This window comes from Glycine soja, chromosome 20 (genome assembly GCF_004193775.1).
Source record: "Glycine soja cultivar W05 chromosome 20, ASM419377v2, whole genome shotgun sequence".
NCBI lineage: Eukaryota > Viridiplantae > Streptophyta > Magnoliopsida > Fabales > Fabaceae > Glycine > Glycine soja.
Genome location: NC_041021.1, coordinates 20,482,380 through 20,554,468, shown reverse-complemented (window position 1 = coordinate 20,554,468; position 72,089 = coordinate 20,482,380). Strand labels below are relative to the sequence as shown.

Here is a 72,089-nt window from a genome sequence, read left to right as displayed (position 1 = left end):
CCCGCGCTACAAAATTAAAGACAAAAACCTAAATAAGAAAAACAAGATCTAACAAATTAGAAGAAAGACAAGGGCATTTCACCCTCTAGTATTCTTTGAGCCATGTAAAGTGACAAGCATCTCCCTATCATCGCACAAGCATTTTCTCCATCCAAATACAATGGGTTCCGAGTATGATGATGACAACACAACACGATCAGTTGAAGAGAACCCTCTTGACGCCGACAATTTTGCTCTACAAGTAGGCATCATGAGTTAGGGCAACAAACAACAACCTCGTCGATGGTGGGGCTTGTGATTGGGGTGGTGGGGGTAAGGATGGGGCTTGTGACTGAGGGTCTTGGGGTAGGGATAAGAAAAACCTTTTAAAACGAAACCTATTATAATATATAGAAATTAAAAATGAAGAAAACCTATTGCTACAACATGGCATATAGGAACAAGCCAGATGTACACACTCATAGACACTTAAGGATGCAAGTGACGACAAGGATGAAAACAATGGATAGAATACAAGTTTCGGGATGTTGACCAATCTCCAAAAAGTTTAAGGACCAAAACCTAAGCTTCAGCAATTAAGCTTAAGCCACTAAATGACTGATACATAACAGTCAAACATTTATAGAAATTAAATTTGATAGTAATATCGATTCATGTGTGAAACTCAGCAAAGATGATTTAAGGGAGATTACAGATGTTGTACCAATATCTGAGGTGGCAGGAGATTAGACTACTGATACATTCGGTAGATGTTCATGGAAGTTTGCTAATACTCCACCAAAAGCATAACTATATATATACCAGTTATGCACCTTAGAGCTAGCTCAGATCTCTCTTTTAAAAGATAGAGGACTAAAAACATAATTATCCCTTATTTTTATTTTTATTTTATTTGTTGGATTGCATTGGAATAACGCCACAACAATTTCAACTGTAAATGTGAGAGACTGGTGAAATTGCATTTTGGTTTAAGGTGATTTTTTAAGTTAGATATACTACTTCCTTTTTTTCATCTGTTATAAAATTAGTTAAGTTTTTGACATGATCTTTTTTTTTATTTTCTCATTTATATTAAGTGTGTAAAGTATTTAAAAATTAGATACAAATAAGAAAATAATAACAATTATCATGAAAATAAAAATATTAATTTTATTTTTTTATTTTTGTGCCACAATTTTAAATGACAAATTTTATGAACCAAAAGAGAGTCCTTCCATGAAGAAAGAAGGACATAACAAAGAAAGACATGACAAATTAAGTTTCCAGTCCCTCAAATTTTTTAGCTTCTAAATTTTAGTCCTTTGATTTATTTTTTACAACTTTTAGTTTTTCATTATTTTTTCATCACTTTAGTCCCTATAAATTTTTTTTTGTCTAGTTTTAGCTTCTCATTTATTTTTATTGTTCAAAATTAGTCTTATATATAAAATAAATAAGGGACTAAAAATGAGCAAAACAAAAACTAATTTTCAATAATAAAAATAAACAAAAGACTAAAAATGAAAAAAAAAATTGAAGGACTAAAAGAATTGACTAAAAGAATTAATAAATGACTAAAATTATAAAAAAAAATGAAGACTAAAAATTAAAATCTCTTTAAAAGACTAAAAGCTTAATTAATGAAAGATAATAAATCATCCTTTGATACCGTAGAACAACATATAGTTTAAGAAAACTATTAAAGTGAGATGGCTTCTACGGTGGAAAAGAAATATGGTGCGTATAATGTAATTTTATTCCGAGATTCATGTGGGACTAAGGTAGGGTTGCTCAGACTGAATTATATTAAAAAAAAAATATTGTATGTTTTCCCCTTCGAACTCAATTCGCAAGACAACTACACTTCCTCTCTCATGTGATCGGATTGGCTTCATCGATGAAGCAATGTGCGCCGGCGGCATTGATAAAAGGATGATGGAGAAGAAAAAGGGGAGATTTCAAGATCGATGCGAATTGTAAAATAATGGTTGAGAAGTGCGCCGCCTTGAAGTGTTCCAGAACCTTTAGTAGTGCCGCCGCAAGTGGTGCGCGTTGCAGAACCTTGAGTAAGGAAACCGCCGCAACGTGAGGTGTTGCCGACGGAGGCCAATTCACGATGGCCATTTGCGATCATGCGTTTTCGATGGGGAACTCGTTTTGTACGACTTGGGCATGGTTCTGGGTTGACGATTGCGGGTGATGCGGAGACGAGGGTAGAAGAGGGACGCACGCAGCCTCCCTGGTGCAGTGGTGACGACAATCTATTTGCTTCCTTTTCTGGATTAGGTTACGATGAACCTTGATTTGAATTTATTGTGATTAATTTATCTTTTTTTTTTTATTTAATTATTGAATTTGTGCTTAATGCTTTTCTATTGGGAAGTTCAATAACCTTTATGAGCCTAGGGATACACATAGATTGTATGCTTCCATGTGAATTTCCGTCTCTTAATGCTTGTGAGTTATGACTAATGTTGCTCATTTAAGGGATTACGGTTCATAGTAGGGGGAAAAAGATATATCATCTAAGGAATTAGGGTTAAATTAATTAAATTAAAGAAATTGGCTAGGAATTGCATAACACAGGCATTTAATGTTACTAATTAGTTCACTTCCATGGCTGGTTTAATATAAAACAACTTGTTAGAAATTATCATGAATCAAATAAAACGTATGCAGATAACATATTGTTTGATAATCCGTAAAATTATAGATACAATATCAAACAAACAAAGAAGAAAACAAAACAAACGAATGTCCTATCTTCTATTGAACTTGAAAAATTCTTCATTGACAACTTACAAAATTACACAAAATTCTCAATACAAAATGAAAAAGAAATTCCTTCAGAATCCAATACATATTTCACCAGACTGAATTAATCAATACAAAAAGAAGCAAGAAACAAAATGAAAAGAAGAAAATAATTGAAAAGTGCTACAAAAAGTTCATGATTTAACCTAGCCAATCCAAAAAATGCAGGTAGGAAATTTAACAAAGCACAACAACATGAGACCCCTACTGGTCTTGCATGCAGCCAAGGAAAGTACTAACAAGTTTATTAGCCTCCTCATGGTTGGAGAACAATACAAAAACAAATTTCTCTTGCTCTCGCATAACTTTTTCGTTATAGTTATTGTGTGACATGAATTAAACAGATCTCATAGTTATTTGTCAGTAACATCCTCATCAATTTTGTTTACATAAAAGTTAGATAATGATGTTACTGATAAAGAGTTACGAGAATGTTTTTAGCCACCACTGCAAATTTTCTCAACTCCAGAATTGCTTCCCTTTTATATGAACCTTTCCAATTTCAGAATCATCATTTTCTGAAAACCAATTGATACCATGAAAGAAAGGAGAAAATAGAATGTGTATGAATTACATTGAATGTGTACATGGTGTATATATATATGGATACAACAATTGAAAAGGATTTGTGAAACCAAGTTCTTAAGATAAGAACTAATTCAAATTCAAATATGTATGGATTAGAAAAGATAAAAAAAAAATGAATTGGTGATATGATTTTAATAAGAGAAAAGATAGCAGAGTTATCTAGAGCAAGCTCGACTTGATGGCCAAGTTTCTTAAATCTGCACCAAATAAAGAAGGAGAGTACTTTCTAATAGAATCAGTTTCAGTTTTTTTTTTTTCTTCACCCTATCTGATCTGTAATTTTTGAATTCGAAAGTTAGTTTCACAAATCCTAACTAATTGTTGTATCCGAATATATACTATACACACGTTCTATTTTCTTCATCATTTCTTTCTTCATTGTAATCAACAGACATCTATTTTCTCCTTTATTTCTTTCTTCCATTGCTGGTTTAATATAAAATGACTTGCCCGAAAATTATCATGAATGAAATAAAACCTCTGCAGATAGCATATTGTATGATAATCGATCAAATTAAAGAAACATTATCAAACATACAAAGAAGAAAGTAAAACAAACATATGTCCCGTCTTCTATTGAAACTTGAAAAATTCTTCATTAACAACTTACAAGATTATACAAAATTCTCAATACAACATAAGATGCCAACGAGTATAGAAAAAGAAATTCCTTCAAAATGAAATACATATTTCACCACAGACTGAATTAATCAATACAAAAGATGCAAGAAACAAAATCAAAAGAAAATAATTGAAAAGTGCTACAAACCATCAACATGCATAGTACCCTATTCTATACATGGGAGATTGAATTTACATTTTTTGTCTGATTACATCAAAAGAGATGAGCAAAAATATACATGTAGATTGTGTGCTATACATGTCAAAGGTAAGAGTTGGCCAAATATTACAATTTACAATCTTTGTTAAGCCACTTATCATGCCATCTCAGGCACTTGTACATGTGACTATAGCAGAGGGGAGAGTTTACATGACCACATCACAGGCATGGAAGTATGGTTAAGGCCAAAGAACTTAGAAGAAGGCTTTTTGAATTCTTGGAATTATGCAGCAGAAATTGCCAAGCTTTAACATAAAGGCAATCCAAACACCATTGCCTGAAGGGGGGGGGGGCACTTTGTGATAACATCATTATCACAAGTTGGACATCCTTCACAGTGAAGGACAAAGAGTCGGCTCCTGATCCCGAGCTTACACTGTTGAACGCAGCCCTTTTCCTCCTCGAAGAACATCAATCCAGGCCCCTCCTGTAATAAAATCAGATAGCTTGTCATTGCAGGGACAAAGAATGCATCAAATTTTCATCCATTTTTTTCAGGAAACTGTTTTTCTTTTGCTACTATAGGACTGTTTCTTTTTATAAAACATGATTAAAAATTGTACATTCAGCAGCTTCTGGTTGTGCTCAAAGGGTCATAATCATAGACGTCACCGGCTTTGACAAACCGCCCTTTCACACGCCTTCTGACATCAGCCCTTGCCTTGCGAGAGGCATACCTAACTTTTTTGTCAAACCTAGTAAGATAATAATAATGGATGTTCAGTCAACTTAAAGCAAACATGCTTTGGAATTTTGAAATAAAACAAATCCTGCAAGTTAGGGACGAGTTATCTAGTTTTGTAGCAAAGAATAAAAATAGCAACCCAATCATAACCAGTGGAAATCAGAACAAAGATGATAATCAATTATGGTCATCAATACTTCCAACAATTGCAAATATTTAACCAAAACCAAACCCCTCTATTATGAAAAACAAAACAAAACTGAGGCATCAAGAGTGATTTAATTTAAAAAGTATTATCGCAGTCACTTACATCCGTGTCTTCTTCTTTTCCTTGTACCGCATGACAGCATTACTACGGTTGGCGGATTGTAGGGAATTCTCCGGACAAGGAGCAAACCAAGGAGGTTCTCCCATGAGAAGCATTGAAGAAGCCCCACAGTCTTGATAGTCTCCAGCACTACTCTCTCCAGTAACACCAGAAAAAGAAAGGTTTGATTGAGTTTGCCTTCCAGTAAAACAAAGAATTGGTTCAGTTTTAGTACTCAAAATGGAATCTGCAGACGCTGCATTGCTGCAAGCTGGTTGCATTGCATTGACCTGTCCAACCGACGACCCCTAGACATAAAGTTAGATCTGAAAATAAGTATGCCGCGAAAGAAATGTTAACCAACACAACACCCCACAAAAGAAATTAAAATTCTATGTCCAGTGCAACTAATACATTGTAAGCATGCATCACACTGTACAGTGAACATCTCATTCTTAACACTTGAATGTATGCACCATATGTAGATGAACAAAATATATGTTCCACTTCAAATAAAAATTATAGATTTAAGGAATGAAAATAAACTGATATTTTGTATTATTTCTTTAACATTATGCAAATTCCAGGCAATCAGTATTTAACATCAGCACTTTGATTATTTTTGACAAGGACCAACCCTCGGGCTTGAAGCATTTTTATTTTGAAGAGGGGCAACATTATCTGAACTCTTGACCACTTGGTCATAAAGGCTTTGATGCCATGACAGGGACCAACTCTCCTGAAAGCCTAACCTAATACTAGAGACTGATTCTAACAGTTTGCTGTTGCATTATCAGTTTGTTCAATTTCCAGAAGAGTTATTAAGAATATTGTGTGTGTTGAAAGATAATTGTTAAGAGAAATTTTGTATGCAGGCAGTGGGCTGCATACTTGATTTATAGCTTGATTATAATCAATGAATGGAGTAACCAAGGGGGTAATTAGAAGCTAACAAATGACATTGAGGGGGTAATTAGTTTCTATTCTATAGCCTAATCACTATCTAAAAAGCATAATTACAAGGTAAGCATAGCATAATATTACTCAAATGCACCGGAGAATTTCTCATGCAAAGGCAGAAGAGATCTTTTTCTATTCATTTTACAATTCATCTCACTCCATTATTACCATCACCACTCCAGTTAAAATTTATCGAAGAGTGTAAATCAGTTATAATGAAATTGTTCAAGACTTTGAGTAACTTCATTTTATTATTTTCTTAATTCACTATAATGAATATGGATATTTAGACTCATTAAATAGAACATCTTTAGACACGAATAATCTGCCACTAGGAGAAAGACACTTGTAACCTTTATGTGAGGTAGAATAGCCTAAGAAAAGACATTCATGAGACCTAAAGTCCAATTTATGAGTGTTATAGGGTCTAAGCAATGGAAAACAAGAACAGCCAAAAGTTTTTAAAAACTTGTAATCAGGAAATTGCTTGAAGAGAACATGATAGGGTACAGAGAAATTAAGAGAGGCTGTGGGTAATCTGTTTATGAGGTAAACAGCAGTAAGAAAGGCAAAGTCCCAAAACTTTAAAGGTAAGGAAGCATGGAGTAAGACCGAGTTCAACCACATGTCGATGTTTTCTTTCAACCACCCCATTTTGATGATGGATGTGGGGACAAAATGATTCTGTGATAATGGATGACATCCCCCCCCCCCCCCCCCCCCCAAATCTGTTTGCAAAATTTTGATTTGTTAAATTGTAACTCAGCCATAGCTTTAAATCTTTTGAATACTGCAAAAGTTTCAGCTTTGGTTTTAAGAAGAAAGATCCAAGTAAACTTAGAAAAGGAATCAACAAAAGTAATATAGTATAGGTAACCATTGGTGGAAGGAACACGAGAAGGACCCCAAAGATCACTATATATTAATTCCAAAGGAAAGGAATGAACCAAATTAGAAAGGGAAGAGGGAAGTCTATGAGATTTTCCAACAGCACAAGCTGAACAAAATTCAAGCAAATTTTTATTAATGGTGGGAATATTACAATGTTTGAGAACACTGGGATGACTTGCACGCTGGGATGTACAGAATCTAGTACTACTTGTACTGTTTTATATATATAATTATATAATACATGCATACTTTTGCTGACAAAAAAAACAATGTTTGAGAACAAGCTGTAAAACATGACTATTTGGATGACCAAGTCTGTCATGCCAAACACTATTGGACCCATTACATGGAGTTACAAGGGAATTGTCAATCTTATTACAAGTATCTAAAGGGCAATTGACTTTAGAAGTGGCAGGATTAACAGAATTGACAGCAGTAGACAAGCAGTATGAAGCAACACCAGTTGAAGATGAATGAAACTGGATGTTGGGAAAAGTGTATGAACCATCAGGACCAACAGTACCTTGAAATAACACTTCATTGGTAACCTGAGATTTGACAGCACAGCAATTAGCATGAAATTCAAAGAACACTAAATTATCTTTTGCAAATTTACTGACAGATATAAGGTTCTTTGTTATGGTGGGAACATGCAGGAGATGATTGAGAGATAAAGAGACAGAAGAATTATAAGGTGATGTAAAAATGGAAGAACCAGAAGAGTGAATTTTCAGACCTTGGCCGTTTCCTATGAAAATCTGTTCTGGTCCTTCAGAGGGCTCTAGCTGTTGAATGTTCTGTGACTCACCAGTGACATGAAACGAGGCACCAGAATCAGGAATTCAGTTTGTAGAGTTGGACTGAGGCTGTGCATTGGTCAGCATAGCATTGGCACTAGGGTTTGCCATGCTGGTATTTCCAGATTTGTAAGTATTGTTGGTATAAACATTAGAGGGACGAGGTTCACTACAAGTCTGACCAAAATTGCCATTATGCTGAGTGTCATTCCTCTGAGATGAGGTGTGTGAGGAATAATCAGCACTCATAGGATCATGTAGAGATAGGGCAGAATTTGGTTGATAATATTGATCATAGCGATAGTGACAAACAGCTGCAGCATGACCAAATTTAAAGCAGACTTGGCATTGGAAATTGGCAAATCAACCTGCACCAGTGCGACCACGGCCACTACTGCCACCACCACAACGACCGTTGCTGCTGCCACCCTTATTATAGCCACTGCGCGCAGAACCACCGCGAAAACCAGAAAAACTTTCAGGATCTGATTGAGAACTTGACTTGTTTGGCACAGTGTAATTTTCAGAATGCAAATTCACTGAGTTGCGCATGAGTGTAATTAATCGAAGGTGAGGCTGCCTGATTAGTGAAATTATTCAGATGAGACTCATGAGCTAGAAGAAGCGCTTCAACTTGCGCGATTGGAACGTTCAAACTTGCTCTCAATTATCAGGTGATAATCTGGAGTAAGACCTTCAAGAATTGAATCCACGTGCTCTTGAATCATTATAGGGCTTCCTACTGAAGCAAGAGCATCAGTGAGTGCTTTGATGTGAGACAAACTCTCACATCAACTAGCTTCCAAGTTTCGTTGCTCGAAGTTGAGTGCGCAACTGATGCGCCGTGGCGATTGTCTGCTTGTAGAAGTAATCATGAATGCACTCCTAGACTTCATAGGAATGATTTCAACTGATTACATCATTACATGAGAAAGAATTGGTGTAGAAAGAGTGGATTGAAGCCAGGTTAATAAAGCCTGATCTTGTTGTTCCCATGCTTCGTAAGCTGGATTTTCACATCCAACTTCACGATCTTCCTCAGAGAGAAATCAAAGCGGAATCTGAGGATTAGCAACGAATCGTTGAAGTTTGTGTGATTTGATAACAGGCTCAACTTGTTGACGCCATAGAAGAAAGCTTGAATCATCAAGTTTATGTGATATGGAATTGGAAAAAGAAGATGTGGAAAGGAGCATGGTGCTGTTTGCAGCCATTGAAGATCTCACCAAGCTCTAGATACCATATTAGAAAACTAATAGATCATATAAGAACTCTCTTCAGATCATAGAAAAAGGAGAAAAGAAGGAAGATAAAAGGAATGAGAAAATATTATTGAGGTAATTGAATCCTGAGTTACAACACTCTGTTTATAGAGTTGTGAAGTTAGTTGCAATACAGTTAGTTAGGAAACACTTAGTTAGATATGACAGCTGTCAATAACTACCTTTACAAACTGACAGTGTGCTAACTACTAACTTGAGAGAGTGCAGTAGAATTTTAAAGAACATAAAAACAAAAATAGAATCAAACACGCCCATAAATTATTGATCTAATAGTGCGGAGCTAGTTAAAATCACAATGGAGCACACTTATAATGCAACTTGCCTCAAAATCCCAGTTGAGACTGAAGCTGAGCGTAGGCCCTATTTCTAAATATCTATGATAATAGTTAAAATATTCAGAAAAACCAGATTATCAAGGAGAAAACAAATGCACATTTGTGAATACACAAGAACATCATCTATGAAGTATACAGAACATAACATGTGATGCTCCATTAGTAAAAAAAGCCATGATTATCACAGACAAAAGATAGCTAGAGTTTAGCACCTCAGCAGCAATAGCTTCCTGACAATTGGAATCTCCAGCAGACATGCCTTTTGTCCCAAACAAGCTATCAATTCCACCATTTTCAAAAAGCTCCTCAGAATGACTGAGGGCCATACCAAAAAGTTCTTCATAATTCTCAAGATCTAGATCCACTTCATCCATGTTGAAATCATCATACAGATTATCATCTTCAGATAAGGCAGGGCATTTTGTAGCAGGACAGTATAACTGCAGATTGAAAATGAGATATTAGCAATTAGCAATGTAAATAATATGATGAAATTATGAGAATTTTAATGTAGAACATTAAAATTTTGTTAAATCATTTCAGTAAAAAAGACAAACGTTGGAAAATTCACATAAATATGCCCGCTTCTGTTCTCAGTTCAAGCTACCAATAAATAAGGAAAACTATTATTTTTGCAAAACCAAAACATACCTTAAACCAAGAAACAATAAAGTAACCAAAGCAAGTAGCTTTAAATCCAGCATATAGAAAATGAAACAACCACAGAACTTGAGAATTGAACCAAAAGAATTATATGATTCAGTGAATAATTTTGCCATTACTCTGAGGCTTCTATATGGAAACAAAGTTTTAAAGCCATCAAACAAATTGAGGCAAAGCACTCATCCCTAGCAAACTTATAATTTCATTCCTATGCAGTTGTTAGAAAGTCCATTACACCTAGTGTCGGTGATGTTATTCTTGATGACAGTGATTATGACATCCAACTATACCTTTGGCAGACATTCATTGGTAGGTCCAGCTGGCTGGTCCAGAATACAAGGTTCGGAGCTTGATTCAGGCATCAAAGATGCACCAACCAAAGACTTGTTCAAAGCAGGTAGATCGGTAACTTCATCTGAACCAGACACATTCTGGTCTTCCGGAGGAACACCAGCACACTTGTTCTCATTAATACTCATTAAGCCTAGTTCTTGCTCACATGTAGACTCACTTATGGCAGCGATTTCTAACACAAATGACCATATCGAAGACAGTTCTGCCGCTGAAGGGCAGCCAGAGTAGCAATTGATTGCTTGTCTCTTATGTGTTGAAGAAGATGTAGAGGTGCCATGACCCAACCAGTCGCAATTCTGACAAAGTGAAATCTTCTCTTCAACACACCTTACAAAGGCAGGTTGTGAATTGCATCTCTCGCATAAAAGGGTGCGTGAATGACGCTTAGAAAGGGCATTAGCAGAATGAACATTCCGATCACAAGACAAACATAAGCATGCAGCGTCAGAGCGGCAGTACACCATGGATCTCTGGTCTCCACAAAAATCACATATATAACCCATCTTTAGACTCACTTTTCTCTTGCACCTTAGTGTCAATTAATGAATCTCCACCTAGAAACAGTCTTTACAAACCACGATATGCCGCAAAAAATAGAGAAGTTCCCCCTTCTTATCTGAAGATGCAGAAGCCGAATTCTGCCATATAACATAGAAGCCATCAGACAATGTGACAAAGAAAACAGGATTTTAATACCGTAAATTCAGCAGCTACCGAGAAACAAAAAAAAAATTAACATTTTACTGAGAACAGATACATAGTGATATAAAGAGATTAAAAGGGGAGAAAAACAAACTAAAATGGCAAGACATTTATGGGACCAATCTTATGAAAACTTGCAAGCAACACCAACAAATTAAGAAAAAGTTCAAAGCAATGAAAGCATGTATGTATGCCTCCATATCTAATGTATATTTAGGATTTCAAGAGATAGAAAGGGAAAATAAATTCTACAAAAAAAAAATCTAACAAATTCAAAAAAATATTTCCACATCAGCACGAAATTATATATGATAGCAAGTGATTATTTCAAAATAAGAATAAAAATTATAATTGAGACAGCATCACCTAATAATAATTACAAGAAGAAATACCAGAGGGACTTCAGAGTTGAAATTGAAAATTAGTACATAATCCATATACTAAAAGAAATTTACATAGAAAAATTACCATTTCATTTAATCAATAAACACGGGCATTTCCATCATCAACAAACCAACAACAACAACACCCAAATTCAAAGAACAAAAAGTTATGGCTGAATAACCAAAAATTCAGAAACACCACTAAACTAACACAGAATCATATACCCACATAAACAAAAACCAAGAGAGAGAGAGAGAGAGGGAGAGAGAGAGAGAGCAAATAAGACATCTAAAAAAATCTAATTCAATCCCAACATACCAGAATAATTACCAGTTTCTTAAAATTCTCAACTTTTCTTTGCCTTAATCCCCCAGAAAAACATAAGCTTTAAAAAAACAAATACAAAAATTAACCAAAAAAATACAGAAAACAAAACCATGGGTTTTCTCAAGAAGATGAGAAAGTACGAGGCAAGAAAATTACCTCACGGCAAAGAAGACAATGAGAACAAGATCGGTAAGCAAAAGGGATTTGCTTTTTCAGAAGAAGAAGAAAAAGAAAAATATTTATTTATTTTTATGCAAAACTTTTAAGCAAAGCAAAACAAAGAAAGCCCTAGAAGTAGAAATAGTAGAAGCAGCTGAACTCTTTCAAGAGAACAACAGAAATCACCCAGATTTCTCTTTCTCTCTCTTACTTTTTTTTTCTGTTTTCCCTGTCCTCTCTTGTGCTCTCTGCTAATAAGACTGTTGAGAAGGTTGAGAGAGAAGAGAAGAGAATATAGATAAATGTAGATCAGATATGAAAAGAAAAGAAGAGAAGAATAATGCAAATGGTGTGTGTAGGTAATGTGACATAAACAAAGGTGATAAAAAGTGCAAACAAAAGGGGGAAAAAATATAATGCAAGTGGGGCCATGTCCTTTTCATAGTGAAAGGAAAAGGTTGGGCTTTCCCTTTTTCTTCTCCTTCCCATTAGAAAAATATTATCAAATGTTTCTATTGCGTGCACTTTCTCAATCTATCTGTGTTCCTGTGATTGTACAATGATATTGTTTGCAATTTTTTATATACTAATAATTAATTAATTAATATATGGTCATTGGAAGGTTGAACTTTGGCTAAAAAGTGCATCACATGATGGGTGAGGTGGACAAATGGTGTTATGGTAGCATGTGTTTGCTTCTTACTTGCTACCTTTTTTACTATCTCTTTTTATTATTTTTTTATTTTTGTTTTAGTTTTCTCAGAGTTCGGCGGCGAGGCATCCATGGATTTGTTGGTACTTGCTTGGTTTCGTACCCCCACAGCCAAATTATTATTTTATTTATATAGTAATATGCCTATAATTATGCATTTATTATTACCTGTTGCCTACTTTAATTAACGTAGATTGGACTATCTTATATCTACGGGGTGTAGATGGATCGTATCGAACCCTATCTAAATCTTGTCTAACCATTTTGTATTTTATAGCCTAAGGTTAGGTCTTTTATTAGTCAATAGTCTTTTTTAGGTTTAGATCAGGCATTAATATAATTATGACCCTAACCCCTTTAGTTTAAAGGCTGATTTCTTATTAAGAAATATAAAAAATTTATCATATAACAATAAAATTATTATACGTTAAAATATTAGAGTGTGAAAGAATGATTTACTTATTATTTTTATGTTACTATGATCAAAATTTATCTATTTATATTACATGTGACAATTTGACGGACTATTTATCTACTTATATTACATGTGATAATTTGATGGACTATCAAATTTTGTCTATTTATATTAGAATAGTTATCAAATTGATTAAATAGGAAAGCACAAACTTTAATACTATCATTTTGTGATCCTTTGGACTAAAATTTTCTATTTAATAAGAATTAGATATTTTGTAGGTCTTAAATGCATAATATTTCAACATTTATTTAGAAGCTGTTTAAACTTTAAAGCTGTAAAAAAAATCTGTTAAAAAGTGTGGTTTTTTGTTTTTACTGCCATAATAGTAGAAAAAATCAGATTGAATCAGCTATTTCATTAGACTTTTAACCTAGTGGAACACCATCGAGTTTGTTTAAAAATATTTCAAGTACAAAGGTTAAAATTAATAGCTACGTATTTCTTTTAGACTTTATTTACTTAAGATGAAAATTAAAAAAAAAATAGATAAAAAACTAGGGAAAAATTATATTTCATTGTTTATTATCTTTTTGTTTTCTAAACTTTTTTAAAAATTTGCATTTATTCCTTATTCAAAATTTTGATTGGTCGAACTATGTGAACTTTTTATGTTTTGTGAGTTTCTCTATTATCAGCTAATGGCGTTAATGGATGATGATTTAGTTGTAGTGATTTTGATCGTCAGTTATTTGCTATATTATCGACGAATCTAATAAATAATTATGTATAATTTGATAAATTATATTTTTATTTCTTGATCAACTAATACAATATCATCAATTATTTTAAATAAATAAGAGATTAAAAATATAATTTAATCAAAAAATTATACATATTTGTACCGTCACTTGAATCTTAAAAATTCATCAAAATCAAAATATATCTGAGATTTATTGAAGACTTATAAGTATACATACAAATCATCAACCACAAAATCTTGCATCAGTAGTGTTATTCAAAGCTCACGTCCTTAGAATATATAAATTTGATATCTATTAATTGGATTAATCTTTATTTACTTTTTTTTAACCGTTTTATCGATTAGAACATAGTCAAACTCATAACTGGATAGAATTGACAAATGGTGTTCGGAGAAAGTTCACTTCAAGCCCCCACGCGCGAACACTTACCCTATAGTTTGTTGATATAGCCAAAAGCGAAAAAAAAATATCTAATAGCAAGTGGCATGAATTTGTAAATAGCATGAAATGGAAGATCCTTTTGGAGAATTCACGAAAAAGATTATACTTTTGGTGATGGTGGGGTTGGATCTCACATGTCTTCTCATTGTCGATTGAGTGGGCATTGTATGATTTTTAAATTGCCAAAAAACAAAAAATGCCTTATCTACATAAACAGTTTCTTAGGGTATTTTATTTTTCTTTTTTTTAATTTTGTAATTTGTAGTCGTGCTCTCCCCACTAAGTCTAACTCAGTGATTGCCACTTGTTGCCCATTGGTTATCAATTATCATCAACTGTCGCTTCATTTCCAAGCAGTAGTTCGGATATTAATATAATGCAGCACACTCAGATTTGAGAAAATGATAGCAATTGCTATTGTGAGTTGAATATGCACTTGGAAATGTTCTCAGCTGTTAAATTGCCCCACTACATGTGTTAGAGAATTATGTGTATTTGATTTAACACGCGTAATTGTTTAAGAGTTTGTCTGTTTTACAGATTAAAAGTGTATTTCTGGTAATGTATACATGAAAATGTAATACTTTTATGTTTATTATGAGTTTTAAAAAATATTATTAGATATTTAAAATGTTTTAAAAATAAAAAATAAACATATTTTATAATGATTAATATAGACAAAAATAAAAAAATATTAAATTATAAAAACAAAAAAAAGTATTTCAATTTATTTTACTCATATCTGATTTGTTATTTCGTGTATACCAAATATTGAAATAAAATTTATTTTACTCATATTATATCATATTTTACTCCCATATCCTCTTCGATCTATCATATCATAACTACTAAATAAGTTTTTAATTTCATATGAGATGTGTCTGATCTTGATATTATTGTAATGGCTTCGTAGACCAAAGAGTTGGTCTCAATCAAATTCCTATTTTAAATCTTCAAATTTATTTCAAAATTTAATAGTCATTTTATACTCTTGTTTAATCATAAATATTATATATGATAAATTTATTAACTTTTATAACAAATATCATAAAAATCATATCAATGATAATTTTTAATTTATTGACCGTTGTTGGTGCATAACTTAATTTTTCTTTATATTATCAAAATTTTGCTAAATTTATATCTTGTAAAATCATTTCATATCCTAAAAACATCATAAATTCTCAAATATTAGTTTAGATAGAAAATACAAATTTAAAGATTTCAAATAGAAGAAAAATAACGGAAGATCAAGTTTACTTAATTTTAAAAATAAACATAATCGATTTTTTTGAGAAAAATTGAGGAATCAAAACTATAGAGCTACAATTAAACCTAAAACTTACTAATAATTTTTTTTAAGAGGAAAACTTACTGATAGTTACTGCACAACATATAGGTACTAGGGATATTTTTTCTTTACTGCAAGGATCATTTGTTTCTTCAAGGTGAATAAGCATGTCAAGTTTTTTTTGGACTTAATCATAGTTTGTTTTTAAGTAGTTTCACATCTAATTAAATTAATTTTAAATTGAATTATTTTTATATGAATTTGTATAATTATTTTTTATTTTATACCATTTAAAATTAGTTAAAAAATTTACAAAAGATAATGTAATTCCGATAGTTTCTGGTCAGAATAATAAAGAGTCAAAGAGCTCAGCTGCCAAACTATCGTACCTTTGTCATTATTGACAAAAACTCTGTTTTCTTGCACTAATTGCATGGCATTGATGAAGAATTTGAAACGATGAGAACAATACAAGGAGAAATCAGAAATATATGATTTTTAAAATTTTGTTTTAGAATTTATTCATCAACTCACACGATGAAAATAATGTTTAAAGTATAATAATGGAAAAAATAATTAAATACAGTATAAGCAATCAATAAATTTTGTGGGGCACGGGTCCTTACTCCATTATCTATCACATGAGTGCTATTATTGAGGGACATTTACTTGTTTTGTTATATCAAAGTCAACATGAAATTTGTAGCGTCTTATGGGTCATGCTTTTGGTTATCATCTCAACATACTCCTTGCTAAAACCCTTGTCAAGAAAGGTTAGCCTCTTAGGTTAAAAGTAAAGTGATATTTTCAAAATTATTCGTGTTAGGCTACATGGGTGCACAATCTATATAACATATATGTGAATTAAATAGGCAAGACTTATAAACCCATATTTAGATGACCGTTAACTAATTGTTTGGGGATAGATTACTTTTAGGGGAAAATAATTTTTTAAAGCTCGATCTCTTCATAAGTTGGTAAAATTAAGCAACTATTTCTCCCACATAAACTAAATTAATATTCAGCAAAAATAAACTAAACTAAACTAATCATGCACTAATTCTGGTCAGTACGCGTCAGCTAAATGGACTAAACCTCAAGCCCTTAACTTATATACACAATTCTAATCCCTTAGCTTTTCTTTTATACACAAACATGCACTTTATACCAAAAATATCATTATTATTAGAAATAACAATGAATGATGGCTTGTCATCTTTCTTCTTCGCTCATTTCGAGGTGAAAAAAAATTATATATTAACAGTTAAAAAAATTATACATTTAATCACAATTCATTATATATATTAAATTTATTAATTTTTAAAATATATAATTCAAATCATAATTTATGATTAGATGATATTGCAAAATTATTTTATATTGTCGGTATATATAAGTATTAATTTTTTTCTACATTTATTTTATATTTTTTTGAGTTAAATATATTTTAATCCTTATAAACATAATTTCATATAATTTTGATCCATTAGATTTTTAATTAATTCCAATCCTCGTAAATTATAAATGTCACTCCCTTTAGTAATAATTTTTACAGTTAATTAAATACTCTCTTTGAATAAGGACGTGACATGGAGACATGAACTGTGATGGCTCTAGACATTTTGGTTGGTTTGCCCCTACCTAACGTGAGGAGCAAGAAGGAATGGATCCTCCCTCCCTTTCAAAAGCAAAATCTTATTCAAATCCTATTCTCCCCACAAGAGGGGAAAAAGTGCAAATTCTGGACCCACTATTAACACTTAATGGGTAGGTATCCAACACAACATAGTCACTAAAATGGATCAGATCGCTATGCATTCTCAAGTGGTTTTATATTACTAAAAATATAGAATGTTTTTTCTTTCTTTCTTTTTTACTTTTTTAGGTTAAAATATTTTTTGGTTCTATTAATATTAGAAATATATATTTTCTGTTGGTAATTGTAAAATTTTTAATACATTTTTCATTTTCATAAAATTTAAATGTGTCAGTGTGTTTGCATGGAGGAAAGTTTGGTTATATCCAACCTTACGATTATAGTTTTTTATATTGGATATGTATATAACTTATGTAAATATAATATTTTTTATATCGATTATGCATATAACTGATGTAAATATAAAATTTATTGCATAGGTTATGCATATAATTAATATAAAAAAATCATAATTGTAGGTTTGAATATAATTGAATCTTGTTTTAAGAAAAAAATGACACATTTTAATTTTATGAAAACAAAAAAATACTAAAAATTTAATACCAAAGCCATAAATGAATTAAAAATGAATATATTGAAGAAAAAATTGTAAATCATAGCAAGTTTAATGGCGTGTTTGGGATATATTAGAAAATTAGATTATTTCAATAAGAATAAAATATATTTTTCATCTTCATAAAATTAAAATGTCTTATTTTTTACCCATAGTAAAATTCAGTTGTTATGATTTTTTATATTTTATATGCATATATGATATAAATATAAAGTTTTTTTAACATCAAATATATATAACCAATGTAAATATAATATTTTAAAATAAATTATACATATAATTGCTGTAAAAAAGTTACACAATAAGTAAATTTATAATTTTATTTTATACACTAAAAAGTGGGAATGAGTTTTTTTTTATATGTAAAAATGTAACAAAAGACTATTCAGGATAGTCCCCTCTTAAGAAGAGGGCATTTAAGGTTGGGGAAGGAACAACCAAATAACAAAACGGTTGGAATTCAGGAACCCCACCATTAGCAAGGAAGGCTATCCCTATTAACAAAATAAATTAGGCAAGACCAATAACAAAAGGAATTGGGAAGGAGTGTATTTAATAATTTGGGCAATGCAAATAGTGAAACCTAAAGAGGAAATTTTCCCCAACAAACGCAGACCAGCCCAAGCCCCAAGTACAAACCCAAATGATAAAGAGTGGGCTGTTGCTAGGTGCACCCAACATTATTGTTGGTGCACCCAACATTTTTTAAAAATGGCAAAACTGCCCTCTGCTGTCTTCTTCCTTTAAAAGCTATTTTTTGGGGGCAAAAACGTTTGTGCAGTGCTTCCTCTTCATTTTCTCTCTTTGGTGCACAGTGCTTCGCCGTTTTTTCTTCATTTTCTTGCGATTGGTTAGCTTCGGTGAAGGTGAAGGAGAAGGTGTCGGTGTTCATTCTTGCGGTGGTTGGTTCGTCGGCGGTGACATTCGAGGTACATTGGGTGTGTGTGAGAGGGTGGTCCGTAAATCGTACAGATCAAGTTGATCCGCACGGTTGATACAAATCAAGTTGATCTGTATGTTCATTTGAAGCATACAGATCAAGTTGATCCATAAACCTTGCGAATCAACTTGATCCGTAAGCCTTTTACGGATCAAGTTGATCCGTAAAAGCCTTGCGGATCAACTTGATCCGTAAGCATTTTTACGAATCAAGTTGATCCGTAAAAGACTTACGGATCAAGTTGATCCGCAAGGATTTTACGAATCAAGTTGATTCGTAAAAGGCTTACGGATCAACTTGATCCGTAGAAGCCTTGTGGATCAACTTGATTCATAAGCTTATACGGATTTTGAAATTTTATCCTTTATTTAAGTTTAAATTTTTTTATAATTATTACTTTGTTTGTATTGTCATTTTGCATTTTAATTGTTTATACTCTGTGTTGAAATTTATGATTTATTGTTAAGATGGATGAAGATCAATGGATGTATGACAGTATAATGTCTGAAGAAGTTAATATGGATTATCAAAATGAAGAAGAATATGGTGTGAATGAACAACATGTTGATTGTTCGAATGTGTTCAATACTTCTCAAGTAATAATGTTCATGATAGTGAGTGATTTAATAAAATGAATGTGTTATAGAAAATTGAAATTGTCTGGATTGCTTTGTAGGTGTTTGACAGCTGAGATGATGTATTGCGGTGGGCTCGATCCATTGCTCATGAAAACGGATTTGTGGCGGTCATTATAAGGTTTGACACAAACACTAGTAGTAGAGGAAGGACTTCGTTTGTGTTAATTGGTTGTGAAAGGAGTGACGAGTATAGGTGTAGAAAGAAAGAATTTGTTAGAAGAGATACTGGGACTAGGAAATGTGGGTGTCCCTTCAAGCTTCGTGGCAAGCTAGTGGATGGAGGACAAGGCTGGATGGTGAAGTTGATGTATGGGATTCATAATCATGAATTGGTCAAGTCATTAGTTGGACATCCATATGTTGGGTGATTGACTAAAGCTGAAAAGACACTTATTGTTGATATGACGAAGTCAATGGTGAAACCAAGAAACATTCTGCTAACTCTGAAGGAGCACAATGGCAATAGTTGTATGACCATCAAACAAATATACAATGAAAGAAGTGCATACCGTTCTTCCATAAGAGGAAGTGATACTGAAATGCAACATCTAATGAAGCTTCTTGAACGGGACCAGTATATTCATTGGCACAAATTAAAGGATGAAGACGTGGTTCGTGATATTTTTTGGTGTCACCCTGATGTAGTGAAGTTAGTCAATGCATGTAATTTGGTGTTTTTGGTAGATAGTACCTACAAAATAAACAGGTACAGACTCCTACTGCTCGATTTTGTTGGGGTGACACAACCTGGGATGACATTCTCTGCCGGTTTTGCATATTTGGAGGGTGAACGTCTTAATAATGTGGTTTGGGCTTTAGAACGGTTCCGAGGTATATTTTTAAGACGTGATGTCCTCCCAGGAGTTATTGTGACTGACAAAGACCTATCATTGATGAATGCAGTGAAAACTGTATTTCCTGAGTGTACAAATTTGTTGTGAATGTTTCACATAAACAAGAATGTGAAGGCCAAATGTAAATCATTAATTGGTCAAAGAAATGCTTGGGAGTATGTCATGGATGCCTGGGGAACTCTTGTCGATTGTCCTTCAAAGCAGCAGTTTGATGAATGCCTGAAGAAGTTTGAAATGTTGGAACAAGTGGCCTTGGAATAATTAAGAAGGGGGGGTTGAATTAATTATGAACGTGTCTTGACTAATTAAAATTTTATCCTTCTTAATGTTACTAGATTCAATTAGGTTTTACTACTAAGTTATGAGAAAGTAAAGAACAGAAACAATAACTTAGACAAAAGTAAAGCAAAAATAAAAAGTGCACAACAAAAAAGTAAAGAGCGTAGGGAAGAAGAAAGCAAACACAAGTTTTATACTGGTTCAGCAACGACCTGTGCCTATATCCAGTCCTCAAGCAAACTCTTGAGATTTCCTTTCCTTGTAAAAATCCTTTACAAGTAAAAAGCGACAAAGGATGTACCCTCCCTTGTTCTCTTTGAACAACTAAGTAGATGTATCCTCTACTTGAAGCGAACCACAAAGGATGTACCCTCCCTTGTGTTCACTATTACAACCAAGAAGCTACCCGCTTCTTACATAGAATTCTTAGACGGTTAGTTCTTTGAATTCAGTGTTTGGGCAAAGAATTCTCAGACGGTTAGTTCTTTAAATTCTTTGTTTGGAGAATCAAAAGAATTTTCAGACGGTTAGTTCTTTGAATTCTTTTGGTAAGAAGGAGAAGGAAAGAAGAAGAAGAGAAAAACAGAAGGATAACACAGTTTTTGTTTTTGTAGAATTTTCCTTTCTTCAAGGAAAGATTGAACAAAAACTTAGAATAAATTTGACAAAGGTTTTGCAAGAGAAAAACAGTGGAAAGTTTTGTGTAATCATATGTATTTTTCTGTGTTATTGTATATTTAAAATGCGTGTCAAGGTCTTATATTTATAGAACCTTGATACCTTTTGAGAAAACCATGTTAAGAGTTATAACTCTTAACTTTTTCTTCAAAAACATTCACTGGTAATTGATTACCATAATGGTGTAATCGATTACACAATGTATTTTATGAAAAGTTGTGACTCTTCACAATTGGATTTGAATTCCAACGTTCAGATTCACTTGTAATCGATTACTAATATAGTGTAATCGATTACATTATTTGAAAATCATTTTGGAATGTTGCAAAGCACTGAAACTAGTTTGAAAATCATCCTGGTCACTGGTAATCAATTACTACCAAATGGTAATCGATTACCAGAGAGTAAAAACTCTGGTAACTTAAAAGATTTCAGAAAATTCTTTTTAAAACAAAAAGTGTGTTATTTGATGTTTTTTTGAAAAATACTTTTTACTACCTACTTTAACTTGGCTTGATGTTTCTTGATTTCTTCATTTGATTCTTGAATCTTTGAGTGGAATATTGAATGCTTGATTCTTTAATCTTGAAACAACTCTTTGAGCTTTGGCATCATCAAAACATCTTGGTGAATCATCATGGTAGCTTTGCTTCCACATGAAATGGTTTGTTCACCTTGGCCAATGTTTGTTGACTATGTCAAGGAAACATGAATAATCCCCACACAAGGAAAAATTTGTTATCGCCTGGATGAATAAGGTGATACACTTAGGAAACACAACAACAAATAGGCATGAAATTGTTCAATTATTTCTATTAAAGTTGATGAATTGATGGAATTTTATTGTTGTATATGTTTATTGTTATTTGTGTATTTGAAATGTAGGGTTGAATCTGTTCACTGGGCTTTAAAAAGAGTGTTATAGAATAGCCTTGGAGACTTATGTAGTGTCTGGGATGCCATGAACAACATGATGACGCTACAGTACACGGAAATTAAAGCATCATTTGAAACAAGTACACATGTCGTTGGACATGTCTTCAAAAAAACCTTATACAAGAGACTTCTTGGAATGGTTTCAAGGTATGCTTTAAATCAGATTGCTACTGAATTTGAGCGTGTTCACTATGCTGGCAAGAATCCTTCCACTTGTGGTTGTGTCATGAGAAGCACGCACGATCTTCATTGTGCTTGTGAGCTATCGAAATATGTTGTTGGTTGCATCCCACTGGATTCAATCCATATGTTCTGGAGGAGACTCAGTTTTTCAGACCAAGGATTACCTGAGCCCAAAGTGAGCATCAAGGAAGAAATGGAAATAATATCCAAAAGATTTGAAGAACTTGATGTTTGTGGTAAGTTTACTCTGAAGACTAAACTTTGGGAAATTGCATACCATGATCAAAATTCGATGTGTCCTCCTCCATCAAAGGTTAACACAAAAGGTGCATCGAAGAAACAAATGAACAGAAACCCAAGGTCAACAAAGTGTGATCCATCTTACTAGGAGTATGGATATGATTTTCATTCTATGCAAAATAACAATTCGTCAGTGAGGCGTAGTGCATCATCTTCTGAGCAGCCCAATCCAAGAAGGATCATGCCTATGTTGGATCAATTTCAGCTATTTATACACAACTTCATTCATAACATTGTTGATGTCAAAGCTGATGGAAACTTTGGATATCGGTCGATTGCCGATTTATTAGGTATAGGTGAAGACTCTTGGTCGATGGTCTGCAACCATCTGTTAAAGAACTTAGCAAATTCTCATAAGACTATATCAAGCTCTTTGGTGGCACGGACAAATTTGAGGAATTAAGGATGTCACTACTTGTTGATGGGTTAACCAAGGTATTTAATTTATGTTTTTTATTTTTAAGATTTAACTTTAAAATTAACTTCAACGTCTATATTTCTTTCATTCAGGTGACTATGGATGAGTGGATGGATATAACCGATATGGGATATGTCTTTGCATCAAGGTATAATGTAATCCTTGTATCCTTGTCTCAACAACAAAGCATGTCGTTATTTCCTTGTCTTCAGTGCATCGCATAATTTGTATCGGTCACGTCTATGACAATCATTTTGCTCAGGTACATTCTAGATATAAAATATTTTTTTTATATTTAAGCTACAATCAGTTGTGTACGATTGAGTTAATATTTTTTTTTGCATGTACGACAGGTTTATTTAAAAGACCATTGTCCTTTACCTCCTATATCATTGTTATGGTCTAGCAATTGTCATCCTCAGGCGAAGCAGTGACCAACTCCATATATTAGTAGAATGCAGCATTACAGGAGCTTCACCATGTTCAAAAGAGACTATGTTGACATAAAAGATGACTAAACATGTACCTTTTAATGATTGATCGTTTTGAATTTGAATCTCACATTAGAGTTATCTGTCTTTGTATATTTGTTCCGTTAACAAAAAAATTATTACTTAATTCTTGCGTTAAGAAAAAAATTAATTGGTACAACTAAAATAAAGTACGCATGTATCATAAATCGTTGTCTAAGTTGACAATACATTGTGAAATGCATGCGTGTTAACATAAAGTGTGACAGGACATTTGAAGACTTGACTACACATTTAGATCTGCTGCAAGATAAAGCATGTCACGTCATTGATGTAGTTGACAACACAGACAGAAACCATGTGCATGCGTATGTATTTATTTTAAAAAATTGAAGCAATGATACTGAAACTCATCTATATATATGACACAGGCTTTCTTGTAAAAAATCACACATTCTTTCCTATCCCAATTCTTAGAACAAAGTATGGCATTCTTGGGAGAAACAAGCAGTCAGACAATTGTGAACTCGACCTTAGGTTTTATTTTTCCAAATGGATCCATTGTTCACAACGACAATGGTGTTTATGTTCAAACTTCCACTCCAGTACCCATTTGAGTACCTAACGCTTGTGATTTTCAAACATTAAAAACCAGAATACACAATACCCTTCAGCTAACCGACAAACAATATTTGGATGAAACCGACAGCCATTCACAGATATAGGTAACTGATCGAGGCCGTACCCGAATCAAATAAACATTAAAAATGCAGTATCTAGGAAGTGATCCTAGGTCGTCTCCCATGAGCAATGATCAACCAAACGTTCATAACAAATAGTAATAAAACAGTAACAAATTGGGGGATTTGTTTGTTTTTGTAAATTAAACAGCAAACAATTTGAATAAGAAAATAACAGAACTAAAGCATGTTGTTTCCCCTTGATTCGAAAGCAAGTCTCTTATCCCAGGTTACGAGAATTTATCCCTAATCAGTTCAACCACTTAATCCAACCCGAAATTAATTTACTAAGCGAAAATTAACCTAAGGCTGTTATTATGTGATTAAGCAACACATACACCAATTAATCCCTCTCACATGTCCATTAATCATGAACGAAACTAATCATTAAGCATGAACATAAATTAAGCACAAAGACAATTAATCAAGAGCAATTGGTGAAGAGGAAAAACTCATCAGAATTCAATAGTAATAACAAAACCTCAAAGAGAGTTGTGCTTGATCCTCAAGAGAAAACAACACTGGAGATTCAACCTTCCATTAATCAGCATAAACGAAAACGAATTCAAAGGCAGAAGCAGAAAATGAAATTGCAATTGGAAGCAGAAAATGAAATTTTATTCTACACGAACAGTGCACGTGAACAGTAAAAACTCGAATTGCGAAACCCTAAAAATTCCCTCTCAAAAATAGTCTACCTTCTACTAAAACCCTGGTGCTGTTATATATGTCCTCAGCCCCAAAGTTTACAATTCTGCTTTAAGTCCAAGCCCAAAAATGAAATAAAGTAAAACTGGCCCAAATAAAATAAAACTGTCTGCTCTCTTCAAGTCCAAGCCGGTTCAGCCCAATTCTGGATCCAAGCCCAATTGCTTATAATTCTCCCAAAATTAAATTAAAAACACAAAATTAGTCAAGTAGACCCAAATGATAAAACTGCATAGTTAATTTGACAATCAAGGCTAATAAGTAATTAAAATGGTGACAAAAAGGGTTAAGAAATAGGAGAAAATAATGGCACATCAGTAACCATCTTCGCTTTCAAGGTATGCAACTACAAAATGATGATGATGTTAACACAATTGTAGAAGCAAACTTCATGATGATGAACCAAGCAATTTTGATGATACCAAAAGCCCAAGTGATTGATTCAAGACTTCAAGATCAAGCATCAAGAATCCAATCCAAGATTCAAGATTCAAGAGAAGAAATCAAAAAGCAACAAGTCAAGACTTCATTTAGGATAAGTATTAAAAGATTTTTTCAAAAACCAAATAGAACAGTTTTGTTTTACAAAAGAATTTTCTCAAATTTTCTAAGTTACTAGAGTAATTACTCTCTGATAATCGATTACCAGTTATCAGTAATCGATTACTAGTGACCAGCTTGGTTTTCAAAATGTTTTCAAATGGTTTGCAACGTTCCAAAATGATTTTCAAACAGTGTAATCGATTACACTATATTCGTAATTGATTACAAGTGAATATGAACGTTGGAATTCAAATCCAATTGTGAAGAGTCACAACTTTTCATAAAATGCATTGTGTAATCGATTACACCTTTGTGATAATCGATTACCAGTGAACAGTTTTGAAGAAAAAGTTAAGAGTTATAACTCTTAACATGGTTTTCTCAAAAGTCATTACTCTTCCAATGGTTTCTTTGACCAGACATGAAGAGTCTATAAAAGCATGACTTTGGCACACATTCAAAAGACATATATGATATTCTTCCAAACAATTCTTTTTCGCAATCTTTCTCTAACCATTGCCCATTGCTTTTTCTTTGCCAAAAAGCTATCTAAACTTTGTTTCAAAACTTTGTTTTTCTGCAAGTGGAAATTCTGTAGAAAACAAAAATGTGTTATCTTTTCATCCCTTCTTCCTCTTGACAAAAGATTCAAAGGACTAACCGCCTGAGAATTCTTTTGATTCTCCCTTCCCCCTCCTGACAAAAGATTCAAAGAACTAACCGCCTGAGAATTCTTTTGATTCTCCCTTCCCCCTCTTGACAAAAGATTCAAAGAACTAACCGCCTAAGAATTCTTTTGATTTCTTCCCTTTCCCTTTAAACAAAAAATTTCAAAGGACTAACCGCTTGAGATATCTTTTGTTTCCCCTTACAAAGATTCAAGGGACTAACCGCCTAAGAATTCTTTGTCTTAACACATTGGAGTGTACATCCTTTGTGGTACAAGTAGAGCGTACATCTACTTGGGTTGTTATACTAAGAACAAGAGAGGATACATCTCTTGTGGATCAGTTCAAGTGGAGCATACATCCACTTGGTTGTTCAAAGAGAACAAGGGAGGGTACATCCCTTGTGGATCTTTTCTTGTAAAGGATTTTACAAGGTTATTGGAAATCTCAAGAACCGGTGGTTGTTTAGGGACTGGATGTAGGCACGGATTGTTGCCGAACCAGTATAAATCTTGTGTTTGTCTTCTTCTTCCCTACACTCTTTAATTTCCACTGTGTACTTTTCATTTCCGCTTTACTTTTTGTCTAAGTTATTGTTTTTGTTCTTTACTTTCTCATAACTTAGTTGTAAAGCCTAATTGAGTCTAGTAACATTAAAAAGGATAAATTTTTAATTAGTCAAGACACGCTCATAATTAATTCAACCCGCCTTTTTTAATTATTCTGAGGCCACTTGATCCAACAACAATGTTAATGTGTAATCATCAATTTTCGTGTGTTGGTCTGATTGAGTTATTATGCACCATTGGTAGAACACCATATGGTATATTAAACTTACTTGAAGCCAGTATGACCCCTACTCATGATGCACTGCTATATTACAATGAAAGGTGGAGCATGCCACGCCAAAATGAGTTTGTTGGTTACTCATTCACAGGAAAAAATCCCAAAAAGTTTGACATTCCTTCCGGATGTACCATGGATGAATTGAAGGATTTGATCAAGCAAGTTGCGCCTCATGGGATTCCTCCTTATGGTATTCATGAAACACAAACGGTAGGGTGATAGTTTTTTCGACAACCAAGTCACTATGAGTATTCAGATAAAATTATCAAATTCAAAATTATTGAACTGCAAACCAACGATGACGTGCTGAAGGTGTTAGTGCAGTCTAACTACTGGAAAAAATTTGGGCCAATAGAAATTTTAGCTGTTTTTAGTAAACATGTAATGGAAATGGAATATGACGTGTCCTTGTCACAAAATTAGGATGACTTAGTTGTAGTATTTGATGCAAATTTTGTTTCTTTGCTCTTTTGACTAATTTAGCTGTACTGGAAGAAGAAGATGTTCTAGTAGAAAAAGACTATGTATGCTCTCTGCAAGGCATTGGTTTTTGGTGGTGTGGTCACTCTAAAAGGAATCCAACTCTTTTTCTTATTTATAATAATTTGAAGGTCAATTAAATTTTTATTCCTTTAACTTTTTTAAATATAAATATTTAGTCTTTCAATTTTTTTCTACAACTTTTAGTTTTTGTTGATGTTTAAAATTAATTTTAAATATAAAATAAATGAAGAACTAAAAAAAGGAAAAATGAGAACTAATTTTAAATAATAAAAATAAAGGAAAGACCAAAATTGGAAATAAATAAAACTAAAAATACTAATGAAAAATTAAAAAATATATAAGTTATAGAACTAAAAATTTAATTATAAAAAATGTGATTTATTATAGTTTTAAATAGGTAAAATTACATTTTTGGTCCCCCAGTTTATCTCCAGTTTTGGATTTGGTCCCCCAGTAATTTAATTCACAAATTTGGTCCTCCTATCTTGTAAAATCGTGCAATGTTGGTCCCCTAGGCTACAATTGGATGTTGACCGTTAACAAATGATGTTGACTGCCACGTGTCACATTCTTATTGGATGATGACTGCTACGTGTCATGTTATGATTGGTCAATAAAAACAACAATTTATTTTATCTTTCATAGAGTTGACATCCAATCACAACATGCCACATGACAGTCATCATCCAATAAGAACATGACATGTGACAATCAACATCACTTGTTAACGGTTCACGTCTAATTGTGGCCTGGGGGACCAACATTGCACGATTTTACAAAATAGGGAGACCAAATTTGTGAATTAAATTACTGAGGACCAAATCTGAAACTGGAGATAAACTAGGGGACCAAATTTGTAATTTTGCCTTTTAAATATATACTTGTACGATTTCTGATAAAAAAAATTATTTTAATTTCTTAATTAGTAAAAAAAAATAATGATAAACAAAACCCTAAATCTTATTATAACTCATAAATAAAGACATGTTAATGCATGTTGCCCTCTACATATATACACTTTATTGGTAGTTCAAGAATCTTGTTCAAGGCCGGCCTTAGGCCTTCTCTCGGTGTGTGATGATCTGGAACAACTAAAAAGGACTCAAAAAAGTATAAATTCACCCTTTAACTATAGTCTATACAAACTGTCCAAAACCTTCCACTCTTAACTATAGTTATTTCATTGAGGATACAAGAAAAATGGTTAAAAATATTTGAATTATGTGCTGGCTAAAATGTGTTTTAATTTAGTCTCTTTGTTTTTATAATAACATCAAATGAAAAATAATATTGATGACGTAGAAATTAGGTAGTTTTCTTCAAAATAGTTTTTAGTAAGAGAATAAGAATAAAAAATTTCTAAATTAGTTACATCCATTTCGTATTATTTCAAATTAGTTTTTAGTTGTTTGCTTCAATTTTAAATGACATTCATACCATTTCGACGAATTTCGAATGAATTCGGAATCAAGTAATTTAAATATAACATTTAAACGTTAACACTAATATTATAAATAAAAATAACTTAAAATATACAAAATGTTTAGTCAAAAACAAAATTTTTTTCAAATACAAGAAAAGTATATACATCGTCCAAATATGATAATATCAAATGTGTAGATAAACTATGGCTGATCCGTGCGCCGCCTATGTCGAGACCTCACATACACAATGCGGTCTTCTGTGACACCCCTGACAATCCAAAGGCATTGTTCGATGACCTCATGTGTCTCTATGCCTGGCGTGACTATCCCTAGGTTGAGATGACGCTCCAACCTTTCAGCGATTGCATGGCAAGCCTCCTGTTAAATAGAAAACAAACAAATTACACAAATAAGTATTAAAATAATTGACATAAATGACATTTAATACATATCTTGCAAATTGTCAAACATACCACTGCATGCCTGGGCTCGTCCTCATCAGAACGGGCATGTGTCGATGTTGCTGCTGGCTCCGGGACCTAAGGGATATGTGGCTCCGGGACATGAGGGATATGAAAGATGTGTCTGGGTTGTGTCGCAGGTGCATCTCGTGGCAAATCTGATGGCTATGCCGCGGTCATGAAGGGATGAGAAATGATGAAGAACCAGTCCATGTAGTCGAGCATACTTGCTGGCGCAAGATGGTCTGAGTAGTGCATCCACCTGTCGTTTATCTCATCAAATGACTCCCATGAATCGACATGCGGTGTAGGAATACTCTGGATGTATCCGAACTAGTGCATGACCCTCTCTAGTCGGTGTCTGACAGCAACGGGCCCCCAGCGGAGCTGACCGAAAATGCATGAAATCAAATGAAACTCCCAGACTGGTCAATGCCCCCCATAAGGAATCCAGTAGACATCAGGAATCCTGAGTCAATCCTGACGCTGCCTGTACGTTGTTGTGGATATGGTCTTCACAGTCGCCTTTGTCGCAATCCACCGACATGCACGTGGTGACACCTCGTCGTACTCCAGATCAGCGATGCACTCCGCAACTAACGGAAAGTGCTCATATATCCAACACTACAAAGATTACATGCAAATCATACAAATTTCAAATGAACGTCTAAATTACTGTATTTGAAACATTGTTGTAATTAAGTTATCAAAAACATATTAATTACCTATAAGAGGGTGATGTAACCAGCAAGTTGTCAGCTGATGCTGATACAAGCATCATTCAAATGATCGTACATATGCACCAGGGCAGCAACTCCCCATGCATACCTCCCAGTCTGACTGAGGTCATGCAGAGCGTCTAAGAAGGCAACATGAACATGGGTTGCACTCTTGTTAGCAAAAAGAGTGCAACCTAAAAGATGAAGAAGATAGGCACGAGCTACAGCTGTCCAATGTCCGGCCTGGCATCTGCGCTGATATATATCTTGTAGCCAAGATAGGCGTACATATGGTCCATGACAATGTCCTGTCTCGGCCCAGGCTGCCTCTGGTGAGACTAGTAGTAAGTCAACCAACATCAACACTGCCTCATCGACATGCAGAGGAAGGAAGGTATGGAAGTCGCCAACAATGGGAAAATGAAGAAGATACGCCATGTTGTCCAGGGTGATGGTAACCTCCCCCACCGGAAGATGGAAACTAATGGTCTCCATCTGCCACCTCTCCACAAATGAGGATATAAGTCCCTGATCGCCAGTGTTTACTGAACACGCGATCAAAGGTCTTAGTCCTGTGCCAGCAACTAGCCCCTCAATGGCAGGGACAAACCTACCTAATCTTTGCACCTTCCTCCCATGGGAGGATAACTTTAGTTCAGGATGTTCCTAAATTGAAGTATAAAGGAACAGACAATTCATTAACATAATATTTTAAAGGAACACAAATTTCAATAATAACACATACTTAACAAATAACTTAAATTGAAAATTATAAATACCTCTCCGGTCCATACATTGGTTGCAACATGCTCAGCATACTCGATAAGCACTGATGGGTCGGTCGGTCGACCTAGAAATCCCTCAGGCTCATTTGAAGCAGCCTCTGCACCAAGTGGATGTACGTCTACACCAGCGTCTGCACCAGATTGATGAACGTCTACAGCTACCATAGGGTCATCCTCGACAATAGGGACAACTCCCCGTTGTCTATGTGCCGATGCGGTAGGCCTTCGCCACTGGGGAGCATCATTAGAATCATGACGATCCTCTCTCCCCAGAGCTTTGCCAATAACCCTACCTAAGGCACGACCTAAACCTCTAGTCCTAACCATGATTTGCAAATGTCTACCAAAAATTCCATCACTGATTTCATTGACTCAAAGTCATGCAAGTTCTAAGGATGTTTAAGTGATGTTGAAGGATTTCATTGGTGTAACGCTGATTTTATTGACTCAAAGTCATGCAAGTTCTAAGGATTTCATTGACTCTAGGGATTTCATTGACTCAGAATTTTGGTGTAACACTTTTTATGGAGCAATCAAGGATATAATTGAGTTAGACTATTATGGTCACTTCAAGTTTCTGATGTTTAAGTGTGATTGGTTTGAGGGTGAAGAAGATTAATTTGGGTTGACCATGCGTCACAGACCACAAACACTGGTTATGTACAACATCATTAAAAATTGGAGGTGATGGTGTTGTTGAGTGTCATGGAGAACAATGTGGGTCTCAAATCCCACACCAAGATCGATAAATAAGTCCAAAGACTCGTGGCTAGGGACCAATGAGTCAATAGAAAACTTCTACAGACAACCATGTATGTCCTTATAAAAAGCAGAAGACAACACAATCCACTCATAATTAAGGTATTTCACTGAACGTGTAAAATGCAAGGAGAATGAATGAAAAACTTGGTGGGGTTATGATAGAGTTCTTAAGTGACTAAAAAATGTGGTTATGATTGCACTCCATCTGCCTTTCAATGATGCTGCAAACATTTACGACAGCAAAACTTTGAGTATGTTACTTAAGCAACTATGAGTATGAAATCACACATACAATTACATCTTATCTAAATAGAGTTTTGAAATTGGCTATGTTACTTAAACTCACCTAGATAAGACTTTTGTTGTTATCTACTAACACCAGTAACTAATTTTTTATATCAGACCTCATCCAAGTGTTCGGGAAGTGATCTGGATAGAGATATCTAAGCTTTTGAAAATAAAACAGTTGAATGATTGCAGCATGGAGGCAACATGCTCTAACTGCATAACTCTTAAGAGTTTATAGGGTTCTAATCTTTTTTAGCATGCTTTTGGAATTCTAATGAGTGACTAAATTTAAGGGCTTCAAACACAGAACTAGGAGAAACTTTCATCAAAACTTAATAGTTTGTGTTCAAAGTAGTGCTACAACTTAATAGTTTGTGTTCCTATTTTCAATTTGTTATTCACTAGCATACAAGATATAAATAAAGTAATAAACCACTGAAACCTTCAAAATATAAATTCACACCAATCAAAATATCTTAAACAAGCATTATACAATATCATACATTATACAATACAAACCAAAAAGCCTCAAAACCAAATTTCAAACCAATATCTTAAACAAGCATTATACAATATCATACTTCAGCCTAAAAGCCTGAAAAGTAACCCTAAACCCTAATTAAAACCATTTTTCATAAATTAAAACCTAATTCCCACTTTTTAAAATTAAAATTGATTCTTGCGAATCAACTTGATCCGCAAGAAGCATTCGAATCAACCTATACTACTTGTGAATCAACTTGATCCATAAGCTCAACATAGAATTCAGATCATCTATCCTATTGCGGATCAACTACGTCCTACCTTGTCTCTACGGCAGATGACCTAAATCCTTAAGCGGATCAACTACAAACCTACAAACTGCACTACACAAGGAAAAATGGAAGCAGAACGACACAAGAAAAGGGACAATAGGCTTACCTCAATGAAGAACGAAAGCTCTCAGAAGAATGAAAGAAGAAGAGGCACTCACAGGAGGGACGAAGAGGCAGCTTGCGGAAGAAGAACAGCCAGCTTGCGGAAGAACCAAGCTCAACTCGCGGAAGAACGAGGCTCAGCTCACGGAAGAAGGGGAATCGCGAAAGAAGGAGAGGAAGAAGGAGAATGGCGGAAGAAGAAGAAAAGGCTAGTGCACAATTTTTATAAAAAAATACACAGGGGTATTTTTGACTTTTCCCATTAAGTGCTGGGTGCACCAGCAATAATGCTGGGTGCACCCAGCATCAACAAAAAGAGTGCTATGAAAGACCTAAATAAGGGCGTTGCTTTGAGCATAAGCATTTTTTGTTGGGACACCCAATAACACAGGTAAAAGGACTAAAATGTCCTTCACCTTTTCTTTAAATATGGATTGACAATCCGTATAACTCATATGGATTGATAATCCGTATGAGTCAAACGGATCGATAATTCGTTTGAGTCAAACGGATCGGCAATTCATATGAGTTTTTTTTTAAAACAATCAAAAATTTTAAAATTATTTTTTTGTTTAATTTTTTAGTTATTTTTTTAAAAATATTATTAAAATTTTTTAAAAAAGAAACTCATACGGATTAATTATCTGTATGAGTAATACATAAATATTGAAACTAAAATTTAAAATTTAATTATTAATCATTGTAATAAACATTAAAATACATAATTCAGTTAAATGTATACACAAAATTGTTTTAGCAATCTAATATTACTTTTACCAATCTAATTACTAAATTAATTTTTTAGCAATCTAATGTTTGTTTTAGCAATTTTTAAAGGTTTATATATATATATATATTATCATTTTTTTTTACCAATCTAATTACTAAATACATATTTTTTATTTTTTTATACCACTATAAAATAATATCACTAAATCAATATTTCTAAAATTGCTAAAACTATTTTAAAAAATTACACTACAAAACAAATTAAATATATAATTCAAAAAAAAATTATTTACTATTAAAAAAAATTAAAACCTACGGATCAACAATCCGTATGGTCATACAGATTGATGATCCGTGTGAGTCATACGGATTGACAATCCGTATGTTTCTAAATTTTTTTTATGTACCTCTTCTTCTCCGACGACGAATAACTACCCAACTTCACCGTATCCTCTTGAACAATGTACATACACCACCAGAGACAAAAATGCTCAGAAAAGGAGACTAATGAAAGCTAATGAAAACAACTTACACTAAGGGTGTGAGATTTTGCGAAAAAAAAAGACGTTGCAGAAATGAAAAATCAAACCTCCTATTTATAACCGAAAATACCCATAAGATATTTTTGGCATTTTCAAAAACTGTTGGGTATCCCAGCAAAAATGCTGGTTGTCCCAAGTAGTTGCCTCAACATTGATCTTGTATCAATGGTGAATGATAATGAATGTACTCTTATGCTAAACAAGAACAATAGCTTCTCTTTAGCCCATTAATCATTTCCTTTTAAGCTTGAGTTTGATTCAGAGAGGAGAGAAGTAGAGAGAAATTTGATGAGTCCTATATAGAATTTATATCTTTTACTTTCAATTTTATTTAAAAATAGTATTATATTAATACTCTCTATTTTTTTCATCTAAATCAAACACAACATTAGGCCTCTATTCTTTTTTTAAAAAAGTTTTATTCAATTTGTCCAATATAATTTCTAGCATATCAAAATCAGATTTATTTCTTTTTTGCTTTCTCTCTCCTTAATATGCCCAAAGCTAGGATTAAAAATATGGTTATTATGGACACTATTTTTTTTTTATGAGAAATTGAACTTGCGCATATTATCCAATCAATTAAGTTAGATTCTTTAGTTTTAGTTGTTTATAGTTGATATTATGGTGAAATATATTGATATTGTCATGAAGAAGAAGTCAAATATAAAGAAAATAAATAAAAGAATAATGAAACACAAAGATAAAAACTTAATAGAAAAATATTGATATTTTCAAGGAGTAGAAGTCAAATGCAAAGGAAAGAAACGGAGAATAAAGAAATAAAAAGATAAAATTTAAAAGAAACATTAAGCACAAAATATATGTCTCCTCCATAAATAGAAAAAAATGAGGTAAATTTTGTATTAATAAAAAAAATTCAACATAAAAAATTAAATGATTATTACATGCCTAGATAATATAAATATTTTTCACACTGTTATTTAATGTACAATAATTTATTGATTTTTATAATTAAAAATTATATAATTAATTATTTTTAATTAATTAAAATTGTAAGATATTTATAATGGTGGTAAATACTTATTAGAAGACTAAAAAAACAAAAAATTATTTTATTATATTTTTTGTTAACCATATTTTTTAAGAAAAATATGTTAAAAAGGTATTTAATTTTAAGAAATTATAAAAATGAAAAGAAATATCTTCATCAATCTCATACTAATTTGGGAAGAAGTTTTTTTCTTATTAGTGAAAAAAAAATATTTCACTCAAATAAACAATAAAAATTCAATAGTTTTATCGGATTTTTCTCTTCTCTATTTCTAATTCTCTAGTGAAACAATGAGTCGCTATCAATGAAATTTTGAATTTTCAAAACCTTTAACGTTTAGGGTTGTTTGGTAAGGGAGATTTTTTTAGTTTCTTGGAAATTTTAGGGTAAAATTTTTAGTTTTTCATATTTGATATCCATTTTAAAAAATTAACATTCTTGTGAAAGGAAGCTTCTAATGAATATTTTTTTAAACAATTAGTTTTTTTTGTTGAAAACTTTCTCATGGAGGAAGTCAAAATCTTACTTTTCCAAGTTTAAATTTTCTTTTATTACAATAATAATATTGTATTACTCTTATTGCATCAAGTTAAATGATAAAAATATCACCTAACTATTTGATTCCCAAAATTCTTATTTAAATATTCTCAATTACAAATCAAATAGATTTTATTCTTTATCAAGGAAACATGATATCAAGAATCATGATTTTTGGGCATGAAATTTTTTTCCTACCACTCCCTTATAGACTTCACAAAAAATTAAATTCCCTTCAATTATTGTTACCTCATTTTTAAAATTTAAGTAAATGACATTTTATGAGATAAGAAACTAGACTAAAAAAAAAGATAAGAAACTAAACATGAATTAAGAAAATTGAGAAATTAAAGTGATAAATAATTGTAATTGTAGTATTTCTATTTTATTGAGATGTCTAAATAACTCTTTTTTTATATAAATAAAACGTTTTTTTCACAATTATAGCTGAACACAAATATTTTTTCTTTATACATATGAATGTATTTTAAATAATTTTCATATAATTTTTTTAATTTTAAATAAATTACCCAAACCATTTAAGATTGAGTGTAGTTAAAGGAACTTATTCTTCTTAAACGACAAATTATGATTCGAATTTTGGCTTAGAGAGGAGCCTTATTGCTTATTATGAAATATGAATGATTCATGTGGAAACAATAAAATAGAAGCTGTCTTACATTTTGATTTTTAGTTTTGTATGGTTGAATAGTTGATTTTTCTCGACTTTTCCTTTTCTTGCGGATTTTGATCAAGTTGTTTATTTCTCATTCTTTATTTTATTTAATATCCATTTGTTGTTTTGAATGAACTGGTCCAAGTCAAAGTGTTTACTTCGTCTAAATAACTCTTGCTCCCAATTCTAGTTGTAATAAATCTAGAGATTGCGGCTTATAACAGAAAAAAAAGGTAAAAGCTAAAAATATATTTTTCATCCTTACTTATTTGTTTGGTTTTATTTCATATAAAATCTTTCACGGTTATATCCAATAGTCAACTGGACGCTAATACTTGTTAAAATCTAACACTCTCGCTTCAATCCTTAATTCAACCCCAAATCCCTCGTGCTCTTATCCCTCTCCACAAAACCAACATAAAAAAAATACAGAAAATGAGAGTATTATGTAGGCCTTCTTCTTCTTCTTCTTCTTCTGTCCTATAATTCATTGATATTTCTTCCCATCAAATCAAATAAAAAGAAAAGAAAAGCAACAGCAATTAACGGTACTACAAATGAATATAAAAGAAACCAAAAAAGAAAAACAGAAATGAGGACACGGTGGGTAAAGTATTGAAGAGAAACCTACATCACTTGAACCGCAACTGATGGAGCTGAAGAAGCAGAAGCTACTAATCATTTGTTGTGACTGTGAGTAGCAAAGTTTAGTTTGGAGATGTTAGAGGAGAAGGATGTTTGTGTATATGTGAAAGTGTAGACTCTGACAATGACCCCGCCGGAGCTCCGTCACGGCCACTTCGTGTTCCTGCAACCAGCCTTCGCCGGAAATTAACCGTCACAGCGACTTGAGGGTTGGATGAGGTGGCTGTTTTGGTTCAAGGTTTGGTTCGAGGTGCGGTGGTTATGGCTGATTCTTGCATTTTTTTTCCTGTAGTTTGCGGGGACTTTTAATCGCCACAAACTGTATTCTTGCTTTTTTTTTTCTTGCAATTAGTAACAGTTTTTAACCCCACAAATTATATTTTAAATTTAATTTTAAAAAAAGCATATAGGTTTGGATTTGTCATTTTAATTTTACGAGGATAAAAAATAATTTTTTTTACAGGTGACTAAAAACGAACTTAGAGTATTTCACCGGAAGAAAACATATTTTGGAAAAAAAAAATGTAGATTTTCACATATACGTGTGAACTCTATATTCTATTCAAGTTTGACTTCAACTTATCTTTATGTTTTTTATTCCTTTTCTCTCTTTTAATCAGCGTGGCGGTTGGTATAATAAACTTTTAAAAGGGATACCTTTCAATTTTATACTACTTGACTTTAATTGCTCTCAATTTTTATTTGAAATTCCATTTTGTTTATCATTGAAATACATTGCACATTCATATTCGATTGCTTTCTCCTTTCAGAATCATTGTATTTTATTTTGATTATATCCAACTGATTGTCAATTTGTATTGTCTAACTGATATATTATTGAATAATAGTTGTGTCCATGCTTTCTTTCACACCATTTGAATAGGGAAATCAATATTGTGTTGTGCTCTATTTCTCCATTTGAATAAACTTTTAGGAACTTGACTATACCTTGCCAAGCACAAGAAAATGGTTGATCATGGAGGTGTGCCAGTAGAAGTTGGTGGTGAGGCGGGCTATGCAGTACGTAATGCTCGAAAAACCGAGTTGGTTGAAGCTCCTTGGAAAGAAGCCCCAACCATGGCTCATCTATTTGAGCAATCCTGTGACAAATATAGCCACAATCCATTTCTTGGAACAAGAAAGCTAATACGAAAAGAGTTTGTTACATCAAGTGATGGCAGGAAGTTTGAGAAACTTCATTTAGGAAACTATGAATGGGAAACCTATGGAGAGGTATTTTCTCGTGTGTCAAATTTTGCATCTGGTCTTCTTAAATTAGGCCATAGTGCAGATAGCCGTGTTGCAATTTTCTCTGATACAAGGGCTGAGTGGCTCATTGCCCTTCAGGTAAATTATGCTTGCTTTTATTGAGTCATTCCATTACCTTTTGGCTTAATTCACACATTTTAATGACAATCTTGCTAAACTTCAGGGTTGCTTCAGGCAGAATGTAACAGTTGTTACTATTTACGCTACATTAGGTGAGGATGCTCTGGTCTACTCACTAAATGAGGTAGGAAATTATCATATCTTGCATAATATCTTAGAGATTGTATAATTAGATGAAAATAGTTGGATTTGATACTGCATTTTAGAGAAGTCAAATCCAAAATGGTTAATGATTACAGTAACTAAAAGTGATGGACAGTTTCTCATTTGAGCTTTGTGATGTGAACAGACTGAAGTATCTACTCTGATCTGCGAGTCCAAGCTGTTGAAGAAGTTGGATGCAATAAGATCAAGACTAACCTCTGTCCAAAATGTTATTTACTTTGAAGATGATAGCAATGATGAAGATGCTTTCTCAGGAAGTTTGAGCAACTGGACAATTGCATCTGTTAGTGAAGTTGAGAAACTCGGGAAAGAAAGTCCGGTTCAACCAAGCTTGCCTTCCAAGAATGATATTGCGGTTATCATGTACACAAGTGGTAGTACAGGTCTGCCAAAGGTTTGTTTCTTCGTCAAGTTTTGTTAAAGGTGTCCCTTTCTGTGTGTCTGTGAATGTATAATCTCTTATTCATATTTGTGATTTGATGCAAAGTGCTTTTGTCCAGAGTCATGCTTGTGAATAATGATTTTGGGTGATAAAATATCAACAAGAACCATATCAAGACATTGTATTAATATAATGAAAATTTTCTTGTCTGCAACATTGAGAACCAATAGGATCTCCCTCAGCTCAGTTCTATGATTCCCTTTGATTTGACAGGGTGTTATGATTACTCATGGAAACATTGTAGCAACAACAGCAGCAGTTATGACAATTATTCCAAATCTTGGTAGCAAGGATGTGTACATGGCCTACTTGCCCCTTGCTCATGTTTTTGAAATGGCAGCAGAGGTAATTTCTTCTTAGCCTTCTAACTGTCAAAGTAGTTGATGATATTATCTCTAACTTACTGTGGTTGTCCAGTCTGTTATGCTAGCTGTAGGTTGTGCCATCGGTTACAGCTCTATTCTGACTTTGACTGACTCATCAAGTAAAATCAAGCAAGGAACCAAGGGAGATGCCAATGTGTTAAAGCCTACACTTATGGCAGCTGTACCAGCTATTGTTGATCGTATTCGAGATGGAGTTGTAAAAAAGGTTTGAATCAAACTAACATTATATTTAGTAACTTGAAAAGAAAATTGTGACAACTAACTCCAAAATGGTATAGTGCTTCACAACATTAACTCAACCTTAGTTCATGGACTGTTTGTGGTCAAATGCCATAGTTACTATTGTTTAGCCTTATACTTCGGCAAAGAGGAAGAACACAGTCCTTGTTGCAGCAACTAGGTTGAGTATTGATTTTAGCATCCAACCATTTGAATAGATGGTTTATCAATACCAAATGAATGTACTCTTCCTTTTATCTCATCATAAAAAGATGAAAAGAAAAATAGAAATGGAATTTGACTACAACTCATCTCAGCTAGTGACTTTATTAATGAATCTATTAGGTTTGATAATATCTGGGATTTAATTGTAGTTTCTAATATAAATTTAGGAAAATTTTGGTTGTTTTTGTAAGAGGTCTGTTTAAGTTAAGGTAGAGGGGAGGAGTAACAACACAGCTTTATCCCACTTGGTAAGGCCTGCTACATGGATCATATATGCTGTTGACTCTATAAAATCATTTAGAGTGAATTTTTTAATGGTTTCTCCTAAAGTTTTCTTGTAACTCGTAGTTCGACAATGTTATAGGATGAAAGGGTTGTTGCTTGGAAGAATAAAAGGAAGACTAAGTAGTTAATTTAGACTGATAGAACAATTAGTAAATTAGAGGGGGGTTAATTTTATAGATAGTGAGAATAAAGGGTAGGGATGTCATTTTATGGACTCATTTGTAGAAGACTGAGCAAGAGTTTCTCGTGAAATGGAAAATCCTTGGGTGGTGAGATCTTTCTACTTGTTCTATTCATTTATAGTCAAGCAATAAAATCATTCTATTATCTTTCGTATTTCCTCATGGGTTCCTAAGAGAAGAATTTCAATTTGACACTTTGTTTTGTATTGTAGCAGCTATATTTGAGCATATCCTTGCATGAGCAAACAACCTTAAAACTAGTTCATGTTATCGTTTGCTCGATAACTCTAACACTACTACTACTCAAACTTTTCCCACATGCATTCATCAACAATCTTATCTTTTTCTTGTATCTCTATCCACCACATCAATACTTTCATCTCCACTATATTTAATTTTTACTTGTATTAGAACTTTACCATTCTATCACTTACTAGCATTGTGAATTTCTGGTGATATAGATATCAACTAGAATTTTCAATTTTGAAAGACACTTTCCAGTCACAATTCTCAAATTGCAAAATCTTATATTTTATGTGTCCCTTTCTCTTGCTATTGAATGCTTTAAAGCAGTGACTAAATAGTTATTTCTCTTCCTTACTCTTTTCTATAATATACTTAGGTTGAGGAAAAAGGGGGGCTTGTGAAGAATCTTTTTCATTTTGCATACCAGCGCCGACTGTCTGCTGTAAAAGGAAGCTGGCTTGGAGCTTGGGGATTGGAGAAGTTGGTGTGGGATACCATTGTCTTTAAAAAAATTCGTGATGCTATTGGAGGCCGCCTCCGTTATATGCTTTGTGGGGGAGCCCCTTTATCTGGAGATTCACAGCACTTTATCAATGTCTGCATGGGGTAACCATTCCTATCTTTATACCACATATTCTTGGAACTAACTAGTCACATGCATGCTTGTGTGCTCACATCCCGGTGTATGTGATGGGGTCATGGATCTAGGTGGTGGAAGAAGTTATCTGCTATACATAGTTTGATTTTAATGTGAATTTCTATCTAATAGTAAGTGTAAGATACAACAACAATAAAATTCTTATCCAATTGATGAGGTTAGCTACATGGATCACATGACATTATTGAGCTAGGTTCAAGACTCAATTCTTTATCATGAGATCTCTTTTAACAATTTCTAGTGTGAGATAGTATATATCATCGTATTCAATTCCTATATGTAAGATTGTAACAATGCCATTCTCCATCATTCTCTTTTTCTTGTTGGTCATGCATAAATTTTAGCCACATGATAGAAACCAGATTAGAATTGTAGACAGAAAATCTTCTATTAATAGAAAAACATTTAAAGACTTTCGAGACACTTGGACTCTCCTGCAACAATCTGAATTCCCTCTCAAATTTCAAGATAAAATCTCCCTCCCAACCTCTTTTCTCATTTATAGGCAACATGCTTTGTTTCCCTAATTATCTCAGCCGCCAACTAGCTAACTAACTCTCTAATTATTCTACTGTGAAACTAAAAATGGGGTTAAGTGTACCTATCAATACTCTCCCCTAAAGTTTCACCTTGTCCTCCAAAATTAATGGCATGACTGATAGTAAATTAAGACAACTAATTATCCACCATAAACTAATATAATACCAATGGTTATCAATTAACATTATTAATTTACATTTATGTATAATGTTAAGAGTTGTGAGAATGAAAAAAGACACTCTAACAAGGTGTAAAAATGTGCAAAATTCGTTTTCATAGCTAAACAACAGAAGCTAAAGAATCTAAGTGACATCTCAAGAGCTCGTATCCCAAGTTTCATATATTATGAGTAGAAATAGATTAATGTTCATGTTTTGTGATGTTATTGTTAAGATTCAACATCAACTAGGAATATAGCCAAAGTATTCCCAATTAGATTTGGCCCATTTGGGCAATTCTCCCCCTTTTCTTGTAGCTTTTTTATGTTGAGTGAGGCTTAGTCCATTTTCAATGTTTCCTTTTGACCAGAGGTGGATGTTCTAAGATCTAGTCATGATGTTGGGTCGTTTGTAGATGTCAAAATATGCAAACTTCATGCTCCAAATGTCTAGTCTTTGGCCTGAGGTGGATGTTCTAAGATATCAAATTTGTTAAGAATATTGCCAAAGTGGTCTTTTTATGACTTGGACAATCCTTCCTTTTGACCAAACTTTTGAGGGTTGGCATAGGTCTTTTCCATTTCTAACATATACTTATTTATAGGAAAGACCAGCAGGCTCACTTGGTGCATTAAACTTTATTTTTCAACCATTTCTATTGAAGTTAATGTAAATATTAATGATTTTATACCTCCTTTTGCCAAACCAGATTTGACATTCTCCATACTTACATTTTACCTGTCAACAGGGCTATTATTGGGCAAGCATATGGCTTGACTGAAACATTTGCAGGGGCTGCCTTCTCTGAATGGTATGACCGCAAGGTGGGGCGTGTTGGTCCACCTCTTCCTTGTTCCTACATTAAGGTATGTCATATATTCCACTGATGAAAATTCAGTGTGGTGCATTCATTTATTTAATTAACATCATTAATTATTACAATTTCATGCTTGTGCATAATTGTAAAACTTCTTTGATTTTGAAAATTAGTAAGAAAACGAGTTACATATCTTGAGTTATAGTACTATAAGTTGCAGTTGGTGCCACTTAATTAAGAGCCTTAAATGGGAGGAGTTTGATTTCTTTATTAATGTGGTTATATAGCTTGTTTCTTGGGAAGAAGGAGGGTATCTGACATCAGACAAACCAATGCCACGCGGAGAGATTGTAGTTGGGGGATTTAGTGTGACTGCCGGTTACTTTAAGAATCAAGAAAAAACTAATGAAGTGTTCAAGGTAATTTTCAAACTTTCAGTTATATGCCTATTATCTTTCCCTTTTAACTTTCTTCAACTGCTCTAAAATGTACCTTTGCTAATGTATGCCACATGGGTCATTTTTGAACTTAGTACAGGTTGATGAGCATGGTATGCGTTGGTTTTATACTGGGGATATCGGACAATTCCATCCTGATGGATGTCTTGAAATCATAGATAGGAAGAAGGATATTGTCAAACTTCAGCATGGAGAATATGTCTCTCTCGGAAAGGTTACTCAAATATACCTTGTCATTTTAGAATCTGAATGAAATACTGCCACAAGTTTCTAGTGAATTTTTCAATTCCTACATAGTGATTTCATTTTTTTTCTCTTAATTGCAGGTTGAGGCAGCACTATCATCATGTGACTATGTGGATAATATAATGGTTTATGCAGACCCCTTTTACGATTACTGTGTGGCTCTAGTTGTTGTTTCATATCAGTCCCTGGAGAAATGGGCCGAACAAGCTGGTATTGAGCACAGAAATTTTTCTGATCTGTGTAACAAACCTGAAACTATCACTGAGGTCCTGCAAGCTATTTCTAAGGTTAGCTAATCTGTGGATGCTTCCTTGTTTGCTAGTATATATCCAAGATATAACCTATAGGTTGTCCAGTTATAATTTATCAATTATCAAAATATACATAACAGTAAGTAATTATGATGAGGCAACACTAGCTGTAAACTACAGTACTCTTGATACAAATAGGGAGATGTAAGTTTCCTCTTTCTTCATTTATATTAGGCTGTTTAAATATTTAAGGAAAAAAATTGAATCCTCATACTAAAGTAAGATTGTTCAAGACAATATCAGATAAAGCTAATATCAAGCCAGATTGAATAGTGTTGGAGTCAACATATGAAAAATGGAGATTATATCATACCACCAGTTGCAGTGTTTGGAGATAATAAATCATTCACGAGGCTCCACTTAACTACATAAGATTTTTAGAAAGTTGGTCTTTGACATGGTACCAAAGCCTTAATCAATGGTTTGGAGGTTGATCCTCGCTGCTGTTAGATTTCAGCTTAAAACCAATTGGTACTAAGTGAAGTTGCCCAACAGATATATAAGCTGTACCCCAAGAATTGAGGCAGGCGATGTGGGACTTCCTAACCACCCCTCCACAGATGCCTGCCAAAACAGACGAGCCTACTAGAATAGGCAAGAACTAAGATGGGCTATAGGCTCTGATACCATGTTAGTTTTCAACTTAAAACCAATTGACACTAAGTGAAGTTACCCAACAAATATATAAGTTGCACCCCAAGAATTGAGGCAGACGATGTGAGACTTCCTAACCTCCATTCTTCTAAATTAAGTTGGTTTTTAGTTCAAGATAGAAGGGGCCTATGGTTCATGCTCAAGTCTGAAGTGTTCATGTGTGAGAGAGCATGCTAGAGGCATGAATTCATGTTTGTAAAGTTAGTCTTCGTCTCATGGTTTAGGTTTCTTGGATCCATTTTACAAAGTAATGACGAGATTGATGCAAATGGTGCACATTGCACAAAAAATTCAAGTTGGGAGGATGAAATGGAGGGTTTCTTGAGGCATAAGATATTGTTGCAACTTGCAAGCAGCATCAAATTCAAAGGAAGATTCTACCATAAAACAATAAATTAATGAAAATCACTTGTTCATAAGACTTTGAAACCATGTCTTTGGTCAACTATGCTAAAAGCTATTAAGTGAAGACACATCAATGGTTTTATATGATATCTCTTTAACACTAAAGAATTATAGATGAAATATATGCACTTAAATGTGTTTTGATATTTGCATTGCCTGTATTAAGGAAATTTCCATTTGGGGTTTGTGTTCTTTTGGTTGACCTATCATTATAGTGACATGGCATTTTCCAATCGAGGTGAAGCTTGACAGATAAAATCTGAAAAATGATTTTTAGATCTGCCAAACTAGAGTTTTATTTATGATGTAACAAGGTAGTTATAAGTTAACAAGCATTGTGTGTTACATGGTTAATGGTGACTCCTTAAATTTGTTTCAGGTCGCAAAAGCTACAAAGCTGGTGAAATCTGAAATTCCTGCAAAGATTAAGTTGTTGCCAGATCCATGGACACCTGAATCTGGATTAGTCACTAATGCTCTCAAGATAAAGAGAGAACAACTGAAAGCTAAATTCAAAGATGATCTTCTGAAGTTGTATGCATGAAATATTTAACCTTTTGTCAATGTATTGTTTAGTGTAAGTTATGTAATTTGTATTTTCAATATCTGAAAGTAATATAGCTAAACTTGATGCATGTGTGTTAATTGTTTGTAATATATGGCATAAAAAAGACACACTGCACATTGTACTTGCCTGTGAACATGAATTATGTACATAAAGGAAAACGTGTTCCATTAGTGGTTGTACACTTGTACATATGCATTATATAGTCATGCCAAGTAATGGATAGTTTTTTTATGAGCAATCATTTCACTTGATAAACAAGTCTTGCTGAGTGATATTAGAGACACACACGTGCACACATATATACTAAGTGGTTGGCAATGCAAATAAGCTAGCTTTTACTTCATTCAATTAGCTTAAAATAAAAGTTAATTTGACCAAAATAAAACTATTTTGTAAAATAGCTTATTTCACTAGGTTAGATGATTTTGCTTTAAGTGACACTTCCAGTTGGTGTAACAATCATCACAGTAATTTGGTAGCGAAAGAGGGTGTGCAACGTAAGGGACTTTGTGTTTGTTTAAGAAAACTGTGAAATTGTGCAACGTAATAGCTACTTGTCTGTACTGATTTGTCTGTCTTGTTTTTTTAGCAAATCAAACGCACCTTATGGTTTTTATTCTTTAACTTTTCTGTTTCTGCTTTTGAGCTGAGTTATATTTAGTTCAAAAGTATGATGAATTGCAGACATAATAGGGGGAAAAAGTTGGGATGTAATTGTAATGAGTAGGGAAATGCGATACTTATGTTACTGCAATGTAAACATGTACAGAATAAGGTAGCATGGACTGTGCGAAAAATTACTAGGTAGTCCAGAAGCACTAAATCTTTTGAGTAATTACAAAAGGGAAACAAATAAAGAACTCTGAATGAATATTGATTCGGCAGAGCAAGAGAAAATGAAAATTAAATCTTTCTTCATCAGCCAAGTGATGTGCGAAGGAAGGATGTCAGTATGTTGCAAGATTTGGAGGCAAAACCCAATGTTGGTGAGGTGGTGGAACTTGATCTTGCAAGGTCGTGTCATAAATGCTCTTTCTTTTTCCCTTTTTGTTTGAGGCTCGCAGATGAAGAAAGTATTTTTGGGCATGACTAGCAACTTGGGTTGAGGTTCTAGTCTTAACAGCATACCTTGCAATATTCTTCCAATCTCCCTTGCCATAGATTGCAAGCCCTTGAAGAAATAACCTGTAATGAAAATGAAAGAAGAAAAACATAAAAAGTTTATTGATATGCAAAATCTAATAGTTTGAGAGATTAAATAGAATAGTACATGTGTTCTTCATTGGTCCATCTGTTGCAGCGATTGTGAGATGATGATGCCGATGAAGTGGAGGGTCGGTTCGCTGTCTGTGTCTGTGGAAGAAGGGTGATGTGCCCTGCCGGAACATCGGAGTGGATAGGGGAAGAAGGCTAGGGGCAGGGGCAGTGTTCTTTGACTCCAACAACTCTTGCAACAACATCGGAGTCGAAAGGGAAAGAAGGTGATCGAGGGTTTCTTCGGCCGACGGAGAAAGAAGCCTTGGGGCAGTGTTCTCTAACTGATCGAGGGTTTCTTCTATCGGAGGAAGGTAAACGAGGGTGTCGTCCCACTCATCGAAGCCGCCGTGAAACTGTGTATGCGGCAACATCGATTCCGTCGGGGGAGGCACTGACAAAGATGACAACTTGGGAGGAAGTTGAACGAGGCTGTTCTCCAACTCAAACACCTGCAGCTTGTTGTTGTCGGAGCCACCATCAGAATCAGAATCACCACTGTGAACATGGGTGGCGTCCTCCAACGGAAACATCATCGATGGGGCAGTGTTCTCTGAATGAATGAGGGTCTCCAACTCTTTATACAGTGCCTCCTCCTTGTCGAAGTCGAAGCCACCGTCAAACTCAAACTCGTCGTCGTTGTTTCCTCTGAACATTCTTTCTTTCGTTTCAACTCAATAACCACACAAAACTAAACAAAACCCTTTCTCTTCTAATTTCTTTCTTTCTTTCTTTCATAAAAATCTGATCCTTAAATTTCGAACCAGGAAATGCCAATACGCGCGTCTTCGCTTCCTCTTCCCTCCTTCCTTTGTCTAACGGCTACTTTAAAACCAACGGATTCGATTCGGCTTGTTCAAAGAATCCTGTCTTTTGAATCGTTGGATGTCTTTTGCTTGTCTTATCTTTATTTTTTTCTTCTTCCTTTGTAAAACTTTGCCAATTTTATCATCACTTCTATTTGTTCTCTTTGCCTATAAAAAAAATAAATGTATTTATGGTACTTCAACTTTCATCCATTTGACATGGGTCGATATGATTTTTTTTTAAATATTTGATAATTGAACTATATAAATAAATAAATGAATATTATGCATAAGAAAATGACTTAAATATGTTTTTAAGGATACAATGAACACAATAAGCAAAGAGAAATTAAGGAATGTTTGTTTCATGAACTATTTTGTTATTCCCAAGAATACAAGACCGGAAAAAATTGTCCCATGTTTATTATGAGGTCATAAAAAAAAAAATCTTGGATATATTTTATTCCTAGAAAAGATATAATCTCATATTCTACCAATATTTAGTCTTGACAGAAAAGGTAGGGAAAAATTATTTCTATGGGACAGAAATACCTCTTCATGAGTAAAACTCCATATTTGCTCTCTTACTAACCATTATCTCACTACTTTCTCATTGTTCCTTGATGATACGGCTTAAATTTTTTTTGGATCCCACAAATTTTGTTCTTGTCCAATTAATGTTCCCGCATTTTGATTTATTGTCAATTTCGTTCCTACATTTTACGATAATTTCTCCTTTCCCTCCAATGCCCCTTTTTAATAGGCAATTTTTGTTCATCTTTCAATTACCGTAATCGTCAAACACATGAGGAGGAGAAGAAGGGTGTAACAAGAGTTTTTGTAATATGGACATTTTAGTAATAGTAATATATATTCACATGATAAAAAAACTCAATTAAACACGTTTTAATCATTCCTGAGAATATAAAAAATAATCTCAACCAATTTAAATACCCTAGAATAAAATTTCCATGTTATATTCCTAAGAAAAAAAATATTCTTGGGAATAAAAAAAATTATCCATGAAACAAACGCTCCCTAAAACTAGCTTTTCGAAAATTCCAAGGACTTATAAAAATATTTTTTTCAAGGACTACAAAAAATAATTAACCAAATTTAAAGGACTAAAACATATTTAAACCTGAAAAAAATATAAATAAACAAATTTTCTCAATTACTTCTAGTTATCCTAGTGTTGGTGGTCCCTTTTTAAAACAAAAAATAATTTTTATTCTTACTAAATAAAAAAATAATTTATATTTTAAATAAATTAAATATCAAAACAAACAGACACAAAAGATAGGTTCTTCTACCCTCACAAGCACACTCGAAAGACACTGGAATTTATTGTTGCTTCATCTTTTCCCCTAATCTCATAAAAAAATGTGAAAAAATCGCTCAGGAAGTGACAAAAAATTGTAATTTTTGGGGGTGTTTAGTCGTCAAAAATTGTTTTGGAGAAGGGTTTAACCGTAACAAATTGTTTAATTCATTTGTAATCAAATTACATGTGTAAGTTTGTTAGCTACGCTAGATTACCGTCTAATGAAGTTACTTTTGAGGACCAACAAAAATATGTTTTATTTTTACAATGACCAAATTAATATGAAATTTTTTGTGAAAACGAATGTAATACTTTTAAAATTTTGAAGGAATCCCAAACATTTTTTTAACCAAAAATAAAATATTGATATTGTCACGAAGCAGAAGTCAAATACCATTTTCGGTCCTATATATAAATATTTTCTTGATCCTAATTATAAGAAACATATAATTACTTTGTCAACATTCTTTTTTTTTCTTAATTAATTGTCATGTCTATTAAGACTAAATTCTATGACAAATTAGAATGGAGAAAGGCTTGAGTGGAAAAAACCGAGGTCCTGAATCTCAAGATGAACAATAGATTCTTAGTTGGTTTCCACCACGTGTTGGTAAGATGAAATGTAATATGAACATGAAAACCTTAGGTATGCCACATTAAATGAAAAACTGAGGATTTCATGAATGATCTGACTTTACAGGGGATCATCCTTTTACATGGGTACTCAGGTGTACCTCATTAAAACCTCTTCAGCAAAAACCCTTATTTTTTACAAGTGGGAAAAATACTAAAGTAGGAAAAAAAGTACACTACCTGGTTCTAACTATAGTAGGATCTTAAGTGAGTTGCATTCCAGATCCTAGGGACCACTTTGCCTACCATGTCTTGAAGCCTGTACGTGTTGTTCTACAAGGACTCAGTGATGTAGAATGAGCCTTCCCTGTTTGGTGAGAGCTTTCCTTTTGAGTTGTCTTTCATGGCATCTCCTTGGAGCCTCCAAACCAAGGCGTTGGGCTTGAAGCTACATTTCTTGCGCTTTGAGATGCATTTCCAAGTTATTCTTTGTTTGCAGGCATCTTCTTGAATTCGTGGTTCACTTCTAACTTCCTCAGTCAGGTCCAACTCCACCGCCAATGATTCTGAGTTGTTGGCCACATTGAACATGCTTATGCGGAGTGAAGGTTCGCCAATTTCCATAGGTATCATAACATTGGTGTTGTAGTTAACTTGAATGTGGTTTCTTGTGTGGTAGACTTGGGAGTACAGTGGTATCCTCATAGCATGCTCGGGAGCTCGTCTACCCACAGCCCCTTGGGAATTGTTGACGTTCTTTTGTGTAGCTTGACGAGGATGACCTTGTTTGCGGCTTCTACTTGCCTATTGGCTTGGGGATGCTCCGCTGAGGAGGTCAGGTGTTTGGCACCGAGCTATTGGAGAAATTCTTCGTACCCCGTTTTAGTGAATTGCCTTCCAAATCTGGTCATGATGGCTTGAGGTAAGCCATATCTGCAGATAATGTTCTTTTATGTGAACTTCTGAACCTTTTGGGCCATTATTTTTTATAGGGGGTCTGCTTCAATCCACTTGGTGAAATAGTCCACCATGGCGAGGAGGAATTCGATTTGGCTTTTGGCTATAGGAAATGGTTCGAGAATGTTCATTCCCCACATGGTGAAAGGCCAAGGGGAGGTGATGTTATGGAGCTCCTTAGGCAACACGTGGTGGATATGGTTGAACTCTTGACATTCTTTACACTTTTTGACATACTTGGTGCAAACTGCCCTTAAGGCCAGCTAGTAGTATCTAGCTCGTATGACCCTTTCACCATGCTTCATCCTCTGGTGTGCATTCCACATATCCCCCTATGTACTTCGTGCATGATGTACATCGTATTGTCCTCCCTGATGTACTTCAATAAGGGTCTTAAGACTGCTTGTTTGAACATCTCGTTATTAATGATGGCATAGTGTGAAGCTTGGCATCTTACCTTTCTGGCTTCAACTGGCTCCTGGGGCAAGGCGTCAGTGATAAGGTAGGCCCATATGGGAGACATCCATCCGCTGGGATCAATTTGATTTGAGCAGGACTTGGTAACGTCAGTGGTAGGGGAGGTGAGGGTCTCTTGGATGAATGTGCGATGCTGACTTGACATCTTAGTGCTTCCCAAGTGAGCTAAGGCATCTGCTCAGTCGTTTCATTCTTTGTTGACATGGATTAGTTCCATTTGCTCAAAATGCTTTAGGAGTTGTTTGACCAGGTGGTAGTATCTCTGCATTTGTGTCTCCTTGGCTTAGCAGACCTCGTTAACTTGCTCGGAGACGAGCTAGGAGTCGCTTCTACATCTCAACTTCTTTGCACCAACCTCAATGGCCAGCTTTAGGCCAACAATGACGGCTTCATATTCAACTTGGTTGGTTGAGGCCTTCTAGTCAAACCTTATCGACTCTTCGATGAAGATGTTATCTAGTCCTTCGAGGGTGATGCTTGTGTCGTTGCCCTTGCTGGTGGAAGCTTCATCCACATGCAACGTCCACCAGGCTTCACTGTTGTCCTTGGCAGGTGGGAGTTCGGCCAGGAAATTAGCTAGGCACTGCCCTTTGATGGGGCCTCGTGCTTTGAATCGTAGGCCAAACTTGGAGAGTTCCACCGAACATGCAACCATTCTTATGGCGAGGTTTGGCTTTCTAAGGACTTGTTTGAGGGGGTGGTCGATTTTAACAGTAATTTTGGCTTTCTAAGAGTAGAGATGACAATTATTATTGAAATGCTCTCCTCCACAAAAATCACAATTTACCAGTGGTGGGTGACTGACCCCTAATTGTATTCTTTCAAGATGCTAAATCCACCTCTTTAAAATATCTTCCATGGCTCAAGTTCTTCTGAGGTTCCACCTTGTAATCATAGACTCACAAGAAAAAGATACTTCTTCTTTTTTTATCATTTAAATTTGAAAAATTAAGAAAAAATAACAATTAAAAATAGAATATCCAAAATACCAAGAACAAAGTCCCCGACAATGACGCCAAAAAATTGTTGATGGATTGACAAGTGCACCAATTCGTCCTAAGTAGTAAAGTTAAAATGGAAGTCCAAGTATTGTATCCATAGGGACTTTGTTTGTACTTAGGTAGATGAATATTTAATTAAGAATTTTTTTTGGAAAGGTTGTAGAAAACAATAAATTAAATTGCTGAAAATTAAATCAAACAAGAAAAAGAATTAAACATGAATTTAAATTAATTAATTAAAGACAGAAAAATTGACAAAATTTAATAATATTGTAGAAGGAAATTCAGAAGATGAGAATGTTAGGAACTTATTTAGATACCCTTTCCCAGTTCTATTAGAAAATGATGTTTCCCAACGCTACCTCTAAAACTTACCATGCAAATGGGTGATCAAGCTACGAGCAATAATATTAAGCACAAGAAAGGATAATGCAAATGTAATATTATAAATAGATAGGAAGAGAAATTACATCAAGAGTACTTGGCTGCCAAGTTTCCAACAAAAGAGGTTTAGCCTCTCATTATCATGGAGGCTTTACAATTGCAAGAGGGGAATATTTAGTAAATAGGGAAAAGATAAGAAAGGGAATGAAGGGGAGGAATGACTCCCATTGCTTGCTTCTCCTTCTTCAAGCATTTTCCTTTTATAAGGAATTGTATTCTGTTGGAATTTTTGTGTCTCTTCTCCTTCTTCTCTCTTCTTCTTTTATTGGTTCAGATTAGCGGGCTTCTAAATTAGTCTGATTTCCTTAATTAGTCATTCTTTACTTAATTATTTTGCGTTCCTTAATTGTTTTGCTTTCCTCAATTAATCTTCTTTCCTTAATTATCCCTTCTTTCCTCAATTAGTCTTTTTTCCTTAATTGACCATTCTTTCCTCAATTAACTTGCTTTCCTTAATTAGCTATGATTTCCTTAATTATTTCTGCTTTTCTGAGTTTTATTTTACTCACTAAGCTTCATAAATCCACTACTTTTAATATTCTTTGCACAAAAACTTAAATGATGTTAATTTAACAATTATTTGCTCAAAAACGGAAAATTAGAAGAGAAAAATTACAAATTCCTTTATAGTTTAACCCCCAAAATATACTCATAATTAGCAGCTATTAAACTCCCCCAAATTTAAATCTTTGCTTGTCTTCAAGCAAAAGGAAAAAGTTCATAGTTTACCAATCACAATTCATGAGATAACTACATACATTCCCAAAAACTTCATTGGACAATTCTCAAGTTCACAGTTGTCATAAGTTCATGGAAGGAGCAGAACAAGATGTACTTCAAATGAAATGGTTAGCAAGAATGACAGATCACAAGGAATAATCACCAACTTCAGACCTCACAAGGCTAGTGTTTCTCTCAATCCCACAAGTGTCTTGGTAAAAGTGTTTGAATTATAATAACTGAATAGTAAAATTTCCAACTTTGCACATCATCTCAGTCAATGCTATCATACATGCACAATGTGGATCACTAAGGACTTTATTAGGCTTGTAACGTGGCTGGGCTAACAAAGAAATCATGGTTTTTCTAGGAATCCAAGCTTAGGATCTAGGAGAGCATTCATTCCCCCAAATTATTTACAAACCACATGATACAATCCTACCCCTGAAGGGCATTGGATAGAAGACTTCAAGAAGATTGAGCCAGAGATGCAAGAGAAGGCCCTAGGGTTCTCATGAGCCTTAGGGTAGATTTCAGACCCATGGGCTAAGTATGAGCCCACTTATCTTTGTACATATTAGATTAAGGTTTCATTATTTTGGGCCTTGTATTTAGGGCTCCATAATGTAGGTAGGGTACCCTAGAAATGTAGGATTTTTAGCCCTTGTATTTTAGGGCACCTAAACTAGTTTTTTGTATTAGGGGTAGTTTTGTAATTTCACATGCATTAAGTGAATATTTGATGTGTGTGTTGGGAAATAAATTTTATTGAATTGGGAGAAGCCCAATCCAATTAAATTTTAGAGGGGGAGGTGAACATTTGCTTGCTACACCCCATTGCCACATCATATAGTCACACTTTGTGCATGTCCTTCATGCTTTACATGCCTCATGACACCTAAGCACACTTAGTGGAGAATCTTGGACTTGATCTTGGATTAGTGGGCTGAACCATAGCTAAAATTCACTAATCATAATTAGTGAAATTTTGGCTCCACAAATTCAATTTCAAATTCAAGTGAAATTTGAATAGAAATTCAAATTTCCCCCCAATTTTGTGTGACACTGAGGCTATAAATAGAGGCCATGTGTGTTCATTTTTTGAACTTTGATCATTTGAGAATTACACTTCAAAGTTCAGACATTTTTTGAGGCACAAAATTTTGTGCTCCTTCTCTCCTTCTCCTTCTCCTTCCACTCATCTTCTCCTACCTTCAAGCTCTTATCCATGGCTTTCTATGGTGGTGAGCTTCTTCTTGACTCATCTTCTCCTTGAAGTGGCGTCTCCTCTCAACTCTTCTTCTCCATTCCATTGCCATTAAAATTCAAGAAGTAAAGGACTCCATTGATGAAGAAGATCCAAGGCCTATAAGCTCTAATGGAGCTACATCACCACAACTTAGAACTTTTCACAACACCAACCTTATTGCTTCGCTACTTTTTTTATCACCTTTATTTTCTTTGATGATGGTTTACCCCAACTTTTATTCTTTAAAATAACAAAACTTTTTTTTTCTTTTTTCTTTTGCAAATGTAAAAACATTCATACTGGGTAGGAGTAATACCATATTTTGTAACTCAATTTAACTTTTGTTGTATATTTATTTTCTTGCAATAGAAAATCACGCAAAAACATTCCCCCAAATTTGGGACAAATTTGTCTGGATTCATGAGTACTCTCCTACAACCTAAGGATATCCTTTGAAAAAGAAGTACTCGTTTTCCCAAAAGCAACAAAATAAAGGGATGTCGTGTTAAATCTTTAGATTGAATTGAAACCTTGGTGCACTCCATAGATTAGCATAATTGAAGGATATGAACAAAGTCATTACTTTACCTTTTCATTTCATCAATTCGATGAAGTGGTCTTTATGGTTTGACTAGTTTAGCTAAGGTGAAGTACTTGAAGACTTTGATATGGTTTCTTATTTTTTGTAAGCTTTGATACCACTGTTGGGGTATTTTTTTGTATGTTGTTTGTAGAGATATTATACCTGATAATATCTCTAAAGTGAGAAAGTGAGAAAGTGAGAAAGTTTGTGTGTTGAGTTGGTTTTATGCTTTTGAAAGATTCATTTTTATTACAAACAAGAAGGTCGTTAAGGCATTGGACCTTGAAACAATCTTAAGTGATTTTTGATGGAGAGAAGTTTAGTTATGAGTTGGTTTTATTTTGGTTTTGTTTATTAACTTTCAATATCTTTAAAGACCATTTTACAACACTAGAGATTGTTAGTCGATGAATAGGACTAACTTTTGTGTAAGAAATCTGTGAAAATTGTATCTAACTCCTTCCATTTATGGTTATTTTGTAGTGTTGCAATTACTTTTTGTTAAATATAGGTAATAAGTAGTTAGTGCTCCCATTTTGTGTATTTAATAATCATTTCCTTTCAATTTTAGGTTAATTAGGCAAGTTTATGAAGTGCTTATTTTCAGCTTCTCGCTAATCCAATCTATCGGCTTAGCGAGACATCCGCTGAGCACACCACTCTTGCGGCTGAGCGCGACGAAGAATCTGGAAGAAGGATGAGCTGGACACACGTGCTAAGTGAGCACTCATCCTGCTAAGCACACCGCTTGCATGCATCCGCTAAGCGAGAAGACGAGCGCTAAGCCAAAATTCACTTATTTGCGCTAAGCGAGCCGGAGTTGCGCTAAGCATGCAAGCACTAACAAGGCCACCTATTTAAGCTTGAAATAAATAATAGAGAGGGAGTTTAGGCAATTCTCGAAGCTTTTGCATGTTTAGAGATTTCTAGAGAGAGAAAAGTCCAAGTTCCAAAGAGTTTTGAGAGCTTTTGCTGTGCGAAGACTGGTAGAGAACTGAGATTGAAGAGGAAGCCATCCTGAGAGCATGAGATGAGTCTATGAGTGTTTGTGAGGTTCTAGAGGTGGAGGAGACATCCCCACTACTTGTATTTCTTCAATCCTTCATTTTTCTCTTCTCTTTGTTGTAATGTAAGCTTCCCAGATACGGAGAGTTAAATCCACTATTGGTTCTTCCTTCTAGGTACTTGATGTAAATACCTGTATATCTATTTAATGATGTTTTATGTGTTCTCTGTGTTACCAGTACGTCATTTCAGTGTGCTTTTGCCTTGATCACGTAGGTGCATGCTTTGTTAGGATCATTCAACAGTGGGAACTGGTCTGATTCTTAGAACTTGATAGGACTGAGCTAGTTTATCGTATTATCACAAGGGATCGGGGTACGGTAACCTAGTTGTTTGTATGTTTGTCTTAATGTGGTTCTGGTTGAGTTTAGTCCAACAAGAGGAATCTGAGGATGATGCTTGATCAAAATTTGGCTAAACTATCATGAGGAATCAAGGTTTAGCATTTTAGGAGACACCATAGAACACATGAGCATTGTTAAGTAGAGAATATCCTTATAACATCAGGCACCTAATAGGAAGACCAACACGTTGTCTACTTGTCTTTACACATCATTTCTCACGTGATTTTCCTTTTAATAGTTAGTTTACATACCTGTTCATAGTCCACACATATCTCTTCATACAAGACACCTTTTCACTAAATATAGCTTTACCAAGTAACATAAGTTCCTCGAGAGTTCGATACTCGATTCTTACCGTTTTATACTACTTGCGCGATCCGGTGCACTTGCCGGGATCGACTAGTGATCAGTTAGGATTAAACTTTACAAATGAAAATGAGATCACCAATGATAAATGGAAAAGATGAATATGCGCATAATAATAGAGGGGACCCCTAAGGGTACATAGATTACATTCAACTCTTAAAAACAAAACTAACCGACTGTTGCATGAGGAACACAGAACAAGAAAACGATGTAAGGAATGATCATGGTTGTGATTTGGTAGCGCCTCGACTTCGTTTCTTCTTCTTTCTCTCTTTCTCCTTTTTTTCTTTTAATTCTCTCAACCCCTGAACCTTGGAATCCCTTAAAACCCCCTAGTATGGCTATTTATAGGGAAAAGCCATTTTGGGGCGGTTGAAGCTCGCATGGGCGAGCTAATACTTAGCTTGGAAGGAATGAGCTAGCCCAGGAATGCTGGTTGCTTAGGCACAAAGCTATTTCATGGCCCAGGCGAACCAGATGCTAGGCTGGGCGAGCTAGGGTCTAGAAAAAACCAAAAAAGAGCCTTTTGCCCCCTTCCTTGGTAGCTTCTCATTTTCTCGATCAAAACACTAAGGGATTCCTTGCTTCGTACTGTAACTGGTGTCAAACACCGTAATTTGACTAGCAAGAATCAAAACACCAGTGAACGATAGTCCCCGGACAAATTTAGGGTCTGACAATTGCCCCTCTTTACTTATCTTTTATTGAAAATGAAAAGGTAAGTAAAGAGAAGGACGCTAATTTCATTTGAGTGATCTTGCTATTCAAAATCGGACTCCAGAGGAAACAAATGAAATCAAACCAAAAAAGCAAAAGGACATTAACATTGAAATATCGAAAGCATCAAGCAAAAGACGTAGGAGTCTTGTAAAACATATGGCCGGAGATATTAAAGTCTTTGTAAAAGACTGAAGACAATGAGGTCTTGTAAAAGTAAAAGATTGAAGACATTGAAGTCTTTGAAATGTAAAAGAACTAAAGACATTGAAGTCTTTGAAAACGTAAAAGACTAAAGACATTGAAGTCTTGTAAATGTAAAAGACTGAAGACATTGAAGTCTATGAAATGTAAAAGAACTGAAGACATTGAAGTCTTTGAAATGCAAAAGATTGAAGACATTGAAGTCTTGTAAATGTAAAAGACTAAAGACATTGAAGTCTCATAAATGTAAAAGACCGAAGACATTTGAAGTCTTGAAAAATGTAAAAGGTTGAAGACATTGAAGTCTTCTAAATGTAAAAGACTAAAGACATTGAAGTCATTGAAATGGAAAAGACTGAAGACATTGAAGTCTTTGAAATGTAAAAGACAGAAGACATTGAAGTCTTTGAAAACATAAAAGACTGAAGACATTGAACTCTTGTAAATGTAAAAGACTGAAGACACTGAAGTCTTTGAAATGTAAAAGAACTTAAGACATTGAAGTCTTTAAAATGCAAAAGATTGAATACATTGAAGTCTTGTAAATGTAAAATACGGAAGACATTGAAGTCTCATAAATGTAAAAGACTGAAGACATTTGAAGTCTTGAAAAATGTAAAAGGCTGAAGACATTGAAGTCTTGTAAATATAAAAGACTAAAGACATTGAAGTCTTGTAAATGTAAAAGACTGAAGACATTGAAGTCTTTGAAAATGTAAAAGACTGAAGACATTGAAGTCTTTGAAAATGTAAAAAAGATCGAAGATATTGAAGTCTTTGAAATGTAAAAGATAGAAGACATTGAAGTCTTTGAAAACGTGAAAGACTGAAGATATTGAAGTCTTGTAAATGTAAAAGACTAAAGAAATTGAAGTCTTTGAAATGTAAAAGAACTGAAGACATTGAAGTCTTTGAAATGCAAAAGATTGAAGACATTGAAGCCTTGTAAATGTAAAAGATTGAAGACATTGAAATGTAAAAGACTAAAGACATTGAAGTCTTTGAAATGTAAAAGACAGAAGACATTGAAGTCTTTGAAAACATAAAAGACTGAAGACATTGAAGTCTTGTAAATGTAAAAGACTAAAGATATTGAAGTCTTTGAAATGTAAAAGAACTGAAGACATTGAAGTCTTTAAAATGCAAAAGGTTGAAGACATTGAAGTCTTGTAAATGTAAAAGACTGAAGACATTGAAGTCTCATAAATGTAAAATACTGAAGACATTTGAAGTCTTGAAAAATGTAAAAGGCTGAAGACATTGAAGTCTTGTAAATATAAAAGACTAAAGACATTGAAGTCTTGTAAATGTAAAAGACTGAAGACATTGAAGTCTTTGAAAATGTAAAAGACTGAAGACATTGAAGTCTTTGAAAATGTAAAAAAGATCGAAGATATTGAAGTCTTTGAAATGTAAAAGATAGAAGACATTGAAGTCTTTGAAAACGTGAAAGACTGAAGATATTGAAGTCTTGTAAATGTAAAAGACTAAAGAAATTGAAGTCTTTGAAATGTAAAAGAACTGAAGACATTGAAGTCTTTGAAATGCAAAAGATTGAAGACATTGAAGTCTTGTAAATGTAAAAGATTGAAGACATTGAAATGTAAAAGACTAAAGACATTGAAGTCTTTGAAATGTAAAAGACAGAAGACATTGAAGTCTTTGAAAACATAAAAGACTGAAGACATTGAAGTCTTGTAAATGTAAAAGACTAAAGATATTGAAGTCTTTGAAATGTAAAAGAACTGAAGACATTGAAGTCTTTAAAATGCAAAAGGTTGAAGACATTGAAGTCTTGTAAATGTAAAAGACTGAAGACATTGAAGTCTCATAAATGTAAAATACTGAAGACATTTGAAGTCTTGAAAAATGTAAAAGGCTGAAGACATTGAAGTCTTGTAAATGTATAAGACTGAAGACATTGAAGTCTTGTAAATGTAAAAGACTAGAGACATTGAAGTCTTGTAAATGTAAAAGACTGAAGACATTGAAGTCTTTGAAAATGTAAAAAGACTGAAGACATTGAAGTCTCTGAAAACTTTCACAAAATGCGAACATGCTTGGTAAAGAAATCAAACCCCCAAACTGATCAGAATAACACACATTTTTTATAAAAATAATGCGACAAACGAGGAATAAAAGTACAAAGATAGAATCTCTCATAACGAAGAATGAGATTAAGACATTTCGCATTTCGTTTCTAAAGAAGCATTAGAAGAAACACTGGATTAAATCAAATAGAGGAAAACCGCTTAATGGTGTATAAAACTTCACACAGGCAAGTGTTTCATCTCAATTCCAAATCATAAACATGTCATAAATTGATTTTGCAAGTCATTTCCCATCAAATCAAGAATAATGCGCATAATCATCATGGATCAGTAGGTCTTTTTAAGGTTGGACTTGTAGGAAATTTTGGCTTTGGTTGCTTTGGTTTGGTTTTTTTTTTTTTGTGGTGTGAATAGGAGAGCAAGCATAAAGATTTGGCTAGTAACTTAAATGGGTGATCACTTCCTATCCTTTCATGCCTTGACCAAGTTATTATTTTTTTCTTCCTTTTTACTCTTTACAATAACTCTGTACATGGTCCAGATATTTGTTTATTCCAAAGAACTTTTTTTTCTTTTCTATTTTCCTTTTTTGCTCTTTTCCATTTTTGATTTTTTTTTTCTGTTTTTTCCTTTCTTGATAAATATCTAACTTCCTTCAAAATCCATGACTAGCCACAAAAATGATAGAAATCTCCCTTGAAAACACCCCTGCTCTCCTATCCTAAGGTAAGGTAGGAAACTTTCATCCTAGGTTAGTGTTTTGATAAAAATCAAGCGTCTGGCTCAAAAGGCTTGCAAATGGCAAAAATAACATATATTTGGGACAACTGTTTGGCAAATGGCTTAGAAAGAAAGAATGCCTAGATCACTTCCATGAATCATATTGTTAGTGCTTAGCTTTACTTAGTTTTAAAAGATTGGCTAAAATTTTGTTAAAACATAAGCACTTAGACAATGAAGGAAAGCTGGAGTTGCTGCACATGATGTCTAACATTATGTCAAGGAATCAGATTGGGCTGCACAATGCACAAGGCAAGATAAAATGTCAAATGAAGAATTGAAGCTGCAGGATCCACGATGTCGGATACAATGTCCAGGACATCCTGCCCGAAAATACTGGACACATAAATCTGTTATATCTTTAACAGATTAATGTGCAGTCAGCAACAGATTAGGAGCTCTATCTTTAGGAACGAATTAAAAGATAATTAAAGATTGAATTACAAACTTGAATAGTTTCGTTCAGGGATTAGAGATTGAAGATAAAAACTAAAAGATAAAACTTTATCTTTTAGATCTTTAAGTGCAGATTTTTCAGGAGAATGATAGAGCTTATCCAGCGCAAGTTGTTGCAGCCCAGATACGTACACTGCTATATAAACATGAAGGCTGCACAGGTTTTTAATCAAGTCAGAGATTGAAGAGTTATTTTGTGAGTTTTGTGACTTGAGTGTTTTGTGAGCCACCTTGATGCTACCCTAACATCAAGTGTTGGACCTGAGTGTGTAGAGTTGATCTCTATTGTTCAGAGAGCAATCTCTGGTGTGTCTTTGATTTGTTTGTAAACACGGGTGAGTGATTGAGAGGGAGTGAGAGGGGTTCTCATATCTAAGAGTGGCTCTTAGGTAGAAGTTGCATGGGTAGTGGTTAGGTGAGAAGGTTGTATACAGTGGCTGTTAGATCTTCGAACTAATACTATTTTAGTGGATTTCCTCCCTGGCTTGGTAGCCCCCAGATGTAGGTGACGTTGCACCGAACTGGGTTAACAATTCTCTTGTGTTATTTACTTGTTTAATCTGTTCATACTGTCATATACAATCTGCATGTTCTGAAGCGCGATGTCGTGACATCCTGTACGACATCTGTCCTCAGTATCAGAATTTCAATTGGTATCAGAGCAGGCACTCTAAATCACTGAGTGAGATCTAGGGAGATAAATTCTGATGAACATGGAGAAAGAAGGAGGACCAGTGAACAGACCACCAATTCTGGATGGAACCAACTATGAATACTGGAAAGCAAGGATGGTGGCCTTCCTCAAATCACTGGATAGCAGAACCTGGAAAGCTGTCATCAAAGGCTGGGAACATCCCAAGATGCTGGACGCAGAAGGAAAGCCCACTGATGAATTGAAGCTAGAAGAAGACTGGACAAAAGAAGAAGACGAATTGGCACTTGGAAACTCCAAAGCCTTGAATGCCCTATTCAATGGAGTTGACAAGAATATCTTCAGATTGATCAACACATGCACAGTTGCCAAGGATGCATGGGAGATTCTGAAAACCACTCATGAAGGAACCTCCAAAGTGAAGATGTCCAGATTGCAACTATTGGCTACAAAATTCGAAAATCTGAAGATGAAGGAGGAAGAATGCATTCATGACTTCCACATGAACATTCTTGAAATTGCCAATGCTTGCACTGCCTTGGGAGAAAGGATGACAGATGAAAAGCTGGTGAGAAAGATCCTCAGATCTTTGCCTAAGAGATTTGACATGAAAGTCACTGCAATAGAGGAGGCCCAAGACATTTGCAACATGAGAGTAGATGAACTCATTGGTTCCCTTCAAACCTTTGAGCTAGGACTCTCGGATAGGACTGAAAAGAAGAGCAAGAACCTGGCGTTCGTGTCCAATGATGAAGGAGAAGAAGATGAGTATGACCTGGATACTGATGAAGGTCTGACTAACGCATTTGTGCTCCTTGGAAAACAGTTCAACAAAGTGCTGAAAAGAATGGACAGGAGGCAGAAACCACATGTCCGGAACATCCCTTTCGACATCAGGAAAGGTAGTGAATACCAGAAGAAGTCAGATGAAAAGCCCAGTCACAGCAAAGGAATTCAATGCCATGGGTGTGAAGGCTATGGACACATGAAAGCTGAATGTCCCACCCATCTCAAGAAGCAGAGGAAAGGACTTTCTGTATGTTGGTCTGATGATACAGAGAGTGAACAAGAAAGTGATTCTGACAGAGATGTGAATGCACTCACTGGGAGATTTGAATCTGATGAAGATTCAAGTGATATTGAAATCACTTTTGATGAGCTTGCTATATCCTATAGAGAACTATGCATCAAAAGTGAGAAGATCCTTCAGCAAGAAGCTCAACTGAAGAAGATCATTGCAAATCTGGAGGCTGAGAAGGAGGCACATGAAGAGGAGATCTCTGAGCTTAAAGGAGAAATTGGTTTTCTGAACTCTAAACTGGAAAACATGACAAAATCAATAAAGATGCTGAATAAAGGCTCAGATATGCTTGATGAGGTGCTACAGCTTGGGAAGAATGTTGGAAACCAGAGAGGACTTGGATTTAATCATAAATCTGCTGGTAGAACAACCATGACAGAATTTGTTCCTGCCAAAAACAGCACTGGAGCCACGATGTCACAACATCGGTCTCGACATCATGGAACGCAGCAGAAAAAGAGCAAAAGAAAGAAGTGGAGGTGTCACTACTGTGGCAAGTATGGTCACATAAAGCCCTTTTGCTATCATCTACATGGCCATCCACATCATGGAACTCAAAGTAGCAGCAGCGGAAGGAAGATGATGTGGGTTCCAAAACACAAGATTGTTAGTCTTGTTGTTCATACTTCACTTAGAGCATCAGCTAAGGAAGATTGGTACCTAGATAGCGGCTGTTCCAGACACATGACAGGAGTTAAAGAATTCCTGGTGAACATTGAACCTTGCTCCACTAGCTATGTGACATTTGGAGATGGCTCTAAAGGAAAGATCACTGGAATGGGAAAGCTAGTCCATGATGGACTTCCTAGTCTGAACAAAGTACTGCTGGTGAAGGGACTGACTGCAAACTTGATCAGCATCAGTCAGTTGTGTGATGAAGGATTCAATGTAAACTTCACAAAGTCAGAATGCTTGGTGACAAATGAGAAGAGTGAAGTTCTAATGAAGGGCAGCAGATCAAAGGACAACTGTTACCTATGGACACCTCAAGAAACCAGTTACTCCTCCACATGTCTATCCTCCAAAGAAGATGAAGTCAAAATATGGCATCAAAGATTTGGACATCTGCACTTAAGAGGCATGAAGAAAATCATTGACAAAGGTGCTGTTAGAGGCATTCCCAATCTAAAAATAGAAGAAGGCAGAATCTGTGGTGAATGTCAGATTGGAAAGCAAGTCAAGATGTCCCACCAGAAGCTTCAACATCAGACCACTTCCAGGGTGCTGGAACTACTTCACATGGACTTGATGGGGCCTATGCAAGTTGAAAGCCTTGGAGGAAAGAGGTATGCCTATGTTGTTGTGGATGATTTCTCCAGATTTACCTGGGTCAACTTTATCAGAGAGAAATCAGACACCTTTGAAGTATTCAAAGAGTTGAGTCTAAGACTTCAAAGAGAAAAAGACTGTGTCATCAAGAGAATTAGGAGTGACCATGGCAGAGAGTTTGAAAACAGCAAGTTTACTGAATTCTGCACTTCTGAAGGCATCACTCATGAGTTCTCTGCAGCCATCACACCACAACAAAATGGCATAGTTGAAAGGAAAAACAGGACTTTGCAAGAAGCTGCTAGGGTCATGCTTCATGCCAAAGAACTTCCCTATAATCTCTGGGCTGAAGCCATGAACACAACATGCTATATCCACAACAGAGTCACACTTAGAAGAGGGACTCCAACCACACTGTATGAAATCTGGAAAGGGAGGAAGCCAACTGTCAAGCACTTCCACATCTTTGGAAGTCCATGTTACATTTTGGCAGATAGAGAGCAAAGGAGAAAGATGGATCCCAAGAGTGATGCAGGAATATTCTTGGGATACTCTACAAACAGCAGAGCATATAGAGTATTCAATTCCAGAACCAGAACTGTGATGGAATCCATCAATGTGGTTGTTGATGATCTAACTCCAGCAAGAAAGAAGGATGTCGAAGACGATGTCAGAACATCGGGAGACAATGTAGCAGATACAGCTAAAAGTGCAGAAAATGCAGAAAATGCAGAAAACTCTGATTCTGCTACAGATGAACCAAACATCAATCAACCTGACAAGAGTCCCTCCATTAGAATCCAGAAGATGCACCCCAAGGAGCTGATTATAGGAGATCCAAACAGAGGAGTCACTACAAGATCAAGGGAGATTGAGATTGTCTCCAATTCATGCTTTGTCTCCAAAACTGAGCCAAAGAATGTGAAAGAGGCACTGACTGATGAGTTCTGGATCAATGCTATGCAAGAAGAATTGGAGCAATTCAAAAGGAATGAAGTTTGGGAGCTAGTTCCTAGACCCGAGGGAACTAATGTGATTGGCACCAAGTGGATCTTCAAGAACAAAACCAATGAAGAAGGTGTTATAACCAGAAACAAGGCCAGACTTGTTGCTCAAGGCTACACTCAGATTGAAGGTGTAGACTTTGATGAAACTTTCGCCCCTGTTGCTAGACTTGAGTCCATCAGATTGTTACTTGGTGTAGCTTGCATCCTCAAATTCAAGCTGTACCAGATGGATGTGAAGAGCGCGTTTCTGAATGGATACCTGAATGAAGAAGTCTATGTGGAGCAGCCAAAGGGATTTGTAGATCCAACTCATCCAGATCATGTATACAGGCTCAAGAAGGCTCTCTATGGATTGAAGCAAGCTCCAAGAGCTTGGTATGAAAGGCTAACAGAGTTCCTTACTCAGCAAGGGTATAGGAAGGGAGGAATTGACAAGACTCTCTTTGTCAAACAAGATGCTGAAAACTTGATGATAGCACAGATATATGTTGATGACATTGTGTTTGGAGGGATGTCGAATGAGATGCTTCGACATTTTGTCCAACAGATGCAATCTGAATTTGAGATGAGTCTTGTTGGAGAGCTGACTTATTTTCTGGGACTCCAAGTGAAGCAGATGGAAGACTCCATATTCCTCTCACAAAGCAAGTATGCAAAGAACATTGTCAAGAAGTTTGGGATGGAAAATGCCAGCCATAAAAGAACACCTGCACCTACTCACTTGAAGCTGTCAAAGGATGAAGCTGGCACCAGTGTTGATCAAAGTCTGTACAGAAGCATGATTGGGAGCTTACTATATTTAACAGCAAGCAGACCTGACATCACCTTTGCAGTAGGTGTTTGTGCAAGATATCAAGCCAATCCCAAGATAAGTCACTTGAATCAAGTAAAGAGAATTCTGAAATATGTAAATGGCACCAGTGACTATGGGATTATGTACTGTTATTGTTCAGATTCAATGCTGGTTGGATATTGTGATGCTGATTGGGCTGGAAGTGCAGATGACAGAAAAAGCACTTCTGGTGGATGTTTCTATTTGGGAAACAATCTTATTTCATGGTTCAGCAAGAAGCAGAACTGTGTGTCCCTATCTACTGCAGAAGCAGAGTATATTGCAGCAGGAAGCAGCTGTTCACAACTAGTTTGGATGAAGCAGATGCTGAAGGAGTACAATGTCGAACAAGATGTCATGACATTGTACTGTGACAACATGAGTGCTATTAATATTTCTAAAAATCCTGTTCAACACAGCAGAACCAAGCACATTGACATTAGACATCACTATATTAGAGATCTTGTTGATGATAAAGTTATCACACTGGAGCATGTTGCCACTGAGGAACAAGTAGCAGATATTTTCACAAAGGCATTGGATGCAAATCAGTTTGAAAAACTGAGGGGCAAGCTGGGCATTTGTCTGCTAGAGGAGTTATAGCAGTTACTTCTATCTGAACGTGCTCAAACTTCTCACTCAACATTAATAGCACGTTCACTACTGGGCCAAAACAAATTCAACCTCCGTTTCACACGTTCTCCTACATTCCTCATTCAAACTTACATTTTCGTGGCAATCTCGTTTTCATCAGCATTCCCCAACACTTCTCAGATATTCACGAAACCACTCCCAAAGCTCTGCTTCTCCATGGCTACCTCACCAAAAGAAACCTCATCCCCTGTTTCACCCTCTGTACCATCATCTCCATCATCCTCCAAAACTCCATCAAACCAGGAACAACCTGCACTCAATATCCAATCCATACAAATGATTCCTGGTCCAAGCCCTGTTCCTGAGAAACTGGTCCCTAAAAGACAACAGGGAGTGAAGATTTCTGAAAACCCTAGCTTTGCAACAAGCCCTAGGGAAGAAGACACTGAGATGGATAAGAAGATCCGCAGTTTTGTGAATAGCATTTTGAAAAATGCTTCTGTCCCTGATGCTGATAAAGATGTCCCAACATCTTCCACCCCAAATGCTGAAGTCCTCTCTTCATCCAGTGAAGAGAAATCAACAGAGGAAGAGGATCAAGCCACAGAGGAGACCCCTGCACCAAGGGCACCAGAACCTGCTCCAGGTGACTTCATTGACCTAGAAGAAGTAGAATCTGATGAGGAACCCATTGCCAAAAAGTTGGCACCTGGCATTGCAGAAAGATTACAAAGCAGAAAGGGAAAAACCCCCATTACTAGGTCTGGACGAATCAAAACTACTGCACAGAAGAAGAGCACACCAATCACTCCTACCACATCCAGATGGAGCAAAGTTGCAATCCCTTCCAAGAAGAGGAAAGAAATTTCCTCATCTGATTCTGATGATGATGTCGAACTAGATGTTCCCGACATCAAGAGAGCCAAGAAATCAGGGAAAAAGGTGCCTGGAAATGTCCCTGATGCCCCATTGGACAACATTTCATTCCACTCCATTGGCAATGTTGAAAGGTGGAAATTTGTATATCAACGCAGACTTGCTTTAGAAAGAGAACTGGGAAGAGATGCCTTGGATTGCAAGGAGATCATGGACCTCATCAAGGCTGCTGGACTGCTGAAAACTGTCACCAAGTTGGGAGATTGTTATGAAAGTCTAGTCAGGGAATTCATTGTCAACATTCCCTCTGACATAACAAACAGAAAGAGTGATGAGTATCAGAAAGTGTTTGTCAGAGGAAAATGTATTAGATTCTCCCCTGCTGTAATCAACAAGTACCTGGGCAGACCAACTGAAGGAGTGGTGGATATTGCTGTTTCTGAGCATCAAATTGCCAAGGAAATCACTGCCAAGCAAGTCCAGCATTGGCCAAAGAAAGGGAAGCTTTCTGCAGGGAAGCTAAGTGTGAAGTATGCAATCCTGCATAGGATTGGCACTGCCAACTGGGTACCCACCAATCATACTTCCACTGTTGCCACAGGTTTGGGTAAATTTCTGTATGCTGTTGGAACCAAGTCCAAATTTAATTTTGGAAACTATATTTTTGATCAAACTATTAAGCATTCAGAATCTTTTGCTGTCAAATTACCCATTGCCTTCCCAACTGTATTGTGTGGCATTATGTTGAGTCAACATCCCAATATTTTAAACAACATTGACTCTGTGAAGAAGAGAGAATCTCCTCTATCCCTGCATTACAAACTGTTTGAGGGGACACATGTCCCAGACATTGTCTCGACATCAGGGAAAGCTGCTGCTTCAGGTGCTGTGTCCAAGGATGATTTGATTGCTGAACTCAAGGACACATGCAAGGTGCTGGAGGCAACCATCAAAGCCAACACAGAGAAGAAAATGGAGCTGGAACGCCTGATCAAAAGACTCTCAGACAATGGCGTTGATGATGGAGAAGCAGCTGAGGAAGAAGAAGATGCAGCAGAGGATACAGAATCAGATGATGATGATTCTGATGCCACCCCATGACCATCAGACCTTTATTTTTTCTTTTGCTTTTTACTCTTACTAGCTATTGGGGCATGTCCCTTTGAACAATTGATTGTTATTGGTCTGTAATATTTGTACATTAATTTCATGCATTCTACTTTTGCCAAATTCTGTCTAAAAAGGGGGAGATTGGTATAGTAGGATATTATGCATGATTTATGATTTTGAGGGGGAGTAGTATTTATATGATTTTGAGGGGGAGTAGTATTTATACTGCTGCTGCTGATGATGATTGATGTAAGCTACTGAAACTAGTAGCTGATAGAAGATGCTGCAGTGAACTGCTGCCTAGCAGAATATTCACTTCACAGCAGTAAGAGCATGGAGACAGGGGGAGCAGAAAGCTGATGTCACGTGAGATGTCTTGACATCCTGGAAAAGACTTGTAGATTTGCAACTTGCAGAATTTTGCTGTCACCACTACAGATACTGCTGTGCTTGATTACTCTGATAATGAAAGTTGCTGATCCCACTTGCATGACTGCTCGTACCTGCTCAGGAAGTGTCTAAGTATGTTTTAGACAAAATTTGCCAAAGGGGGAGATTGTTAGTGCTTAGCTTTACTTAGTTTTAAAAGATTGGCTAAAATTTTGTTAAAACATAAGCACTTAGACAATGAAGGAAAGCTGGAGTTGCTGCACATGATGTCTAACATTATGTCAAGGAATCAGATTGGGCTGCACAATGCACAAGGCAAGATAAAATGACAAATGAAGAATTGAAGCTGCAGGATCCACGATGTCGGATACAATGTCCAGGACATCCTGCCCGAAAATACTGGACACATAAATCTGTTATATCTTTAACAGATTAATGTGCAGTCAGCAACAGATTAGGAGCTCTATCTTTAGGAACGAATTAAAAGATAATTAAAGATTGAATTACAAACTTGAATAGTTTCGTTCAGGGATTAGAGATTGAAGATAAAAACTAAAAGATAAAACTTTATCTTTTAGATCTTTAAGTGCAGATTTTTCAGGAGAATGATAGAGCTTATCCAGCGCAAGTTGTTGCAGCCCAGATACGTACACTGCTATATAAACATGAAGGCTGCACGGGTTTTTAATCAAGTCAGAGATTGAAGAGTTATTTTGTGAGTTTTGTGACTTGAGTGTTTTGTGAGCCACCTTGATGCTACCCTAACATCAAGTGTTGGACCTGAGTGTGTAGAGTTGATCTCTATTGTTCAGAGAGCAATCTCTGGTGTGTCTTTGATTTGTTTGTAAACATGGGTGAGTGATTGAGAGGGAGTGAGAGGGGTTCTCATATCTAAGAGTGGCTCTTAGGTAGAAGTTGCATGGGTAGTGGTTAGGTGAGAAGGTTGTATACAGTGGCTGTTAGATCTTCGAACTAATACTATTTTAGTGGATTTCCTCCCTGGCTTGGTAGCCCCCAGATGTAGGTGACGTTGCACCGAACTGGGTTAACAATTCTCTTGTGTTATTTACTTATTTAATCTGTTCATACTGTCATATACAATCTGCATGTTCTGAAGCGCGATGTCGTGACATCCTGTACGACATCTGTCCTCAGTATCAGAATTTCACATATGTTATGACAATTAGAAATTGATGCAAAACCAATCATAGAACATATCCATGCAGACACTCAATATAAAATTTGTGGTCACACAGTCACTAAAGCTTAGGGCCTGTTTCCATATTCAGATCAAATCAGTGTTTCAACAATTGTTCTTTTATCAAGTCCATGCAAAAAAAGCATCTGAGTCCATTTTAGTATTTGGGAAAGTCCTTCATTATTTTCATCCCCAAGATACACATTTTTTTAAAAAAAAACCTTTTTGTTGTTTTTCGATCTACAAAATTTTCGAAGAGTATTGGTGGTCCTTCTTTTCAAAAGCTCGTTAGTTTTAAGAAAAAGGTTGGAATCTCGGACAAAATTATAATCCAAGACTACACCATCAAACATCATAACGCGTGTGAAAATAAATCAAAAATAAACCAAGCATAAGTTTTTTTTTTCTTATTTAAACAATCATCACAAAAAATAACATAGCAAAGCAATAAATAAGATAAAGACAAGTTTACAAATTTAGAAGATCGTGGTCGGGGAACTCAACCTCCTCCAATGAAGAAATCAAGCAAATCTGCCATGTCTCCATCATCCTCAGCTCCGCCTTCGTTCCCTTTGGAAGCTCTTTGAGCATCTGCAGGACTTGCCTCCTTCTAAAAATTGGGCCTATCCCCAGGCCATGCGATAGTGGTTCTGAACTGCTCGGGAGTAGACCGTAAGGGTTAGGGTCCTGGAGATGATGGTGCAGTGTATACTGATAAAAGCTATCATTCAACTGCATCTGGCCCTTATGGTTTGCTGCCTACTGATCAGCCAAATGCTGCATGTATGCGTGCATCTGGAGCTTCATCCTATGCATGTGAGCTGAGATGGACTCTAGAGATGATGGCTAATATGGAGGTGGTGGTGGTGCATCTGTGGCCGGCTGTTGCTGTTGGTCTTGCCCTGAGTGCTGTACCTACCTCGGCTTGCAATATTTCTCATTGAATGTCTTTTTAATGGGAGGCCAGATGAGCTTTGTCGTTGCGACTGGTACTCCATAGAATTGGCAGAGACCTATAATCAATGTCGGAGATCCCAGTGCCCTATTGGACTTCTTTGGGTCCACTGGGTGTCTCGGGGGTGCAATACCTCCTAACTGGTGGATGGCATCTGAGATAAGCTGTGCCTCATGGACATTGATCTGGGTCATGATGCTGTAGACCAGCTGACATTTAGGTAGTGTGAGATCAGAGTTATGGTCACTAGGAAGGATTTTACCGAGCAGGAGCATCATCTAGATTTGAGTTAGAGTGGTCATGCTACCACACATGATCCGCACCGCCTCCCTGCTACGCTCCATGCAAAATATGTCCTGGGGAGCAAAGTAGCTGACCTATAACGTCTTCATCAAAATCTGAAAAATTGGCTTCTTCTCTCAATGTATTCGCATCACTACCCCTTTTCTAAGATCAACGGATGCCCCAACAATTGGTTTATGGCATCTGTGTCATATGGGATCCATTGGCCCTACACCCAGGAGCGCTTGTCCATGATTCCTTCTTTAGTGAGCCAGGCGTTTGCGTAAAACTCAATGACTACTTCAGGATCATACTTCGCCATAGGCTCTGTCAGCTGTGTCTAACGCCTCCTGGCAACTTTGGCTTGGAATTCTGCACACTCTTCCTCCGCTAGTTGGACCCATCTTTCTTTGAGAAAAGACCAATCCTTAATCACCTCAATAAGGCGTTGATGCTCCTCGCTTCGAAAGTGATATCCATCAAACTCAATTTCTGCATGTGGAGCTACATTGGATCCTTCCCCTACAACGGTCTTCCTAGCTGTTTTAGCAGAAAGTTTCTTCAGAGCCATCTGCGACAAAAAGAAAACAAAGGCAAAACGACACTAGTATATTAGTAAAATTTTATTTTTTCAAAGAATAGCTAGTCATCATTTTTTTATATACATTTATATTTAGCAACCAAGAAGCTAATTTGTGCACAAGTTCACTCCAGAATGGCCTTAAAACATGAATCCAAAACAACATCAAGCACAAATTTAATCTTCCTATTTGCTCCAATTTTAACAAGAAAATGGTGGTGATTTAAACTTAACAAGTTACTTGCCCATCAACAACTCAAATGATTTTCTCAATTCAATCTGTTGGACAAGTGGCCTCAGAAATTTTAAGTAGGGGAGGTTGAATTAAGATTTCGTTGACTATTCCTAATTTAAAATTTTCCTTTCTTAGA

At 35.1% G+C, this 72,089-nt stretch overlaps 4 protein-coding genes and 1 long non-coding RNA gene across 7 annotated transcripts; 1 reads left to right on the top strand and 4 right to left on the bottom strand.

Annotated features, from left to right (window-relative positions):
* Positions 1-4,034: 4,034 nt before the first annotated feature.
* Positions 4,035-12,425, bottom strand: LOC114402692 (zinc finger protein CONSTANS-LIKE 9-like). Of its 2 annotated transcripts, none has more exons than XM_028365345.1 (6): positions 12,067-12,425; positions 10,434-11,135; positions 9,693-9,920; positions 5,218-5,522; positions 4,786-4,917; positions 4,035-4,649 (listed from the first exon to the last, which is right to left on the bottom strand). In XM_028365345.1, exons 2-5 carry the CDS (start codon positions 10,998-11,000, stop codon positions 4,788-4,790), a joined length of 1,230 nt encoding a protein of 409 aa, XP_028221146.1. In that variant the 5' UTR covers positions 11,001-11,135; positions 12,067-12,425; the 3' UTR covers positions 4,035-4,649; positions 4,786-4,787. The 2 variants fall into 2 exon arrangements, with proteins under 2 accessions (XP_028221146.1, XP_028221147.1); XM_028365346.1 differs by having other exon boundaries at positions 12,281-12,425.
* LOC114402693 lies at positions 7,173-9,686 on the bottom strand. Its single transcript, XR_003664499.1, has 2 exons — positions 7,802-9,686; positions 7,173-7,613 (listed from the first exon to the last, which is right to left on the bottom strand). It is a non-coding gene; the product is annotated as an uncharacterized LOC114402693 (long non-coding RNA).
* Positions 12,426-29,292: 16,867 nt separating the features above from the next.
* On the bottom strand, positions 29,293-31,383 carry LOC114401908 (protein MAIN-LIKE 1-like). The gene is made up of 4 exons (XM_028364483.1): positions 31,051-31,383; positions 30,560-30,937; positions 30,072-30,176; positions 29,293-29,469 (listed from the first exon to the last, which is right to left on the bottom strand). Exons 1-4 carry the CDS (start codon positions 31,381-31,383, stop codon positions 29,293-29,295), a joined length of 993 nt encoding a protein of 330 aa, XP_028220284.1.
* A 5,486-nt stretch (positions 31,384-36,869) lies between these two features.
* Positions 36,870-45,759, top strand: LOC114403378 (long chain acyl-CoA synthetase 8-like). 2 transcript variants are annotated; one of them, XM_028366307.1, is made up of 12 exons: positions 36,870-37,417; positions 38,102-38,514; positions 38,600-38,680; positions 38,846-39,115; positions 39,377-39,508; positions 39,581-39,754; positions 41,083-41,312; positions 42,811-42,928; positions 43,167-43,298; positions 43,417-43,551; positions 43,664-43,870; positions 45,333-45,759. In XM_028366307.1, exons 2-12 carry the CDS (start codon positions 38,134-38,136, stop codon positions 45,495-45,497), a joined length of 2,025 nt encoding a protein of 674 aa, XP_028222108.1. In that variant the 5' UTR covers positions 36,870-37,417; positions 38,102-38,133; the 3' UTR covers positions 45,498-45,759. The 2 variants fall into 2 exon arrangements, with proteins under 2 accessions (XP_028222108.1, XP_028222109.1); XM_028366308.1 differs by lacking the exon at positions 36,870-37,417 and having other exon boundaries at positions 37,856-38,514.
* A 470-nt stretch (positions 45,760-46,229) lies between these two features.
* On the bottom strand, positions 46,230-47,571 carry LOC114401694. Its single transcript, XM_028364273.1, has 2 exons — positions 46,792-47,571; positions 46,230-46,706 (listed from the first exon to the last, which is right to left on the bottom strand). The coding sequence occupies exons 1-2, from the start codon at positions 47,429-47,431 to the stop codon at positions 46,357-46,359; spliced, it is 990 nt and encodes a 329-aa protein (XP_028220074.1). The 5' UTR covers positions 47,432-47,571; the 3' UTR covers positions 46,230-46,356.
* Positions 47,572-72,089: the final 24,518 nt, after the last annotated feature.

What these genes read in the sequence shown, in the direction of transcription:
- LOC114401908 (XM_028364483.1), bottom strand. Translation starts at nt 31,383, where the DNA reads ATGGTTAGGACTAGAGGTTTAGGTCGTGCCTTAGGTAGGGTTATTGGC. An exon ending in GACATTGTCATGGACCATAT is followed by an intron (nt 30,177 to 30,559) that starts GTACGCCTATCT and finishes TAATCTTTGTAG; the next exon opens with TGTTGGATATATGAGCACTT. An exon ending in GGATTGCGACAAAGGCGACT is followed by an intron (nt 29,470 to 30,071) that starts GTGAAGACCATA and finishes TCTATTTAACAG; the next exon opens with GAGGCTTGCCATGCAATCGC.
- LOC114402692 (XM_028365345.1), bottom strand. Translation starts at nt 11,000, where the DNA reads ATGGGTTATATATGTGATTTTTGTGGAGACCAGAGATCCATGGTGTAC. An exon ending in CCAATGAATGTCTGCCAAAG is followed by an intron (nt 9,921 to 10,433) that starts GTATAGTTGGAT and finishes TTCAATCTGCAG; the next exon opens with TTATACTGTCCTGCTACAAA. An exon ending in GAAAAGAAGAAGACACGGAT is followed by an intron (nt 4,918 to 5,217) that starts GTAAGTGACTGC and finishes TTATCTTACTAG; the next exon opens with GTTTGACAAAAAAGTTAGGT.
- LOC114403378 (XM_028366307.1), top strand. Translation starts at nt 38,134, where the DNA reads ATGGTTGATCATGGAGGTGTGCCAGTAGAAGTTGGTGGTGAGGCGGGC. An exon ending in TTCCTTGTTCCTACATTAAG is followed by an intron (nt 42,929 to 43,166) that starts GTATGTCATATA and finishes GTGGTTATATAG; the next exon opens with CTTGTTTCTTGGGAAGAAGG. An exon ending in AATATGTCTCTCTCGGAAAG is followed by an intron (nt 43,552 to 43,663) that starts GTTACTCAAATA and finishes TCTTAATTGCAG; the next exon opens with GTTGAGGCAGCACTATCATC.
- LOC114401694 (XM_028364273.1), bottom strand. Translation starts at nt 47,431, where the DNA reads ATGTTCAGAGGAAACAACGACGACGAGTTTGAGTTTGACGGTGGCTTC. An exon ending in TGGACCAATGAAGAACACAT is followed by an intron (nt 46,707 to 46,791) that starts GTACTATTCTAT and finishes TTTTCATTACAG; the next exon opens with GTTATTTCTTCAAGGGCTTG.